The 72089-nt window shown below is 43.2% G+C and overlaps 2 protein-coding genes across 2 annotated transcripts; both read right to left on the bottom strand.

Moving 5' to 3' along the window:
- Positions 1 to 553: 553 nt before the first annotated feature.
- LOC115203431 (major histocompatibility complex class I-related gene protein-like) lies at positions 554 to 2509 on the bottom strand. The gene is made up of 2 exons (XM_029768122.1): positions 2227 to 2509; positions 554 to 1854 (listed from the first exon to the last, which is right to left on the bottom strand). Exons 1-2 carry the CDS (start codon positions 2309 to 2311, stop codon positions 833 to 835), a joined length of 1107 nt encoding a protein of 368 aa, XP_029623982.1. The 5' UTR covers positions 2312 to 2509; the 3' UTR covers positions 554 to 832.
- Positions 2510 to 18812: 16303 nt separating this feature from the next.
- Positions 18813 to 52352, bottom strand: LOC115203450 (cortexin domain-containing 1-like). The gene is made up of 2 exons (XM_029768137.1): positions 52252 to 52352; positions 18813 to 19225 (listed from the first exon to the last, which is right to left on the bottom strand). The coding sequence occupies exon 2, from the start codon at positions 19136 to 19138 to the stop codon at positions 18956 to 18958; it is 183 nt and encodes a 60-aa protein (XP_029623997.1). The 5' UTR covers positions 19139 to 19225; positions 52252 to 52352; the 3' UTR covers positions 18813 to 18955.
- Positions 52353 to 72089: the final 19737 nt, after the last annotated feature.

The following is a 72089-nucleotide window of genomic DNA, read 5'->3' as shown; positions in this document are numbered from 1 at the left end:
ACAGCTGTTTGAAGGAGCGGACCAAAATGCAGCATCGGTTTCATTCCACATATTTATTAGTTAGTGAAACTTAATGCAATAACAAAGATAAACTTACTGACAAAACAACAAACCGTGACGCAGGAGGAACAAACACACTCACAAAATATAATCACCCACAAAACAGGAAGAGAAAAACCCCTACTTAAATATGATCTCTAATCAGAGGCAATAAGGATCAGCTGCCTCCAATTAGAAATCAACCCCAAACAATCCCAACATAGAAATAGAAAACTAGAACTTAAACATTTGGTTCTCCTATAGAAAACATAGGACAACCAAAAACACCCCCTGTCACGCCCTGCCCTACTCTACTATAGAAAATGACATCTTACTAGGGTCAGGACGTGACAGACACTGTGAAGACATTCCAGTAATAAACAGACCTCATACACATGATCACATGATTATCCTTCTGGTTAAGATACTGACTATCAGCTTATACAGCACAGATATAGAGCGCATTCTGAATTTAATGAATAGTCATGATTAGAAATTACAGATTATATAACAGAAATAACTACCAGATTATCTTTGTTAATGAGCAGGATGCCAAACCAGCATATACAATATATAAATGCAGATCTGGACTAATGCCCAGATATTTGTTATTGTCAACAGCCTCCCCAAACTAATTCATTTACAGTCCTTTATTGAGAGGAAGGGAAGACTGACCGACAATAACAGAATCTTTTGCACATTTTGAGTCTACTCTGATAGGTGCTCTGGCAGTCATATTTTCATTGTGAATTGAGCTGAATTAACAAAACTGCATCCGTGTCCAAACATTTTATTAGGTCTCAGAATCTGAAGACAGGTTCATTTCCTCTGACACTTTTGCATCAAAGTTGGCAAGTTTCATCTGGGAGGCAGTGTTACTCCACCTCCTTTTGACACAAATGAATATGACCAATAGAATAAGAATCAGCAGCATCATCAGTAGAACTGAGAGGGTGGACAGGTGAACTCTCTCTGCCCCAGACTCCCAACTGACATCCAGCTTGTTGTCCAGACTGAGGTGAGAGGCAGTACAGGTGTAGTTGTGTCTCTTCTTTAGCTCCTCAGTACTGACCTCCAGACTCTTCCTCAGCTGGTAGGTCCCATCTCCACTAGGCAGCACCTCCCCCCCTGTCAGCTCCTGTTCTGCCACTGGCTGGCCGTCTCTCAGCAGGGTCAGGTTGATGTGGCGGGGGTAGAAACCAAACGCCAGGCAGCTCACCTGAAACCCTCCAGAAACCTCTTTCTTTATCAACCTGAGTCTTGGAGGAACTTTACGCATCACAATGTTCTTCTCTCTCTTCAGGAGAGTCTTCAGGTGTTTGATGCAAATGGGAAGGTAATAATTCTCAAATTTGTTTATGTTGTATGCTTGCATTTTCCAATCCCATCCTAGAAGTATTTTACCAGCATTGTATGTAACATGTGTCGTGTTATAATACATCGCGTAATCTTCAGAAATGCCATTGAAAATGTTCTTAAACATGGCCAAGCCCGGTTCACCATTGTCCATCATCTCACAGCCAGTCCATCTTTGCTGAACTTGAACACCTTCTGTGAGATTAAAGTGGTGCTTTAGTTCAAATGATCGGTCTTTCATGCTGTGGTAGATATCTCCATATATATGAGCTTCATCCTTTGCTTCATCATCCTCGGTTTTCTCTTTGATATTTTGGCCCCTGTAGACATACTGTTTATCGTTGGAGTCATAGTAAGTCACTTGAACGTCATCCAACATTAACACAACCGTAAACTCAGGGAAAGGTGTCTCTCCGCTTATATATGTTGCAAGTGCCCACAGAGAATGTGATCCTGAACCTGGGAGAGGAGTGAATATATACACATTTTTTAAGATAATATGGAAATATTGATTACCCTTCTGAATCACAGAGGTGCGGTTGTTGTGGATGGCTGTTCACAAATCGGAATGCGGAAAAAACATTTCAGCTGAATGCATTCAGTTGTGCAACTGACTAGATATGCCCTTTCCCTTCACAATCCGTAAAGCACAAATAAATTAAAGAGCAGCAGTGTGATTCACATCATCAATGTGCCATGTAGCCTAGATATCAATAATAAGTGATATCAGTATAGCCCGTCGACTACTCCCCAACTCTGTACACATTTATGGACATTTGACATTTTATGGCATAATAAATCATTAAATAAGGTAGAAAGTTAAACCCTTACCTGCATTGACAATGGGGTAAAACGAAAGAACAAACAAAAAGACAGACAGTTTGCCCATGATTGTGATAGTATAGCCTCGTGTCATAAGAAGACTTTCCCTTCAATTTAAACTGCGTAGCAAGTGTCTGTCAGACGTTCTCTTTCACTTAGCCAACTGCGTAGCAAGAAGTGTCTGTCGGACTTTCTCTTTCACTTACACAGGTTCAAGGGGAACCTGAGAGGGCGAGTCTTGACAAGTCAAGACATCATGGGAAAATCAAAAGAAATCAGCCAAGACCTCAGGGAAAAAATTGTAGACCTCCACAAGTCTGGTTCATCCTTGGGAGCAATTTCAAAAGGTAGGTACCATGTTCATTCGTACAAACAATAGTACGCAAGTATAAACACCATGGGACCATGCAGCCATCATACCACTCAGGAAGGAGACGCGTTCTCTCCTAGAGATGAACGTAAGTGCAAATCAATCCCAGAACAACAGCAAAGGACCTCCTCTCTCTGTCTCTCTCTCTCTCTCTCTCTCTCTCTCTCTCTCTCTCTCTCTCTCTCTCTTTCTCTCTTTCTCTCTTTCTCTTATTTATATATATATACTGCTCAAAAAATAAAGGGAACACTAAAATAACACATCCTAGATCTGAATGAATGAAATAATCTTATTAAATACTTTTTTATTTACATAGTTGAATGTGCTGACAACAAAATCACACAAAAATAATCAATGGAAATCCAATTTATCAACCCATGGAGGTCTGGATTTGGAGTCACACTCAAAATTAAAGTGGAAACCACACTACAGGCTGTAAGCACAACCCCCACCTGTGGACGTCGGGCCCTCATACCACCCTCATGGAGTCTGTTTCTGACCGTTTGAGCAGACACATGCACATTTGTGGCCTGCTGGAGGTCATTTTGCAGGGCTCTGGCAGTGCTCCTCCTGCTCCTCCTTGCACAAAGGCGGAGGTAGCGGTCCTGCTGCTGGGTTGTTGCCCTCCTACGGCCTCCTCCACGTCTCCTGATGTACTGGCCTGTCTCCTGGTAGCGCCTCCATACTCTGGACACTACGCTGACAGACACAGCAAACCTTCTTGCCACAGCTCGCATTGATGTGCCATCCTGGATGAGCTGCACTACCTGAGCCACTTGTGTGGGTTGTAGACTCCGTCTCATGCTACCACTAGAGTGAAAGCACCGCCAGCATTCAAAAGTGACCAAAACATCAGCCAGGAAGCATAGGAACTGAGAAGTGGTCTGTGGTCACCACCTGCAGAACCACTCCTTTATTGGGGGTGTCTTGCTAATTGCCTATAATTTCCACCTGTTGTCTATTCCATTTGCACATCAGCATGTGAAATTTATTGTCAATCAGTGTTGCTTCCTAAGTGGACAGTTTGATTTCACAGAAGTGTGATTGACTTGGAGTTACATTGTGTTGTTTAAGTGTTCCCTTTATTTTTTTGAGCAGTGTATTATTCAAGTTAGAATGTTCTGAAAAATCCAGTGGCATTCGAGGATACTGGAAACTTAATTCACTCCTTAATGACCCAGTCTTTAACAAAGTAAGAAGGTAAAGGGAAAAAGTTCAAAGGATGATAAGCTCACTATTACACACAGTAAGGAACTATAGAAGCAAACATGTCTGAAAGGAGATGAGCTTATGAATAAATTGAATGTTCTTTTAGAAATGGATACCCTTCAGCAAAGGAAGAAACACATTTGAATACGTCTAGAATAGAACAAATGTACATTGATTTAATTAAAGGGATTAGATCTAGAGAACAATGGGTTAAGGAGGGAGAGAAAAACAAGCTATGTCTTTGCTCTTGAAAAAAGGAACTATGAGAGAAAATCTCTTTCTGCCTTAAATAATGACAATACCTTGTGTAATAACCCTAAAATCATCTCCAACTGTGTATTCTTTCTATGAAAATCTGTATAAATCTAGTTTTAATGGAATTGAATGTGAACATTTTATGAAACATGTTCCAATAATTTCTGATGAGTTCAAGTCCATATATGAAGATGAGTGTTCTATAGTAGAGATTAGAGATGCTCTTAAATATATGAAGAAGGGCAAAGCACCTGGAACAGTCAATCTTTCTGTGGAATTCTATTTACACTTTTGGGAACGTTTAGAGGAACCAGTATCTAACATGTTCCAAGAATGCCTGGCTAATGGTGAGAGTACTACTACTACTACCATGAAACAAGGGGTTATCTCCTTAATACCAGAACCTGAGAAAGATCCCCCTTTCATAGATAATAGGAGACCTATTACATTATTAAATACAGATTTTAAATTGATAATTTTAGCATATTCTAATAAACTTAAAATGGGCCTAAACCACCTTTATAAATGAAACCCAAACTGGTTTGATGAAAGGTCGCCACATCAGCTGTAACATTAGTTTTAGACATGATTGATTACGCTGATTCAGTTGACTACAAGGCTATTATTTTATTCCTCCACTGTTGTAAATCATTTGCTACAATAGAACACAAGTTCCTAATACATTGTTGTACACTTTAGGTTTCGGGACTAGCTTTGTCTCTGTTATCAATATGTTTTATAAAGATATTAATGGTTCTATTATGATTATTTTTTTAACCTTTATTTTACTAGGCAAGTCAGTTAAGAACAAATTCTTATTTTCAATGACAGCCTAGGAACTGCCTTGTTCAGGGGCAGAACGACAGATTTTTACCATGTCAGCTCGGGGATTCAATCTTGCAACCTTTCGGTTACAAGTACAACGCTCTAACCACTAGGCTACCTGCAGCCCCGATTAATCGTAACACATCTAAAGTATTTCATATTCACCGTAGTGCACGCCAGGGTTGCCCTATTTCAGCTTTCCTATTGCTTTTAGTTGTAGAATTACTATATATTAGCATTTTAAATAACCTTAAATTAAAAGGTATTTCAATATTTGGAAAAAGTATATATATATATATATATATATATATATATATATCAGTTAGCAGATGATACAACTCTATTTCTAAAAGACAAGGATCAAGTTACTGTTGCACTTAATATTATCAAATCATTCTCTTCTGCTTCTGGAACTTAACTTAAATAAATGTCCTTGTGTATCTCAAATTACCAATCTATTGAGAATATTCCAGTGAAAGATAATGTGAAATATTTACTGGTGCACATGGCGAAAAACTATATTGTCTGTCAACATGTCAATTTCTCTCAGAGATGAAAGAAAACTAAATCCATGTGTAATAACTGGCTCCCGTGTGACCTCTCTATTATTGTAAGGGTTGTATTGTCCAAAGCAGAGGGTCTGTCACGTTGTCTACCCTGCTCTATCTGTAGCTGATCCAAACAGCAAGGATATCAACAACACTTTCCTAGACTTTATATGGAAAAATAAACACAAACGTGAGAAATCTGTAATGTCAAACCAAAAAGCTGATGAAGGGCTTGAAGTACTAGATTTATTGATATCAACAATACCTTTTAAATAAACTGGATAAAAACAAATATGTATGCTTAGCTCTGAATCTATACGGTACTTCAATCCTTGGTGCAACTAATCTCCAGCAAAACTACCCATCAAACTGTCATAATTTCCCCAACAAGCCCTTTTGGCCTGGAAACTATATCCACAACTTCTCCCCACACAAAACACTTCTGTGGAACAACAAAGATATTGTTGTTAAAAACAAGTCTATATTCTTCCCTAACTGGTTTGATAGAAATATTATTTTTGTGCATGATTTATTTGATTAAGAAGGGAATATACTCTCTTATAGAGAGTTCTTAGAAACATATAACTTACCAATACATTATAAAGATTGTTATTCTATATGCAAAGCAATACCTTCAAGACTTACTCAATTAATGACATTTCATTTGTGTTTTTGAGAGCATGTCAGGATACTATAGATGCACAACTTATGTTAGAAGGTTGCCCTCTGCTGTATAAGAAATGTAATAAAGCATTCTTACGGGAACTTCTTCAATCCAAGAACAAGATCTCTCAGAGGGAACTTCTTCTGGAACGCACATATTACTGACATTGAGTGGAAGAAATGGTTTCTCCATCATACATTTTGTATATCAAATAAAGTAAAGGAAATTCACTATAAAATCTTTCACAAAATATACCCTTGTAATAACTTGTCTAAATTCAAATTCCTTTTTTGTGATAAAGAAGGAGAAACTATTATTTGTTTAAATGATGAATGTGACTGATGTTATTTTGGGTATGTTCAGTAATGTGGGGTTCCAGCTCAGTTGAGTATTGAATGCTGTTGCTTAACGAATGTATCACATGCAATGTGGGGTTGATATTTTTTGTTAGGGCAAATCAAGTCTGACATTTTAAAGTGTGAATTACAAACTTTAGAAGACTTTTTAAACCTCAAATACGAGCTTGCACTTCCTGTTCTCGGTGACAAAAGAGGGATCAAATTACAGTTTTTTACAATCGCTGGGACCCATTTCTCAATACTTAGGTCACTTTTTCAAAACTCTTCACACAACTCCTAACCAACTTTCAGCTTGGCACAGCAGTTAATTTCACATCCAAAATGCACTAAAACTACCAAAACACTTCATACATGTCTCAAATCAACTCATTCTTCCATAACACTATCAAAGCTTGTCACCCAACAAGCACACTTTATCACTCATAAAACAATCACCTAAAAAACACTAACGACAGGCAGCATTACACAATGTCTTCTTTTGTCAAATGTCTTTACAAAACAAAACAAGAAACACCTCTCTACTGTTTAGAATTCACTGCAGTATATGTTACAGGAATGAAACCTCTACTGTTTAGAATTCATTGCAGTATATGTTACAGGAATGAATCAGACATGATACAATATGCTTCAATTTGTTTTCTGGCATTGAGTGATTCCAAAATACAAGAATTTGTATATACATCATCTACCGATACAGATACAGTAGCAATGCTAGTCAACCCTGTCTTTTGCATTTGGCCACAGGTTCTCATCCACATTACATCTTATGTCATCTTGGGCAATACACCTAGGAAATAATCTTTTGGCATGCCTGGTCCATCCCTGGCAATCTTCTGCAGATATGTCCAGGTATCCAGCGTTCATTGCGTCCAGGAGGGACATTTGATCATGTGGATGGTGGTCATAAACCTTCCAACTCCATGAGGAAAAGTGACACCATCCTGGGATGGGCTGCATACCGCTCTGTGACTGCACGGGAGTGGTGAAATGCCACATTGTCCCATACAATTACAAACGTTGGCGGATTTGGCCTCACTGCAACCCTTTCCTCACCTGGCACAACTCTTCCATAGAGGTCATCCAGGAATGAAATGAGACGCTCGGTGTTGTATGGCCCAATTAGTGGTTTGTGTAACAGAAATCCATCAGAGGATATTGCTGCAGACATTGTGATGTTGGCACCCCTCTGGCCCGGGACATCCACTGTGGCTCTTTTCCCAATCACATTCCTTCCTCACCGCCGTGTTTTGGCCAAGTTGAAACCAGCCTCATCCACAAAGATGAATCTCCATGACTCTCTAAAATAAATCCATGCGACAACATAAGAGTTAGGCTATTACGGTAGTTGACATTATACCTAAAAACATGTCATTGTGTGCCTCTGCCCTGTTTGGTTTTGTTCAAAAACAGTTCTGTATTTTATAGTCATCTTACCTGGATATATTGGTTCCTGAGTTGCTTGACTCGTTCAGAGTTCCTCTCAAAGGGGACAGTGTACAACTGCTTCATTCTGACTTGATGTTGTTTCAGAACTCTAGAAATAGTTGTTATGCTTACATTGTGAATATTTCCAAATGTAATGTCTGCTAACACTCTGTCCCGAATCTCTGAGTTTTATGCCATTGTTTCTGATGACCATATCAACGATTGCAGTTTCCTGCAGTGAAAATCCTACCTCTCCTGCCTGTGGGAGGTAACCGTTGGGTCATAAGCAGAAATACAAAAACAATTACACACAAGTGGGTTTGGAGGCTTTGCTCAATTTACTTCTGTAATGTGCAGTTCAGTCAGATGCCCTTGCAGAATGCACATCTTACCTGTTGTTTTGCCGGACATTTCTCACAATATATGTTGAGCGTTGCAGATTTGTCTTGGCTCTGCAATAGATGTTGAGCGTTGCAGATTTGGCTGCACTCTCAGACCAGCCTCTCTCATTGATAGACCATGATTTATTACATGATCAATTATAGCAGCCCTAATCTCATCTGAGACTACAGCTCTTGATATTCCTCTCAGTCGTCTTCCACCACACGTACGCACTCCTCTCCCTCTCCCAGCCACTCTTCTTCCTCTGTCAGCCACTTCTCTATCTCTGTCTGGGTCCATGTTTAGATTACAGCATTATTCCTAAACTGTCCCCTTTTGTATAGATGGTAATTGTTATGTTGTGTGTGTAGGTGGCAGGGAAGTCAGGCGCAGGAGAATCAAACTTGGTATAAATGGAGTAGTTTAATAACGTGAAACAAGAACTCCAAAACCAAAGTACATAATAAAATAAACGTGGGTACAAGAACCTGTCACGCACCAATCATTAATCACGAGCATAACAACAAACAATCTCTGACTAGGACATGAGGGGAAACAGAGGGTTAAATACACAACATGTAATGAATGGGATTGGAAACAGGTGTGTAGGAAGACCAGACAAAACCAATGGAAAATGAAAAATGGATCAATGATGGCTAGAAGACCGGTGACGTCGACCGCGGAGCACCACCCGAACAAGGAGAGGCATCGACTTCGGCAGAAGTCGTGACAGTAATGAAATTGAAAGACTAACACCTGGGTAGGTGTTCAGCTACAATGGGAATCAGCTGTGGTTGTCCTAATTGTTTTGATAGTGTTTAATTTTTTAGATTTGGAATATATTTCAATTCGGTATTGCTGTAGAAATGTCTTATTCAATTTTGTGTTATGTTATGTTTTGAGCTTCAGTTTAACAGTTTTGAAAAGAGTATGTAAACATGTGCAAATTGGCCTGTAGGAACATAGAGTTTTGGTGGTGGTTGTGTCTGAGTGAGAAAATAATTCATGAAATTTGTAAGATGTAGTCATTGAATGCATTTTGTGCCAAAGCAATGAAAAATGATCCACAGTTTAGCCCACATAGACTGCTGTTGTGTTCACTGTGTGAAGAGTTTTGAAAAAAGGGATCTAAGTATTCAGAAATGAGTCCTAGCGATTGTAATAAAATAAAATAAAAAACTGTAAGATCTGTAGCACATAACACATTTTACTGACACGGACAAATAATGATTGGAGTTCAGGGATTATGGTGGGAATTCAGTTATATTTATTTTGTATTTTTTGTTAAAATAAAGAAAATATTTGAATTATTTGCATGAATACATTGTGGAACAGGGCTGCAAAACAACTCCAAACAGGATCTCCAAACAACTCCAAACAACCCCAAACAGGATCCCTAAACAACTCCAAACAACCCCAAACAGGATCCCTAAACAACTCCAAACAACTCCAAACAACCCCAAACAGGATCTCCAAACAAACCCAAACAGTATCCCTAAACAACTCCAAACAACCCCAAACAGGATCCCTAAACAACTCCAAACAACCCCAAACAGGATCCCTAAACAACTCCAAACAACCACAAACAGGATCCCTAAACAACTCCAAACACCCCCAAACAGGATCCCTAAACAACCCCAAACAGGATCCCTAAACAACTCCAAACACCCCCAAACAGGATCCCTAAACAACTGTAAACAACCCCAAACAGGATCCCTAAACAACTCTAAACAACTCCAAACAACTCCAAACAACCCCAAACAGGATCCCTAAACAACTCCAAACAACCACAAACAGGATTCCTAAACAACTCCAAACACCACCAAACAGGATCCCTAAACAACCCCAAACAGGATCCCTAAACAACTCCAAACAACCCCAAACAGGATCCCAAAACAACTCCAAACACCCCCAAACAGGATCCCTAAACAACCCCAAACAGGATCCCTAAACAACTCCAAACAACCCAAAACAGGATCCCAAAACAACTCCAAACAACTCCAAACAACCCCAAACAGGATCCCTAAACAACTCTAAACAACTCCAAACAACTCCAAACAACCCCAAACAGGATCCCTAAACAACTCCAAACAACCACAAACAGGATCCCTAAACAACTCCAAACACCACGAAACAGGATCCCTAAACAACCCCAAACAGGATCCCTAAACAACTCCAAACAACCCCAAACAGGATCCCAAAACAACTCCAAACACCCCCAAACAGGATCCCTAAACAACCCCAAACAGGATCCCTAAACAACTCCAAACAACCCAAAACAGGATCCCAAAACAACTCCAAACAACTCCAAACAACCCCAAACAGGATCCCTAAACAACTCCAAACAACCCCAAATAGGATCAGAGCAGCCCTGTTTGTGTGTGTGTGTGTGTGTGTGTGTGTGTGTGTGTGTGTGTGTGTGTGTGTGTGTGTGTGTGTGTGTGTGTGTGTGTGTGTGTTTTCCGAAAGCAAATACAGTATTTGTGTTGTATTAATCTCTGCTCTCAAGCAGCACTAACTCTGATTAATTTCAGATTGACAAATGACATTATGAGGCACCTGTTTCCAAGACAAATACAATTCTGCCTTTTTTCTTCCTTTAGGATGTTTTATGTGAAAACACTGGAGTGTGCAGAACTGGGGAACTTAATTGACTAAAGCCAGTGATTATAGCTACATCCCAAATGGCACCCTATAGTCTATATAGGGCACTACTTTTGACCAGGGCCTCCACTGCACTATGTAGGGAACAGGGTGCCATTTGGAACGTGATCTATGAGCACCTACCCTTTACATCGGTAATGAAATGTAGTTATGTTTATGGATTTTACATGGACAAATGCACCAAGCAGGTTTAGGATGTGCAGGAGACCTTGGTTCTAACCTAGTTAGTCTCATTAGGAAGCAGGTAACATGGAAGGATACTTATTTCACAATGTGGAATGGAGACATTGGCTTTTCAGCCTTTTGATATACCATTCAGTGTTCATCATAACATAATAGTAGATAGATCTTATTTTTCTATGTTGTGTTCCAGCCTTGAAGGGGAAATATAGGCCTGAATATTTGACTGGGGAAAAGTAACACTAAAGGACTTTTTCATGGCACTGGCTGCAGATATAAAGTACATTGTGAAATGAATGAATAGTCATGATTATAAATGACAGATTACATAACATAACTATTTAAATTATTATCTTTGTTAATGAGCAGGATGCCAAACCAGCATATAAAATATATGAATGCAGATCTGGACTAATAATTCCCAGATATTTGTTATTGTCAACAGTCTCCCCAAATTGATCCTTTACAGAACGTTGTTGAGGGGAAGAGAAGATCCACCAACAATAACAGAATCATTCGTACATGTTGTCTGCCCTCATAGGTGCTCTGGCAGTCATATTTTCATTGTGAATTGAGCTGAATTGACAAAGTTGCATTAGTGTCCCAACATTTTATTAGGTCTCAGAAACTGAAGACAGGTTCATTTCCTCTGACACTTTTGCATCAACGTTGGCAAGTTCAGACTGGGAGGCAGTGTTACTCCACCTCCTTTTGACACAAATGAAAATGACCAATAGAATAACAATCAGCAGCATCATCAGTAGAACTGAGAGGGTGGACAGGTGAACTCTCTCTGCCCCAGACTCCCAACTGACATCCAGCTTGTTGTCCAGACTGAGGTGAGAGGCAGTACAGGTGTAGTTGTGTCTCTTCTTTAGCTCCTCAGTACTGACCTCCAGACTCTGTTTCCACTAGGCAGCACCCTAACGGCTTGAAAACGTTCAATTGAATAGGTGTCTGCATGCTTCGTGCATATATTATGACGATATTTTGTGGCGTTTTTAATCGTTTTGGACTTGAAGCAGCAAGAATGATGTCAGTGACACTTGCAAAAAAAATGCATAAAGCATATAGCCTACGTTTTAGGAAGACGATTTGCAGGCAGAGACAAATACTTGGGTAGTAATACTTGAAAAGACGCAACGCTCGCTCACCATAGTAGCCTAACATATGAGCACGTAGTGCCTGTTCCTCTTCAATGAGGATAACATATTTTGATTGCACTTCGACACACATTGGACATTGGTCGAGCGCCCTCCACTTCTTTCCATTATCAATATTTATTTACAGACATTGTAATAAACTACAGTTTAATCATATTTAATTGAATTTCATATTTAAGTTAACTGCCACGTTCTCCGCCCATGTAGGCAGCCTACTCTATTTCAATGAGACCACACATACTAGCAATTGAACTCGCACGCCTAACTAGGAGAGAGGCTACTGAATTTGAAGCAGCGAATTATGTGTGTGAATAATGCAGAAAAATATGTCATTTTACTAAGATTGGTAGGCTAACGCATACAAAGCAGAAATGCGACCGTTTCCAAATAATCTGCGGGAAAAATGCATCGATATCTGTCGGGACCTGCAGTTCCAGGGGGCATCCAGAGGGAATGCAGTCCTCTATTTTAAAACCAAAATCAAATGGAAAGCCTTTGTTTTTATGCGCGTTAACGAGTGTGTACACAATAGATTAGAATGCATGGTACTGAATGAGAGAAAACAGACAGTCTGGAAGCATCAACAGCGTCATGGTGCATCAAGTTAAAAAGCAAGTCTATTTTTCTCAAGTTTACACAAAGGCTGGTAAAAAGAGCGGTTAAAATGCCAGTAAATAGACTGTTGTTATGTTAAATACACAGTTACGTTAAAATTGACTGTTGCATTGTTATTTCTGGAATTGTTTTACATAAGACATTTACATAAGTATTCAGACCCTTTACTCAGTACTTTGTTGAAGCACCTTTGGCAACGATTACAGCCTTGAGTCTTATTGGGTATGACGCTACAAGCTTGGCACACCCGTATTTGGGGAGTTTCTCCCATTCTTCTCTGCAGAGCTTCTCAAGCTCTGGCAGGTTGGATGGGGAGCGTTGCTGCACAGCTAGTTTCAGGTCTCTCCAGAGATGTTCGATCAGGTTCAAGTCCGGGCTCTAGCTGGGCCACTCAAGGACATTCAGAGACTTGTCCCGAAGCCACTCCTGCATTCTTTTGACTGTGTGCTTAGGTTCGTTGTCATGTTGTAAGGTAAACCTTCAGCCCAGTCTGAGGTCCTGAGCGCTCTGGAGCAGGTTTTCATCAATGATCTCTCTGTACTTTTCTATGTTCATCTTTGCCTCAATCCTGACTAGTCTCCCAGTCCCTGCTGCTGGAAAACATCCCCACAGCATGATGCTGCCACCACCATGCTTCACCGTAGGGATGGTGCCAGGTTTCCTCCAGATGTGACGCTTGGCAGTCAGGTCAAAGAGTTCAATCTTGGTTTCATCAGACCCGATAATCTTGTTTCTCATGGTCTGAGAGTCTTTAGTTGCCTTTTGGCAAACTCCAAGCGGGCTGTCATGTGCCTTTTACTGAGGAGTGGCTTCCGTCTGGCCACTCTACCATATAGCCCTGATTGGTGGAGTGCTGCAGAGATGGATATCCTTCTGGAAGGTTCTCCCATCTCCACAGAGGAACTCTGAAGCTCTGTCAGAGTAACCATCGGGTTCTTGGTCATCTTCCTGACCAAGGTCCTTCCCCCCGATTGCTCTGTTTGGCTGGGCGGCCAGCTCCAGGAAGAGTCTCATAGCAAAGCGTCTAAAGGCTTATGTAAATAAGGTATTTCTGTTTTTTTATTTGTAATAGATTTGCAAAAATTTCAAAAAAACTGTTTTTGCTTTGTCATTATGTGGTATTGTGTGTAGATTGATGAGGATGTTCATTTAATTCATTTTAGAATAAGGCTGTAATGTAACAACATGTGGAAAAAATTAAGGGCTCTGAATACTTTTCTCGAATTCACTGTATGTCTAATTTACACACTTGGGACAGTTTGGGGAGGCTGAGTTGACACTTGGAGATGTCCCTTGACCCCACCTGACTCCCCTTATTAAACGTCTGTAGTTCTAGCTGTTATATCTGTCAATCCCAGATGTTATTTTTCCCCAGAAGTTTTTGATTTGCTGTGGAAGCCATCTGATGTGTTTCCAGCTCTATTAATCAATAATTGACCTATAGCTTGTCCTTGAAAGATTACTTTAAAAATAAAAGCGGTTACTTTGTGTATGCTTGATCTTGTGTGATATGAACTGTGCCATTCCTATCTATGTTCTGACCATTTCCTCAATCTCCCAGGTGTGTTGTTTCCAATGATACCAAGTTTATGAATATCCTTATCTTATCATGCTCATTAAAATCAGTTACTTTAAGGTATGTCTATTTAGGTGGAAATGGACATTTCTGCCGTTACATTTAAGAGGTTAAGTCAATGAAACAGGAAAAGGAAGGGAAAGGTTTGGGGCCACTCTTGACTTGAATAGACTTGTGGAAAAGATCAGTTTCCAATACAGCTGGTCAAATATTAACCACCATTAGGTATTGTGCTTTGGAATGGGGACTTTGAACCAGTTAGTTTAGGTTGTTTGTGCTTTGGAATGGGGACTTTGAACCAGTTAGTTTAGGTTGTTTGTGCTTTGGAATGGGGACTTTGAACCAGTTAGTTTAGGTTGTTTGTGCTTTGGAATGGGGACTTTGAACCAGTTAGTTTAGGTTGTTTGTGCTTTGGAATGGGGACTTTGAACCAGTTAGTTTAGGTTGTTTGTGCTTTGGAATGGGGACTTTGAACCAGTTAGTTTAGGTTGTTTGTGCTTTGGAATGGGGACTTTGAACCAGTTAGTTTAGGTTGTTTGTGCTTTGGAATGGGGACTTTGAACCAGTTAGTTTAGGTTGTTTGTGCTTTGGAATGGGGACTTTGAACCAGTTAGTTTAGGTTGTTTGTGCTTTGGAATGGGGACTTTGAACCAGTTAGTTTAGGTTGTTTGTGCTTTGGAATGGGGACTTTGAACCAGTTAGTTTAGGTTGTTTGTGCTTTGGAATGGGGACTTTGAACCAGTTAGTTTAGGTTGTTTGTGCTTTGGAATGGGGACTTTGAACCAGTTAGTTCAGGTTGTTTGTGCTTTTGGATGGATATTACAGTAGCCATCTTTTGTTCTAAAATGTCAGGGTGACAATAAATGATGTATGAATTATATTGCCATACACATTTTAAAAACAGCAGCTGTTCATATAAAAGTACAACCAAATACAGTATATTGTAGGTCTTGCTTATGTTTAGTTCCTATAACTTACCAACCCTAGACTTTTATAATTGACTTTTTAACAACTAACTAAGTAGTGCCTTATTCTTGTGGTAGAAAGCAGACATTCTAACAGATTTAGTGTTGCAAAATTTCACTAGCTTTCCCAGAATTCCCATGTTTACCAGAAAGAGTTTTTTGAGGATTCCTTCTCATTCCCTCCTGATTCCGGAAATCTTCCAACCAGGATTTCTGGAAAACCTGGGAATTTTTGTAAAGTTACCAGAATTTTGCAAACGTAAGCAGAGCCAAGACAAGCTAATAAAAACAATTTCACTGCCAGGGAAACTATTCTTTGACTGTAGCAGAATCCTAGTAATGGGTTCAAGTGGAGTCATTTCCCTGGGCGGCTGAACCGACACGCTAATTTAGCTAAACTTATTCCTCATTCCTCCTTGCTCGGAAAACCACAGGGATTTCAAACGTCAGATCTCTCCTCCTTCCCCCAGCCGTTTGACTTGGTTTGATTCTGTCTTTGTGTTTGAGGGCAATTTCACACCTGAGTGTGAGATATGAGGGAGATAGGAGGAAGGTTACGCCCTAAAACGATGGTGTCTGTGTGTGTCGTGAGATGTCACTCGTTTGCCTTCATATAAAATGGGATCGCGCAGTGTGTTCTAGATTAAAGGGTAGTGAGATTCAGCTGGCTGGTGTGACTATGTGTGTGTGTGTGTGTGTTTCAAGTTTCAAATTATAGTGTCACGTGAACAAGTACAGTGAAATGTCTTTGTTGGTGAACTCTTTCCCAACAATGCAGTAATCAATATCAGTAGTACTATGAAGTAAAGTAGATAAAAAAATCACAAGTAAGTAAGTAAGCTATATACAGGGTCAGTGCCAATACCATCTTTACAACGTGAAGGTATTGTGTGTGTGTGTGTGTGTGTGTGTGTGTGTGTGTGTGTGTGTGTGTGTGGAGTCCTGTGAGTGTGCATAGAGTCAGTGCAAAAATAAAAGGGTAAATTCACATAGTCCTTGTAGCCATTTTGTTAGCGATTTAGCAGTCTAATGGCTTGGGGGTAGAAGCTGTTCAGGAGACTGTTGGTGTCAGACTTGGTGCACTGGTACCGTACAGCCAGTCAAGATGCTCTCAGTGGGGCAGCTGTAGAACTTTTTGAGGATTTAAGGGCCCATACCAAATATTTTCTACCTCCTGAGGGGAAAGAGGCGCAGTCACGTCTTCTTCATGACTGTGTGCATTTGTGTGGACCATTTTAAGTCCTGGAGTCATGCGTGGCCACGCAGTCATGGGTGAACAGGGAGTACAGGGGGGGACTAAGCACACACCTCTGCATAGAGAGATTGGGGTTTCACAAGGACAACTGAAGGGACAACTGTTTGCTCCGCTACAGAAGGGGAGTAGAGGAAGAGGGGAGGAGGAGGAGAGGAGGGGAGGAGAAGGGAGAGTCAAGGGGGGAGGAGAAAGGTGTGAAAGAAGACTAAGCATCATATACAATGACGGAGTAACACACACGCATGCTGAATGTAATGAATGTTGTAGTTGTGCCCCTGAAAGCATGTTCAACACGAGAACAACTCCGACCTTTACCACAGAGTGAGTGTCAGAGCTGGAGGCCTCATTCTGCTGTGGAGAGAAACAGGCTTAGAAAAACAGAGGGAGGGAGGGATTTATCCTTAAAGGAGTTAGACCATCTACATGACAGCCTGTCTCCCTGAGGAACATTTATTTCCTGAAACTTTATTTTATTCTAATTTAACCTGATTAGCATAATGCTCATATGTATTAGCTGGTCTGTTTGCAGACAGTGGACCTAACCTTGAAACCTCAAGCTTGTCAAGATTTTACATCAAGGATTTGTCCCAAGTGGCACCTTATTATTGTTTTAGTACCCTTGACCATAGGGCTCTGGTTAAAAGTAGTGCACTAAATAGGGAATAGGGTGCCATCTGGGTCCCATACCAATAGTGTGGTGAGTTGGACTCGAGCTGCAACACGGAATTCAAAATGGTAGCAGCACACTAACTATTTCTAAGTCTTCTATATGAAATAGGGGTTGATGAGAACGGCCCTTAGGGAACTTAGAGAGTTACCCGTGGGTGAACACTGAGCGAAATGTCATCGGGCTTTCCACACGACCCAATTACGTGTCCAGATCATGTAAGATTAGATTCCGTTAGGTTTTCATTTACAGCTAATTACAATCTCACACCAAGACAACTCGTTCATCCAAAATAGGGTTTTTGTAATTCATAATCATCTTTATTATAGACAGGCTAAATGTAGCACAATCTGGGTTCATATCAAATCGTCATTTCCCGGTTAATGCTTGTCAATAATCTGCTCAAATCCAAACTGACCCTAGTCCCTAGCCCCTAGTCCCTAGTCCCTAGCCCCTAGTCCCTAGTCCCTAGCCCCTAGTCCCTAGCCCCTAGCCCCTAGTCCCTAGCCCCTAGTCCCTAGCCCCTATGCACCGATGAACGTATCGGACAGGTTAAATCACATATCATGGTGATTGCCTTGCTTAATTTTGCCTTCTGATTGGCTAGGAGGTATATTCACCCTATTGCTCACACCTATCCATAGAATAGAGGAGAGGAGTTGAAATTCAGCCAAGCTTGGTTATTCTGTGGTGTCAGCTGAGGCACTTCATAACATGCAAGTCAGACAATCGTTTCACAAGTAATAAATGCACTTGCTAGAGACGTAAGTCATCATAACAGAACATAGAAATACTAGATCAACATAACCGTTTTGTGCTTAAGCTAATGGGCAGACAGCAGCCGCAAACAAGGATGATTTATGACTGGAAGAGGACAAGGCTGGGGATGATAGTTCATTGCTATGAGCCACAAGTTATTGGAGTGAGGTGCCTTCTCTACAGTTTGGTGGGCAGTGTAGTGTGTGTGTGTGTGTGTGTGTGTGTGTGTGTGTGTGTGTATAGACTGTAACAGATGACATTATTTCCCCACTACTTTGCAATACTGTTGCCTGACACATTTTCAGACATGACGCATGGATAAAGTTTCTCTGAGCCTTATTAGTCTATAAGCTGAAAAACACAGGCCCTGTTTCATGAGCAATACTATTATGTAGACAAAGTCATTGTTATTTTCCTTATAAAATGTACAAAACTTCAGATGTTTTGTAAGATCAATAAATTAACTGAAAAAGTCCTAAAGTACTAAATAGTCTTTCTCTTCATCATCATCCTGACCAGTATTGCCTAGTGTGTACAGGAAGCAGTTTACAGGGTGAAGGTGTAGACACAGACTGTAATGAGTCCAGATCATGGTTGATTGTCATCCAGTCCAGCGCTTCTCAAGTACTGACTGATACCAGACAATAGATGTGTTGACAGGCAGTGTTACTGTTTGGGACCATAACTCTCTTCTCCTCTCTTCTACTCTCCTCTCTGGTCAAGCTCTCCTCTCTTCTCCTTTCTTTTGTGCATGTGCGTGTTTACCCACGCTTGCGTTCATGTGCATGTCCCTGCGTGCCTGTGCGTCTGCACCCTCACAGATGTGGCTATATGTGTAACAGCACAGCTTGTTCCCCGCTAGTCATCCAGGTGCTGCTCCTCCCAGGTGGAGGTGGGTATAGCGCTGTAGGGGTCCATGATGACCCGGGCACAGCGGATGATCATGGCCACCAGGAGAAGGCAGAGGAAGGCCACACAGGCCAGCGTCATGCCCTGGTCCACGTCCACAAACTCTGGGTCGGGAGTGGCCCCCTCTTCCATGCCTGCTGCTGCTGCTGTCGTTGGGTCTCTATGTTGTCACTGTCCTCCGCCGCACACACACACACCTCTACCATCCTGAGAATGGTTCTGGAGGAGGGGGAGGAGGCGGGGGGGAAGGGAGGCGGCAGGAGGGGGAAAAGGGAGGCAGGATGGACAAAAGGGAGGAGGCAGGAGGGGGAAAAGGAAGGAGGCAGGAGGGGGAAAAGAAGGAGGCATTAGGGGTAAAAGGGAGGCAGGATGGACAAAAGGGAGGAGGCAGGAGGGGGGAACAGAAACAGACAGAACAGAGGGCAAAAAGTTGAATATGGTAAAGACATTCCCAACTACTTCTAGCCAGTCAGTAAGCTTTACGTTGTTTTGACAGTAAATGCTAACAGGAAGTTTCTGACTTAAGAACAGTACCTGATAAATAAACCACATCAAAATGACTGTTGATGTTTTATTCAAATCAAATTGTATTTGTCACATGCGCCGAATACAAACAGGTGTAGACCGTACAGTGAAATGCTTACAAGCGCTTAACCAACAATGCTGCAAAGAAACCACTACTAAAGGACATCAATAAGAAGATGAGACTTGGTTGGGCCAAGAAACACGAGCAATGGACATTAGACCGGTGGAAATTTGTCCTTTGGTCTGGAGTCCAAATTTTAGATTTTTGGTTCCAACCGACATGTCTTTGTGAGACGCGGTGTGGGTGAACGGATGATCTCTGCATGTGTATTTCCCACTGTAAAGCATGGAGGAGGAGGTGTTATGGTGTGGCAGTGCTTTGCTGGTAACACTGTCTGTGATTTATTTAGAGTTCAAGGCACACTTAACCAGCATGGCTACCACAGCATTCTGCAGTGATACGCCATCCCATCTGATTTGGGCTTAGTCCCACTATCATTTGTTTTTCAACAGGACAATGACCCAACCCACCTCCAGGCTGTGTAAGGGCTATTTTACCACGAAGGAGAGTGATGGAGTGCTGCATCAGATGACCTGGCCTCCACAAACCCCCGACCTCAACCAAATTGAGATGGTTTGGGATGAGTCGGACCGCAGAGTGAAGGAAAAGCAGCCAACAAGTGCTCAGCATATTTCCTTCAAAACTGTTGGAAAAGCATTCCAGGTGAAGCTGGTTGAGAGAATGCCAAGAGTGTGCAAAGCTGTCATCAAGGCAAAGGGTGGCTATTTGAAGAATCTCAAATATAAAATATATTTTGATTTGTTTAACACTTTTTTGGTTACTATATCCAATTTGTAAGTCGCTCTGGATAAGAGCGTCTGCTAAATGACGTAAATGTAATGTCATGTAAATATATGATTCTATATGTGTTATTTCATAGTTCTGATGTCTTCACTATTATTATACAATGTAGAACATAGTGAAAATAAAGAAAAACCTTTGAATGAGTAGGTGTTCTAAAACTTTTGACCGGTAATGTATATGGGCAATTGAACCTTGTTCTACAGCTGTTTATATGGTGTCCATATTAGGACAACCTCAGTCTCAGTAGGAGTTATTACATGGACACTGTAGTATACATTAATTCTACTAGCCAGAAAAAAACATTTAGAGTTACAGCTCCTTAATCATTACATGTCTTTTTAAGAAAAGAAATCCCACCACCAGAATGAGTGATACTGCCTTGCCAGTTTTACACAGGGGGATATACAGTATAGAATAGAGAGTGCAAAGTGAAATAATCAATTGTGGCTGTGTTCAAAGTTTCTGGAAATAACAGAGACGCTTAGTCGATATCTGGTGTTATGAAGGATTAGAGCATCCATCACTTTTAGTATCCAAGCAGAAAATACAAACTAACCAGGTCTCATGAAATTCTTCTCCGCAATTAATGCTGACCACCAGGCCCATTCACAACTGATAGATAAACAAACAAACAAATAAACAAACATCCTTATCGACAGTAATAAAGACAACACAATAACACTTTTAATAACGTCCTTTAATTAATCGTTTAGAGAAGTATTTGTTAATAGTCGGTTCAGCATCTAATAAATGGTGAACAGACTAATAGTTTATAAATGATTTATTAGAGGCGATTATTATAAAGTATTACTGAGTATTCAACACGTCTGTATGCTGTAGTGAAGGTCAGGATACAACTACACGGAAGCAAAATATGAACGCAACATTTAAAGTGTCCCATGTTTCATGAGCTGAAATAAAAGATTCCAGAAATGTTCCACACACACAAAAAGGTTATTTTTCTAAAATGTTGTACACAAATTTGTACACATCCCTGTTAGTGAGCCCATACCATAAGCCCATGAGCCCACCCTTTACCAAGATAATCCATCCAACTGACAGGTGTTGTAAGGAAGTCTGTGTGTAGCTGGTGTATAGGAGTCAGGCGCAGGACAGCAGATATGAGTAAATAAAACATATTTTACTCAACATATAATAAATGCAATACAAAAACAGAGCCCACAATAACGGACCTTCCTACATAGAAACAATCACTCACAAACAAACATGGGGGAACAGAGGGTTAAATAATGAACAGGTAATTGGGGGATTGAAAACAGGTGTGTAAGACAAAGACAAAACAAATGGAAAATGAAAAGTGGATCAGCGATGGCTAGAAGGCCGGTGACGTCGACCGCCGACCACCGAACGCCGAACGTCGCCCGAACAAGGAGAGGGACCGACTTCGGCGGAAGTCGTGACAGGTGTGGCATATCAAGAAGCTGATTAAACAGCTTGAGCATTACACAGGGCACACCTTGTGCTCGGGACAATAAAAGGACACTAAAATGTGCAGTTTTGTCACACAACACAATGCCACAGATGTCTCAAGTTTTGAGGTAGCATGCAATTGAAATGCTGACTGCAGGAATGTTCACCATAACTGTTGTCAGAGAATGTAATGTTAATTTCTCTACCATAAGCCGCCTCCATTGTCTTTTTAGAGCACTTGGAAGTACGTTCAACCGGCCTCACAACCGCATGTGTAATGTCAGCCCAGGACCTCCTCATCCGGATTCTTCACCTGCATCTGAGTCCAGCCACCCGGACAGCTGATGAATCTGTGGGTTTGCGCAACTGAATAATTTTTGCACACAGTCAGAAACAGCCTCGCGGAAGCTCCTCTCCGTGCTTGTTGTCCTTACTAGGGTCTTGACCTGACTTCAGTTTGGCGTCGTAACAGACTTCAGTGCGAAACTGCTCACCTTCGATGGCCACTGGCATGCTGGAGAAGTGCGCTCTTCCCGGATTAATCCCGGTTTCGACTGTGCTGGGCAGATGGCAGACAGTTTATATGGCGTTGTGTGGGCGAGAGGTTTGCTGACGTCAACTTTGTGAACAGAGTGCCCCATGGTGGCGCTGGGGTTATGGTATAGACAGGCATAAGCTACGGACAACGAACACAATTCCATTTTATCGATGGCAATTTGAATGCACAGAGATTCCGTGATGAGATCCTGAGGCCCATTGTCGTGCCATTCATCCAACGCCATCATCTCATTTTTCAGCATGATAATGCAAAGCCCCATGTCACAAGGATCTGTACACAATTCCTGGAAGCTGAAAATGTCTCAGTTTTTCCATGGCCTGCATACTCACCAGACATGTCACCCATTGAGCATGTTTTGGATGCTTTAGATCGACGTGTACGACAGCGTGTTCCAGTTCCCGCCAATATCCAGCAACTTCACACAGCCATTGAAGAGGAGTGGGTCAACATTCCGCAGGCTACAATCAACTGATCAACTCTATGCAAAGGAGATGTGTCACGCTGCATGAGGTAAATGGTGGTCACACCAGATACTTACTGGTTTTCTGATGCACGCCCCTACCTTTTTTTTGAAGGTATCTGTGACCAACAGATGCATATCTGTATTCCCAGTCATGTGAAATTGATAGATTAGGGCCTAATTAATTTATTTCAATTGACTGATTTCCTTATATTAACTGTAACTCAGTAAATCTTTGAAATTGTTGCATGTTGCGTTTATATTTTTGTTCAGTGTAAATATAAATTCATTACAGTGAATATTAAACTGTATAAAACACAGCATTCAACAAATAATGACTTGCCTGGCCAATGCAACATGTTTAAGTTTTTATATCGTTACTCCTTTAGTATTCTCATCATACAAAGACTATAAAACATGATTAAACTAAGACCAAGTGTTAAAAAAGTAACTTTGTGAAAAAGCAGGTTCTGAGTCATCCTGACCAGATGTCTATAAATCCATCTACTGCGGAAATTAGATAAGGAACGCAACCCTAAATTAAGCTATAAAGGAATTGAAAGACGCATAATGAAAGACAGAGGCCACATTTTCACCTCTGCTGTTCTTCACATACTTCGCAGCCTGTTGTTTGTACGTCCCTTTTTGTTATTTGCGTGTTTATCCTTTTTACAATGGGTTTTCTTCAGTTACTATCTTTAAAACATGAAGCTATTCTTACTTTGGCTCTATTGCTTCCATAATGTCATCCAATGTATTTGTCATGTTCAGTTTTTTTATAATATAAAAACATTGACATCCCAGACCTGTGTTATATTACTCCTCTTGTACAGTATATATACAGTCCTGTGTTATATTACTCCTCTAGTACAGTATATATACAGTCCTGTGTTATATTACTCCTCTAGTACAGTATATATACAGTCCTGTGTTATATTACTCCTCTAGTACAGTATATATACAGTCCTGTGTTATATTACTCCTCTAGTACAGTATATATACAGTCCTGTGTTATATTACTCCTCTAGTACAGTATATATACAGTCCTGTGTTATATTACTCCTCTAGTACAGTATATATACAGACCTGTGTTATATTACTCCTCTAGTACAGTATATATACAGTCCTGTGTTATATTACTCCTCTAGTACAGTATATATACAGACCTGTGATATATTGCTCCTCTAGTACAGTATATATACAGTCCTGTGTTATATTACTCCTCTAGTACAGTATATATACAGTCCTGTGTTATATTACTCCTCTAGTACAGTATATATACAGTCCTGTGTTATATTACTCCTCTAGTACAGTATATATACAGACCTGTGATATATTACTCCTCTAGTACAGTATATATACAGACCTGTGTTATATTACTCCTCTAGTACAGTATATGTACAGACCTGTGTTATATTACTCCTCAAGTACAGTATATATACAGACCTGTGTTATATTACTCCTCTAGTACAGTATATATACAGTCCTGTGTTATATTACTCCTCTAGTACAGTGTATATACAGACCTGTGTTATATTACTCCTCTAGTACAGTATATATACAGACCTGTGTTTTATTACTCCTCTAGTACAGTATATATACAGTAGCCTACAGTAGGTATTCATTTTGTTCAGTTATACAGGTGTAGGATCTTCATTTGATCACTCTTTTGCTGCTGAGACTTTTCCTGCACTGCAGAAAATTTAGATGAGCTTCGTGATTTACATAGATTCTCTGAAAACCCGCACTAACACATGGTTATATTAACAGTATCGCACTTTTCATGTAGTCTAATTTTGTCCAGCTAATAGCCTTTATGGAATAACTGTTCAAATCCTGTTGCTGCTGGATTATTTTGCTGCTACAATACTGGTCAAATGAAGCTCGTACACCTGTATATCAGTACTATTCAGCTTCTGAATAACACTATGTTGACACTGGGTGGGGTAAAGACAGGATAGTCTTTTAGTTATGGCAAACCCTCTGTATACTACACCTACTGCCAAGAGATCTAGTCCTTAATGCCACAGGAGATTGTGCTTGCCCTGTAAACGCCCTCTTCAATCACTGCTTTTAGTAACTCCCAAAGATGCATACATGTACAGTATGTGCTGCGTGTGCAAATTTGAGATTTATCATGAATAATAATGATACAGCAGTATCTGTTCATTCGGAAAGGGCTTTTCAGACCAACTAAACTACACTGAACTTACTAAAACACATTGATGTGTACTAAGAGCTTTGCAGCAAGAGAATCTACCTGTATCATGGTCTATGTGGTGAGCCAGTGAGCCGATCTGTCTGCAGTAAGAACTCAGTGTCTGTGCGTGTGTGTGTGCTTCTATGAGCAGTTAGAGCTCAGACTAACCCAGTCTGGGAGCAACAGTTAGGCTTCATCCCAAATTGCATCCTATTCCCTAAATAGTGCACTACTTTTGACCAGGGTCCATAGGGAGCCACTTTAGACCCAACCTCAGTGTTTTCAAATAGCAGCAGTGTTCCTGACTAACCCAGTCTGGTATAACAGCAGTGTTCCTGACTAACTCAGTCTGGTATAACAGCAGTGTTCCTGACTAACCCAGTCTGGTATAGCAGCAGTGTTCCTGACTAACCCAGTCTGGTATAACAGCAGTGTTCCTGACTAACCCAGTCTGGTATAACAGCAGTGTTCCTGACTAACTCAGTCTGGTATAGCAGCAGTGTTCCTGACTAACCCAGTCTGGTATAACAGCAGTGTTCCTGACTAACCCAGTCTGGTATAACAGCAGTGTTCCTGACTAACCCAGTCTGGTATAACAGCAGTGTTCCTGACTAACCCAGTCTGGTATAGCAGCAGTGTTCCTGACTAACCCAGTCTGGTATAACAGCAGTGTTCCTGACTAACTCAGTCTGGTATAGCAGCAGTGTTCCTGACTAACTCAGTCTGGTATAACAGCAGTGTTCCTGACTAACCCAGTCTGGTATAACAGCAGTGTTCCTGACTAACCCAGTCTGGTATAGCAGCAGTGTTCCTGACTAACCCAGTCTGGTATAGCAGGATGTTCCTTACTAACCCAGTCTGGTATAACAGCAGTGTTCCTGACTAACCCAGTCTGGTATAACAGCAGTGTTCCTGACTAACCCAGTCTGGTATAACAGCAGTGTTCCTGACTAACCCAGTCTGGTATAGCAGCAGTGTTCCTGACTAACCCAGTCTGGTATAACAGCAGTGTTCCTGACTAACCCAGTCTGGTATAACAGCAGTGTTCCTGACTAACCCAGTCTGGTATAACAGCAGTGTTCCTGACTAACCCAGTCTGGTATAACAGCAGTGTTCCTGACTAACCCAGTCTGGTATAGCAGGATGTTCCTTACTAACCCAGTCTGGAATAACAGCAGTGTTCCTGACTAACCCAGTCTGGTATAACAGCAGTGTTCCTGACTAACCCAGTCTGGTATAACAGCAGTGTTCCTGACTAACCCAGTCTGGTATAACAGCAGTGTTCCTGACTAACCCAGTCTGGTACAACAGCAGTGTTCCTGACTAACCCAGTCTGGTATAACAGCAGTGTTCCTGACTAACCCAGTCTGGTATAACAGCAGTGTTCCTGACTAACCCAGTCTGGTATAACAGCAGTGTTCCTGACTAACCCAGTCTGGTATAACAGCAGTGTTCCTGACTAACTCAGTCTGGTATAACAGCAGTGTTCCTGACTAACCCAGTCTGGTATAACAGCAGTGTTCCTGACTAACCCAGTCTGGTATAGCAGCAGTGTTCCTGAATAACCCAGTCTGGTATAGCAGCAGTGTTCCTGACTAACCCAGTCTGGTATAACAGCAGTGTTCCTGACTAACCCAGTCTGGTATAGCAGCAGTGTTCCTGACTAACCCAGTCTGGTATAACAGCAGTGTTCCTGACTAACCCAGTCTGGTATAGCAGCAGTGTTCCTGACTAACCCAGTCTGGTACAGCAGGATGTTCCTGACTAACCCAGTCTGGTATAACAGCAGTGTTCCTGACTAACCCAGTCTGGTATAACAGCAGTGTTCCTGACTAACCCAGTCTGGTATAACAGCAGTGTTCCTGACTAACCCAGTCTGGTATAGCAGGATGTTCCTGACTAACCCAGTCTGGTATAACAGCAGTGTTCCTGACTAACCCAGTCTGGTATAGCAGGATGTTCCTTACTAACCCAGTCTGGTATAACAGCAGTGTTCCTGACTAACCCAGTCTGGTATAGCAGGATGTTCCTGACTAACCCAGTCTGGTATAACAGCAGTGTTCCTGACTAACTCAGTCTGGTATAGCAGCAGTGTTCCTGACTAACCCAGTCTGGTATAACAGCAGTGTTCCTGACTAACTCAGTCTGGTATAGCAGCAGTGTTCCTGACTAACCCAGTCTGGTATAGCAGCAGTGTTCCTGACTAACCTAGTCTGGTATAACAGCAGTGTTCCTGACTAACCCAGTCTGGTATAACAGCAGTGTTCCTGACTAACCCAGTCTGGTATAACAGCAGTGTTCCTGACTAACCCAGTCTGGTATAGCAGCAGTGTTCCTGACTAACCCAGTCTGGTATAACAGCAGTGTTCCTGACTAACCCAGTCTGGTATAACAGCAGTGTTCCTGACTAACCCAGTCTGGTATAACAGCAGTGTTCCTGACTAACCTAGTCTGGTATAACAGCAGTGTTCCTGACTAACCCAGTCTGGTATAACAGCAGTGTTCCTGACTAACCCAGTCTGGTATAGCAGGATGTTCCTGACTAACCCAGTCTGGAATAACAGCAGTGTTCCTGACTAACCCAGTCTGGTATAACAGCAGTGTTCCTGACTAACCCAGTCTGGTATAGCAGCAGTGTTCCTGACTAACCCAGTCTGGTATAGCAGCAGTGTTCCTGACTAACCCAGTCTGGTATAACAGCAGTGCTCCTGACTAACCCAGTCTGGTATAACAGCAGTGTTCCTGACTAACCCAGTCTGGAATAACAGCAGTGTTCCTGACTAACCCAGTCTGGTATAACAGCAGTGTTCCTGACTAACCCAGTCTGGTATAACAGCAGTGTTCCTGACTAACCCAGTCTGGTATAACAGCAGTGCTCCTGACTAACCCAGTCTGGTATAACAGCAGGATGTTCCTACCTCAGGAGGTGAAGTGCAGTCTGGCTGACTAGAACTGACTTGCCTGATTGGACTGAAAGCCCAGGTCAGGCTGCACACTGAAACTCTCAATGGCTTTTACAGGAGACACCTGAGTAGCAGCAAGAGTTTCTCTTTCTGTCTTCCTCATTTCTTCACCTGTCTCTTTATCCAGGATGAATCACGTCCGGTCGTGATTGGGAGTCCCATAGGGCCGTCATTGTAAATAAGAATATGTTCTTAATTGACTTGGCTAGTTAAATAAATGTTAAATAAAAATAAATAAATAAACACATCCCTCTGTTGATTTATCAGTCTCTCTCCCATCTCTTTCTCTCTCTGTAATCTACAGACCTAAACCACATGTCAGTCTGTCTCAATGGCTTTAACACATACAGGCCTCCGCTGGTTGTTACAGTCCAACCCCTATTCAGACATTCAGACAGAGGCCTGTAGCAGTCCTTTACCCTTTAGCAGAAACTATCTTCTACTAGCAGACATTTTCCCTTGACAGGTGCACTGCACTGTGTGCCGTTGTGTACCGTACTGACCCAGCAGTTCTGTCCATCTGAGAGAGCGAGAGACAGAGCGACCGAGACCCGACCAGAGGGGAAAGGAGAAAATAATCAGCTTTAATAATGCATCTCTCCCTTTCCCATCTATCACATGGCTTTCAAAGAGCCTATTTGATTCTGTACCTGAGAGACCAAGGGAAAAGTTATGAGGGAAGCTGTATCAGCACCTTTGGGATTACCGTACATACATCACCCTAATAATAAGGAGTTTTCTTACACAGAAGAGTTCAGTTAACTTTTTTCTTGCTGTTGTTTGTCCTTATGAAAGGTTGGTTATTGCTCTCTCCATCTGTCTCTCTCTCTCTCTCCATCTATCTCACTCTCTCTCTCCATCTGTCTCTCTCTCTCTCTCCATCTTTCTCACTCTCTCTCTCCTCTCTCTCTCTCTCTTTCTCTCTCTCGCTCTCTCTCTCTCTACCCCCGACTGCCCCGCCCCACCTCTCTCTCTCTCTCTTTCGCTCTCTCTACCCCTGCCCCACCTCTCGCTCTACCCTCGGTCGCCCGCCCCACCTCTCTCTCTCTCTCTCTCGCTCTCTCTACCCCTGCCCCACATCTCTCTCTCTCTTTCTCTCTCTACCCCCCCCGCACGCCCGCCCGCCCCACCTCTCTCTCTCTCTCTCTCTCTCTTTCTCTCTACCCCCGCCCCACCTCTCGCTCTCTCTCTCACTCTCTCGCTCTCTCTACCCCTGCCCCACCTCTCTCTTTCTCTCTACCCCCGCCCCACCTCTCTCTCGCTCTCTCTCTCTCGCTCTCTCTACCCCTGCCCCACCTCTCTCTCTCTCTCTACCCCCACCCGCCCGCCCGCCCCACCTCTCTCTCTCTCTCTCTCTCTCTCTTTCTCTCTACCCCCACCCCACCTCTCTCTCTCTCTTTCTCTCTACCCCTGCCCCACCTCTCTCTCTCTCTCTTTCTCTCTACCCCCGCCCCACCTCTCTCTCGCTCTCTCTTTCTCTCTACCCCCGCCCCACCTCTCTCTCTCTCTACCCCCGCCCCACCTCTCTCTCTTTCTCTCTACCCCCACCCTACCTCTCTCTCGCTCTCTCTCTCTCGCTCTCTCTCTCTCTACCCCCGCCCCACCTCTCTCTCTTTCTCTCTACCCCCACCCTACCTCTCTCTCGCTCTCTCTCTCTCTCTCTCTATCCCTGCCCCACCTCTCTCTCTCTCTTTCTCTCTACCCCGCCCCACCTCTCTCTCTCTCTTTCTCTCTACCCCTGCCCCACCTCTCTCTCTCTCTCTCTTTCTCTCTACCCCTGCCCCACCTCTCTCTCTCTCTCTCTCTACCCCTGCCCCACCTCTCTCTCTTTCTCTCTCGCTCTCTCTTTCTCTCTACCCCCGCCCCACCTCTCTCTCTCTCTTTCTCTCTACCCCCCACCCCACCTCTCTCTCTTTCTCTCTCGCTCTCTCTTTCTCTCTATCCCTGCCCCACCTCTCTCTCTCTCTACCCCCACCTGCCCGCCCCACCTCTCTCTCTCTCTTTCTCTCTACCCCCGCCCCACCTCTCTCTCTCTCTTTCTCTCTACCCCCCACCCCACCTCTCTCTCTTTCTCTCTCGCTCTCTCTTTCTCTCTATCCCTGCCCCACCTCTCTCTCTCTCTACCCCCACCTGCCCACCCCACCTCTCTCTCTCTTTCTCTCTACCCCCACCCTACCTCTCTCTCTCTCTCTCTCTCTCTTTCTCTCTACCCCGCCCCACCTCTCTCTCACTCTCTCTCTCAAGGACTCATGCAACTGTAACCTTGGTAACTCCATTAGCAATTTAATGGAGAATTCCAGCTGACTCCGTCAACCAAAGCCTTTTCTGACAAAACAGCCTCCTTTCATCTTTGAATTAACTCAGCCAGCGCAGAGGCAACATGTACAACCATACAGCTTTGATATATCCATCTGTTTATGCAAATATACACAGACAGAGAGAAAGAGAGAGAGGGGGGTGAGACAGAGAGAGAGAGGGGAGAGGAAGAGAAATAGGGAGAGAAAAGATAGAGCCAGACCCATCAAACAACTCCTCCAGTTTGTCATTGTAAAGAGAAACACCCGACATTTCTGAATGATACAGGTTTCTTTTTTCCTTGAGTTCAGAGGTCATTTGGATGTATTGCCTGGCCTTTGAATGACTGTAATCTGATAGATTATATCAGAAAGTGTTTTGGAAGATATCTAAGTGGGGGAAAGATAAGACACAATATACTGAATATAGCTCAGTACAATTAATGATATTCTAAGGCACCCACCCCCACCCCCCTCTGTCTTCTCAGTGGAAACTGCCGCCACCTTCAGCATACAAATCAACCAGATTAGTGTGTTAGCCGAAGCAAAGTAGAATAAATGGAATGTGTTTTTAATGATAAAACAACCCACTTATTCCAGGTTTTCTCTAGCATGCAAATTTACTTGAAAAAAGACAACTCCAATTGTCTAAAGAGTGGGCGGGATTTATATTATTGTCATCAGCCTACAGCATACATACCGTACCTAAAGAAAAACTCTGGACCCTTGGTAAAGGCCATAACTACTATAGTAGAGTTTAACTCCATTAGATCATACAGTGATGACAAACTGTTGTCCCTAGGTACAGGCCATAACTACTATAGTAGAGTTTAACTCCATTAGATCATACAGTGATGACAAACTGTTGTCCCTAGGTAAAGGCCATAACTACTATAGTAGAGTTTAACTCCATTAGATCATACAGTGATGACAAACTGTTGTCCCTAGGTACAGGCTATAACTACTATAGTAGAGTTTAACTCCATTAGATCATACAGTGATGACAAACTGTTGTCCCTAGGTAAAGGCCATAACTACTATAGTAGAGTTTAACTCCATTAGATCATACAGTGATGACAAACTGTTGTCCCTAGGTACAGGCTATAACTACTATAGTAGAGTTTAACTCCATTAGATCATACAGTGACGACAAACTGTTGTCCCTAGGTACAGGCTATAACTACTATAGTAGAGTTTAACTCCATTAGATCATACAGTGATGACAAACTGTTGTCCCTAGGTACAGGCTATAACTACTATAGTAGAGTTTAACTCCATTAGATCATACAGGGATGACAAACTGTTGTCCCTAGGTACAGGCTATAACTACTATAGTAGTTATAACTTAGGCTATAACTAAGGCCCAGAGTTTAAAAAAAACTAAACAAACAAAAACCTCCTGGCCCCAAGCATACAGCAGCCAGATAGAAGAGCCAGAGTCAGAGCCAGAGCCAGAGCCAGAGCCAGAGCCAGAGCCAGAGCCAGAGTCAGAGCCAGAGTCAGAGCCAGAGCCAGAGTCAGAGCCAGTCAGAGCCAGAGTCAGAGCCAGAGTCAGAGCCAGAGCCAGAGTCAGAGTCAGAGTCAGAGCCAGAGCCAGAGTCAGACCCAGAGTCAGAGTCAGAGCCAGTCAGAGCCAGAGTCAGAGCCAGAGTCAGAGCCAGAGTCAGAGCCAGAGCCAGAGTCAGACCCAGAGTCAGAGCCAGTCAGAGCCAGAGTCAGAGCCAGAGTCAGACCCAGAGTCAGAGCCAGAGTCAGAGCCAGAGTCAGAGCCAGAGTCAGACCCAGAGTCAGAGCCAGTCAGAGCCAGAGTCAGAGCCAGAGCCAGAGTCAGAGCCAGAGCCAGTCAGAGCCAGAGTCAGAGCCAGAGCCAGAGTCAGAGCCAGAGCCAGTCAGAGCCAGAGTCAGAGCCAGAGCCAGTCAGAGCCAGAGCCAGAGTCAGAGCCAGAGCCAGAGCCAGTCAGAGCCAGAGTCAGAGCCAGAGCCAGCCAGAGTCAGAGTCAGAGTCAGAGCCAGTCAGAGCCAGAGTCAGAGCCAGAGCCAGTCAGAGTCAGAGCCAGAGCCAGAGCCAGAGCCAGAGCCAGAGCCAGAGCCAGAGTCAGAGCCAGAGTCAGAGCCAGAGCCAGAGTCAGAGCCAGTCAGAGCCAGAGTCAGAGCCAGAGTCAGAGCCAGAGCCAGAGTCAGAGTCAGAGTCAGAGCCAGAGCCAGAGTCAGACCCAGAGTCAGAGTCAGAGCCAGTCAGAGCCAGAGTCAGAGCCAGAGTCAGAGCCAGAGTCAGAGCCAGAGCTAGAGTCATACCCAGAGTCAGAGCCAGTCAGAGCCAGAGTCAGAGCCAGAGTCAGACCCAGAGTCAGAGCCAGAGTCAGAGCCAGAGTCAGAGCCAGAGTCAGACCCAGAGTCAGAGCCAGTCAGAGCCAGAGTCAGAGCCAGAGCCAGAGCCAGAGTCAGAGCCAGAGCCAGTCAGAGCCAGAGTCAGAGCCAGAGCCAGAGTCAGAGCCAGAGCCAGTCAGAGCCAGAGTCAGAGCCAGAGCCAGTCAGAGCCAGAGCCAGAGTCAGAGCCAGAGCCAGAGCCAGTCAGAGCCAGAGTCAGAGCCAGAGCCAGCCAGAGTCAGAGTCAGAGTCAGAGCCAGTCAGAGCCAGAGTCAGAGCCAGAGCCAGTCAGAGTCAGAGCCAGAGCCAGTCAGAGCCAGAGTTAGAGCCAGTCAGAGCCAGAGTCAGAGCCAGAGTCAGAGCCAGAGCCAGAGTCAGAGCCAGAGCCAGAGCCAGTCAGAGCCAGAGTCAGAGCCAGAGCCAGTCAGAGCCAGAGTCAGAGCCAGAGCCAGAGTCAGAGCCAGAGCCAGTCAGAGCCAGAGTCAGAGCCAGAGCCAGTCAGAGCCAGTCAGAGCCAGAGTCAGAGCCAGAGTCAGAGCCAGAGCCAGAGCCAGTCAGAGCCAGAGTCAGAGCCAGAGCCAGTCAGAGCCAGAGCCAGTCAGAGCCAGAGCCAGTCAGAGCCAGAGCCAGTCAGAGCCAGAGCCAGTCAGAGCCAGTCAGAGCCAGAGCCAGTCAGAGCCAGAGCCAGAGCCAGTCAGAGCCAGAGCCAGTCAGAGCCAGAGCCAGTCAGAGCCAGAGCCAGTCAGAGCCAGAGCCAGAGCCAGAGCCAGTCAGAGCCCAGTCTTACATCAAGTGCATTGGTGTCTTTCTAACAGCACACAGGGATTAATGATAATGACTCCTATATCAGCGGCTAATTACAATGGTGAATAGGCTTCATTATGCAGTGTTTCTGCTTAAACCACTAGGCAGGGCCATATGGGCACCTATCCATTAGTAAGTAAACACACACACACACAAATGCATGTGCACGCATGCGCACACAGGCATGCACACACATTCAGACACACACACTTACCATCTCACCATCTCTCACTGTACCTTGCATTGGAGGTGTATGTATTTATACATGAGGGGGTCTGGGAAGCATTACCCCCATACAGAGAGACGAGAGGGAGAAGTGGAGAGAAGGAGGGAGTGGGGGAGACAGAGAAGGATAGAGAAAGAGAGAGACGCACAGAGAGACACAGAGACACACAGAGAGAGACAGAGAGAGAGAGAGAGAGACAGAGAAAGACAGAGAGAGAGATACAGAGAGAGACACACAGAGAGACACACAGAGAGAGACACAGAGAGAGACACAGAGAGAGACAGAGTGGTAGAGATGGAAAGCAGAAGAGACAGAGAGAGACAGTGCTCTGTGGAAGTAAATAAATGGCTTGTGTCTGCATTATTTCAGCTGGACAACAGTTTGACACAAACAACCTCTCATAATGATCTGCTATGATTAACCTGTCTGGTTACGAGAATATGCATATTATTAGTAGATTTGGATAGAAACCACTCTGAAGTTTCTAAAACTGTTTGAATGAGTATAACAGAACTCATATGGCAGGCAAAAACCTGAGAAAATTCCAAGCAGGAAGTGGCCTGTCTGCGAATTTGTAGTTCTCCTTTTGCTTCTCTATCGAAACTACAGTGCCTGTGGGGTTATGTAGCACTTTCTAAGGCTTCCATTGGCTCTCTAAAGCGTTCAGAAAGCAGATTGAGGCGTCTCCTGTCTCTGGGCAGAGTACAGGAGCACAGTTTGTCAGTGGACTGCCTGGTGACTAAGAGATTGGAAATGCGCGTTCACAAGACCTCGCCATTTTTTCTCTTCCTTTTTGAATGAATACAGCATTGTCCGGTTGGAATATTATCGTTATTTTACGAGAAAAATACCATAAAAATTGATTTTAAACAGCGTTTGACATGCTTCTAAGTACGGTAATGGAACATTTTGAAATTTTTGGTCTCGAAATGCGCTCGCGCGTTTCCCTTTGGATAGTGACCTGAACGCACGAACAAAACGGAGGTATTTGGACATAACTATGGATTATTTGGAACAAAAACTACATTTCTTCTGGAAGTAGCAGTCCTGGGAGTGCATTCTGACGAAGATCAGCAAACGTAATACAATATTTCTAATAGTAATTCTGAGCTTAGTGAGCCCCAAAGTTGGCGGGTGTCTGAATAGCTAGCCGTGATGGCTGAGCTATGTACTCAGAATATTGCAAAATGTGCTTTCGCCGAAAAGCTATTTTAAAATCTGACATAGCGATTGCATAAATGAGTTCTGTATCTATAATTCTTAAAATAATTGTTATGTATTTTGTCAACGTTTATGATGAGTAATTTTGTAAATTCACCGGAAGTTTTGGGTGGGAATGCTAGTTCTGAACATCACATGCTAATGTAAAAAGCTGTTTTTTTATATAAATATGAACTTGATTGAACAAAACATGCATGTATTGTATGACATAATGTCCTAGGAGTGTCATCTGATGAAGATCATCAAAGGTTAGTGCTTCATTTAGCTGTGTTTTGGGTTTATGTGACATATATGCTTGCATGGAAAATGGCTGTGTGATTGTTTTTGGCAGGGTACTCTCCTAACATAATCTAATGTTTTGCTTTCGCTGTAAAGCCTTTTTTGAAATCGGACAATGTGGTTAGATTAACGAGAGTCTTGTCTTTAAAATGGTGTAAAATAGTCGTATGGTTGAAAAATTGAAATTATTGCATTTTTGAGGTATTTGTATTTCGCGCCACGTTCTTCCATTGGATATTGGTGAGGCGTTCCGCTAGCAGAACGTCTAGATGCAAGAGGTTTTAACAAGCTGCAATCATGGGAAGAGCATAAATTAATCCCCAGTCAGTCTTTCACACACACACACACACACACACACACACACACACACACACACACACACACACACACACACACACACACACACACACACACACTGATAACCTCTCCCCTGTGTGAGCCCTGGGTAGAAGTGTCAATCAGGGATAAGAAGGCAGGAGAGAAATGGCAACCTATTCCTTACTGGCCCTGCTCAACAGTAGTGTACTATATAGGGAATATTCTATGGGCCCTGCTCAACAGTAGTGTACTATATAGGGAATATTATATGGGCCCTGCTCAACAGTAGTGTACTATATAGGGAATATTCTATGGGCCCTGCTCAACAGTAGTGTACTATATAGGGAATATTCTATGGGCCCTGCTCAACAGTAGTGTACTATATAGGGAATATTCTATGGGCCCTGCTCAACAGTAGTGTACTTTATAGGGAATAGTCTATTGGCCATGCTCAACAGTAGTGTACTATATAGGGAATAGACTATAGGCCCTGCACAACAGTAGTGTACTATGTAGGGAACAGTGTGCCATTCGAGACGCAGTCAGAGGCTGATTTAGAGGAAGAGTTTAATTGGTTAAGCTATTTGCTGTATTTATGTCCTACGGCAGAGTTCATTCCATCCTACCATGCAGAAAAATAACACATAAAATTAAGTTTTACGTCTTTCCTTAATCTAGTAAACATGAATGTAATGCCTAGTCACTCAGTCACCGCTATAAAGCAGGCTTTGTTGGCAGTTAGACACAACTACAGTGTTTTCCTCTATGATTTTGTGTTTTCGTCTATGGATCTTTTTGAGTGAAGGAAGAAATTGCTTTGAATGTCTGCGCAAGATGGATAACGGCATTCATATGACTGTCAGCCGTGAATGAGTTCTATTGTGAGTTTGTTTCCACAGTGCATGTTTGGTTGAATTGTTTAGCAAAGCCTTAATCTCTGTGTCTTGTATGGTGTTGTCTGGTGTGGTGTAGGGGTTAAAGAGTCTAGCTGCTGACTCTATTCATCCTTACCCATCTGCCACAGGAGAGGGAGGGGAAGAGTGGGTAAAGGGAGAGAGAGACAGAGTAACACTTGAGAGATAGAGGGAAGGAGAGGGAATGGCCGTGCAGAGAGGGGTGGGAGAGGGAGAGAAAGAGAGGGAGAAAGAGAGAGAGGGAGAAAGAGAGAGAGGGAGAAAGAGAGGGAAGGAGAGAGGGAGAAAGAGAGGGAAGAAGAGAGGGAGAGAAAGAGAGGGAAGGAGAGGGGGAGAAAGAGAGGGAAGGTGAGAGGGACAGAAAGAGAGGGAAGGAGAGAGGGACATAAAGAGAGGGAAGGAGAGAGGGAGAATGAGAGGGAAGGAGAGATGGAGAAAGAGAGGGAAGGAGAGAGGGAGAGAGGGAGTGAAAGAGAGGGAAGGAGAGAGGGAGAAATAGAGGGAAGGAGAGAGGGAGAAAGAGAAGGAAGGAGAGAGGGAGAAAGAGAAGGAAGGAGAGAGGGAGAAAGAGAGGGAACGAGAGAGGGAAGGAGAAAGGGGGAGAGAGAGAGAAAGAGAGGGAAGGAGAGAGGGAGACATCAAGAAAGAGGAATAGATACAGGTATAACCAGAAGGGAGAGAGAGAAATAAACAGAAAGAGGAAGAAGAAAGAGAGGAGAGAAAGAGAGAGAAAACAAGAGAGAAGGGGGGGTCGAAAGAGAGCAAAAGACAGAGGGTGAAAGAGAGTGTAAGGGTGAAAGAGAGAAAGAGACCAGGGAGAGAGGGATGAAAAGACACAGAGAAACAATGCATCTGTTCTGTCCACTGACTCCTCTGTCTGATCTGTTCTGTGTTCATGTTCACTGACTCCTCTGTCTGAACAACAGGACCAGATGGAGGACAGAGATCCTTCAGCAACTCTTTCTGTTTCTTTCACTTCTTCTCTTGGATTTTCAGTCCAAGAACCACACAGAGAGCCTTTCTCTCTCTCTCTCTCTCAACTAAATTTCAAATTCAATGTAAGGGCTTTATTGGCATGGGAAACATATGTTAACATTGCCAAAGCAAGTGAAGTAGATAATAAATCTCTCTCTCTAAACTTGCTATATATTTTCCAATGCATTGTTTAAACGTATCTTCATAAAGGTCTATTTGTAAATTCTGTGTGGAATTAAATAAAATAATATATATCCTAAAAAGTGAAGTGTCAGTGGTTACGCTTTTTGGTGGTCAGTCACCAACAAAATAAGACCTTTTGCGTTCAGTGAGGTGTTAAAGTTTGTGTGTTTGTTTGCCCATTTCCTTTGATTCCCGTAAATGGAAGGTAATAAAACGATAAACCACCCCCTGAGAAAACAGACCCTCTCTCTCTCTCTCTCTCTCTCTCTCTCTCTCTCTCTCTCTCTCAATTCAATTTTAATTCTAAGGGCTACTGGCATGGGAAACTTATGTTTCCCATGCCAGTGAAATAGATAATAAACGAAAGTGAAATAATAAATAAAAAATGAACAGTAAACCGTTTCAGAGGAATAGAGACACTTCAAATGTCATGTTATGGCTATATACAGTGTTATAACTATGTGCAAATAGTTTAAGTAAAATAAATTAACATAAATATGGGTTGTATTTACAAATCTCTCTCTCAGAAGACACATTTTAGTTGAATGCATTGTTGTACAACTGACTACGTATCCCCCTTTCCATTCCCTTTTCCCTCTCTGTCTCTCACACACACACTCTCTCTCTCTCTCTGACTCATCTTTTCTACCTCTCCTCTCTGTCTTTATCTCTCTCCCTCTTTCTTGAATTCCCCTCTCTGTTTACTCTTCACGCCAGGACAGCATCCCTCTCTCCTTAAGTTTGAATAAAACATTTTAAAAAAGAAGTAAAAGAGCTGGAGGGGTGAAAACGACAAAAGTCTGTCTCCTTATTCCCACAGACAGTGTTACAGTAGAATGATGCTTGGGGCCAGATGGAACTCGATAATAGTTCAGGGAAAGGCCTGGCACTTTGATTCCACACAATACTGTTCCACATAACCCCTCGCTGGAGTCGCTAGCTAACAAATTAAAGCTAACCGCTGAGGTGGCATGTTTTTTGGGGGGGTGGGTGGTAAAGGAAACTAAAACACCATAAATCTATGTCCCTGTTTGTTGTGGCCTTGACAGGACCAATGATTTCCCCCTGGGTCCCTGATTGTCCGCTAAGGACTCTTTAGGATTTTCCTGCCCCAGCAAGGTGACCCCAAACCTGGGTAGGATTTCACCTGGAACCACCCTGCTGGTTCTACACAAAAGAGACCTCTTGGGTAGATCTTTTATGCCCCAATAAGAGTTTGTTGCCTATACATTAATGTCAACTTTAAAGCAGCGGGTGGCTGGGTGATAAACTGCTGGGTTTAGACGAACGGTGGCGATTCAACATGTAGAATCGTCAGGAAAGGAATAGAAAATGACGGCCGACGTTCTGTGGTCAGAGGTGACAAGACGGCCACCGTCTTCTTTCAGCCGTTCAGTGTTGTTATTCCCTCCGCAAGGCATTCAAACAAGCGAAATGTCGGTATAGGGACAAAGTGGAGTCGCAATTCAACGGCTCAGACACGAGACATATGTGGCAGGGTCTACAGGCAATTACGGACTACAAAAAGAAAACCAGCCATGTCACGGACACCGATTTCTTGCTTCCAGACAAACTAAACACCTTTGCCCGCTTTGAGGATAATACAGTACCACCAATGCACCCCGCTACCAAGGACTGCAGGCCCCCCCCATCCTTCTCCGTGGCCGACGTGAGTAAGACATTTAAACGTATTAACCCTCGCAAGGCTAGGATCATATCACCTCCACCCTACCTGATACCCTAGACCAACTTCAATTTGCTTACCACCCCAATAGGTCCACAGAAGATGCAATCACCATCACACTGCACACTGCCCTATCCCATCTGGACAAAAGTAATACCTATGTAAGAATGCTGTTCATTGACTACAGCTCAGCATTCAACACCATAGTTCCCTCAAAGCTCATTATTAAGCTTGAGACACTGGGTCTTAACCCCGCCCTGTGAAACTGGGTCCTGGACTTTCTGACGGGCCTGCCCGCAGGTGGTGAAGGTAGGAAACAACATCTCCACTTCGCTGATCTTCAACACCGGGGCCCCACAAGAGTGCATGCTCAGCCCCCTCCTCTACTCCCTGTTCACCCATGACTGCGTGGCCATGCATGCCTCCAACTCAATCATCAAGTTTGCAGACGACAACAGTAGTGGGCTTGAATACCAACAGCAACGAGACAGCCTACAGGGAGGAGGTGAGGGCACTCGGAGTGTGGTGTCAGGAAAACAACCTCTCACTCAACGTCAACAAAATAAAGGAGATTGTGGACTTCAGGAAACAGCAGAGGGAGCACCCCCCTATCCACATCGATGGGACAGCAGTGGAGACGATGGAAAATGTTAAGTTCCCGAGCCACTGCCTGTCCACCCCGCTTCCATCCAGAAGGGGAGGTCAGTGCAGGTGCATGAAAGCTGGGAACGAGAGACTGAAAAACAGCTTCTATCTCAAGGCCATCAGACCATTAAACAGCCATCAGTAACACAGAGAAGCTGCTGCCTACATACAGACTCGAAATCATTGGTCACTCTAATAAATGGATCACTAGTCTCTTTATTAATGCCACTTTAATAATGTTTACATATCTAACATTACTCATCTCATATGTATATACTGTATTCTATTGTATCTTGCCTATGCTGCTCGGTCATCGCTTATCCATATATTTACATGTACATATTCTTATTCCATCCCTTTAGATTTATGTGTATTGGGTAATTAGTGTGTAATTGTTAGATTACTTGTTAGATATTACTGCACTGTCGGAACTAGAAGCACAACCATTTTGCTACACTCGCATTAACATCTGCTAACCATGTGTATGTGACCAATAAAATTTGATTTGATTTGATTTACATACAGACACACACAGATAGACACACTGACTGTTAACCACACTAAAAAACTATTCCACACTACAGCAAAGTAAACAAAATCAAACACTTTCCAAAACAAACCACAGAACAACAGAGCACAGCTAATAGTAATTTAAAGGAAATGTAATGTTGACAGTAAATAGCCACGGAAGTATCAGTATCTCCTAACTAGCTACAGAATAACTATAGCAGTGGAAGTATCAGTATCTCCTAACTAGCTACAGAATAACTATAGCAGTGGAAGTATCAGTATCTCCTAACTAGCTACAGAATAACTATAACAACGGAAGTATCAGTATCTCCTAACTAGCTACAGAATAACTATAGCAGTGGAAGTATACAGTATCTCCTAACTAGCTACAGAATAACTATAGCAACGGAAGTATACAGTATCTCCTAACTAGCTACAGAATAACTATAGCAACGGAAGTATACAGTATCTCCTAACTAGCTACAAAATAACTATAGCAGTGGAAGTATACAGTATCTCCTAACTAGCTACAGAATAACTATAGCAACGGAAGTATACAGTATCTCCTAACTAGCTACAGAATAACTATAGCAACGGAAGTATACAGTATCTCCTAACTAGCTACAGAATAACTATAACAACGGAAGTATCAGTATCTCCTAACTAGCTACAGAATAACTATAGCAGTGGAAGTATCAGTATCTCCTAACTAGCTACAGAATAAATATAGCAACGGAAGTATACAGTATCTCCTAACTAGCTACAGAATAACTATAGCAACGGAAGTATCAGTATCTCCTAACTAGCTACAGAATAACTATAGCAACGGAAGTATCAGTATCTCCTAACTAGCTACAGAATAACTATAGCAACGGAAGTATACAGTATCTCCTAACTAGCTACAGAATAACTATAGCAACGGAAGTATACAGTATCTCCTAACTAGCTACAGAATAACTATAGCAACGGAAGTATACAGTATCTCCTAACTAGCTACAGAATAACTATAGCAACGGAAGTATACAGTATCTCCTAACTAGCTACAGAATAACTATAGCAACGGAAGTATCAGTATCTCCTAACTAGCTACAGAATAACTATAGCAACGGAAGTATACAGTATCTCCTAACTAGCTACAGAATAACTATAGCAACGGAAGTATCAGTATCTCCTAACTAGCTACAGAATAACTATAGCAACGGAAGTATACAGTATCTCCTAACTAGCTACAGAATAACTATAGCAGTGGATGTATCAGTATCTCCTAACTAGCTACAGAATAACTATAGCAGTGGAAGTATACAGTATCTCCTAACTAGCTACAGAATAACTATAACAACGGAAGTATCAGTATCTCCTAACTAGCTACAGAATAACTATAGCAACGGAAGTATACAGTATCTCCTAACTAGCTACCGAATAACTATAGCAGTGGAAGTATACAGTATCTCCTAACTAGCTACAGAATAACTATAGCAGTGGAAGTATCAGTATCTCCTAACTAGCTACAGAATAACTATAGCAGTGGAAGTATACAGTATCTCCTAACTAGCTACAGAATAACTATAGCAACGGAAGTATCAGTATCTCCTAACTAGCTACAGAATAACTATAGCAACGGAAGTATCAGTATCTCCTAACTAGCTACAGAATAACTATAGCAACGGAAGTATACAGTATCTCCTAACTAGCTACAGAATAACTATAGCAACGGAAGTATACAGTATCTCCTAACTAGCTACAGAATAACTATAGCAACGGAAGTATACAGTATCTCCTAACTAGCTACAGAATAACTATAGCAACGGAAGTATCAGTATCTCCTAACTAGCTACAGAATAACTATAGCAACGGAAGTATACAGTATCTCCTAACTAGCTACAGAATAACTATAGCAACGGAAGTATCAGTATCTCCTAACTAGCTACAGAATAACTATAGCAACGGAAGTATACAGTATCTCCTAACTAGCTACAGAATAACTATAGCAGTGGATGTATACAGTATCTCCTAACTAGCTACAGAATAACTATAGCAGTGGATGTATACAGTATCTCCTAACTAGCTACAGAATAACTATAGCAGTGGATGTATACAGTATCTCCTAACTAGCTACAGAATAACTATAGCAGTGGATGTATACAGTATCTCCTAACTAGCTACAGAATAACTATAGCAGTGGATGTATACAGTATCTCCTAACTAGCTACAGAATAACTATAGCAACGGAAGTATACAGTATCTCCTAACTAGCTACAGAATAACTATAGCAGTGGAAGTATCAGTATCTCCTAACTAGCTACAGAATAACTATAGCAGTGGAAGTATCAGTATCTCCTAACTAGCTACAGAATAACTATAGCAACGGAAGTATACAGTATCTCCTAACTAGCTACAGAATAACTATAGCAACGGAAGTATACAGTATCTCCTAACTAGCTACAGAATAACTATAGCAGTGGAAGTATCAGTATCTCCTAACTAGCTACAGAATAACTATAGCAACGGAAGTATACAGTATCTCCTAACTAGCTACAGAATAACTATAGCAACGGAAGTATACAGTATCTCCTAACTAGCTACCGAATAACTATAGCAACGGAAGTATACAGTATCTCCTAACTAGCTACAGAATAACTATAGCAACGGAAGTATACAGTATCTCCTAACTAGCTACAGAATAACTATAGCAGTGGAAGTATCAGTATCTCCTAACTAGCTACCGAATAACTATAGCAACGGAAGTATCAGTATCTCCTAACTAGCTACCGAATAACTATAGCAACGGAAGTATCAGTATCTCCTAACTAGCTACCGAATAACTATAGCAACGGAAGTATACAGTATCTCCTAACTAGCTACCGAATAACTATAGCAGTGGAAGTATACAGTATCTCCTAACTAGCTACAGAATAACTATAGCAACGGAAGTATCAATATCTCCTAACTAGCTACAGAATAACTATAGCAACGGAAGTATACAGTATCTCCTAACTAGCTACAGAATAACTATAGCAACGGAAGTATACAGTATCTCCTAACTAGCTACAGAATAACTATAGCAGTGGATGTATACAGTATCTCCTAACTAGCTACAGAATAACTATAGCAACGGAAGTATACAGTATCTCCTAACTAGCTACAGAATAACTATAGCAGTGGAAGTATCAGTATCTCCTAACTAGCTACAGAATAACTATAGCAACGGAAGTATCAGTATCTCCTAACTAGCTACAGAATAACTATAGCAACGGAAGTATCAGTATCTCCTAACTAGCTACAGAATAACTATAGCAACGGAAGTATCAGTATCTCCTAACTAGCTACAGAATAACTATAGCAACGGAAGTATACAGTATCTCCTAACTAGCTACAGAATAACTATAGCAGTGGAAGTATACAGTATCTCCTAACTAGCTACAGAATAACTATAGCAACGGAAGTATACAGTATCTCCTAACTAGCTACAGAATAACTATAGCAACGGAAGTATACAGTATCTCCTAACTAGCTACAAAATAACTATAGCAGTGGATGTATACAGTATCTCCTAACTAGCTACAGAATAACTATAGCAACGGAAGTATACAGTATCTCCTAACTAGCTACAGAATAACTATAGCAACGGAAGTATCAGTATCTCCTAACTAGCTACAGAATAACTATAGCAACGGAAGTATACAGTATCTCCTAACTAGCTACAAAATAACTATAGCAGTGGAAGTATACAGTATCTCCTAACTAGCTACAGAATAACTATAGCAACGGAAGTATACAGTATCTCCTAACTAGCTACAGAATAACTATAGCAACGGAAGTATACAGTATCTCCTAACTAGCTACCGAATAACTATAGCAACGGAAGTATACAGTATCTCCTAACTAGCTACAGAATAACTATAGCAACGGAAGTATACAGTATCTCCTAACTAGCTACAGAATAACTATAGCAGTGGAAGTATCAGTATCTCCTAACTAGCTACCGAATAACTATAGCAACGGAAGTATCAGTATCTCCTAACTAGCTACCGAATAACTATAGCAACGGAAGTATCAGTATCTCCTAACTAGCTACCGAATAACTATAGCAACGGAAGTATACAGTATCTCCTAACTAGCTACCGAATAACTATAGCAGTGGATGTATACAGTATCTCCTAACTAGCTACCGAATAACTATAGCAGTGGAAGTATACAGTATCTCCTAACTAGCTACAGAATAACTATAGCAACGGAAGTATCAGTATCTCCTAACTAGCTACAGAATAACTATAGCAACGGAAGTATACAGTATCTCCTAACTAGCTACAGAATAACTATAGCAACGGAAGTATACAGTATCTCCTAACTAGCTACAGAATAACTATAGCAGTGGATGTATACCATATCTCCTAACTAGCTACAGAATAACTATAGCAACGGAAGTATACAGTATCTCCTAACTAGCTACAGAATAACTATAGCAGTGGAAGTATCAGTATCTCCTAACTAGCTACAGAATAACTATAGCAACGGAAGTATCAGTATCTCCTAACTAGCTACAGAATAACTATAGCAACGGAAGTATACAGTATCTCCTAACTAGCTACAGAATAACTATAGCAACGGAAGTATCAGTATCTCCTAACTAGCTACAGAATAACTATAGCAACGGAAGTATACAGTATCTCCTAACTAGCTACAGAATAACTATAGCAGTGGAAGTATACAGTATCTCCTAACTAGCTACAGAATAACTATAGCAAACGGAAGTATACAGTTCTCCTAACTAGCTACAAGAATAACTATAGCAACGGAAGTATACAGTATCTCCTAACTAGCTACAAAATAACTATAGCAGTGGAAGTATACAGTATCTCCTAACTAGCTACAGAATAACTATAGCAACGGAAGTATACAGTATCTCCTAACTAGCTACAGAATAACTATAGCAACGGAAGTATCAGTATCTCCTAACTAGCTACAGAATAACTATAGCAACGGAAGTATACAGTATCTCCTAACTAGCTACAGAACTAACTATAGCAGTGGAAGTATACAGTATCTCCTAACTAGCTACAGAAATAACTATAGCAACGGAAGTATCAGTATCTCCTAACTAGCTACAGAATAACTATAGCAACGGAAGTATACAGTATCTCCTAACTAGCTACAGAATAACTATAGCAGTGGAAGTATCAGTATCTCCTAACTAGCTACAGAATAACTATAGCAACGGAAGTATACAGTATCTCCTAACTAGCTACAGAATAACTATAGCAACGGAAGTATACAGTATCTCCTAACTAGCTACAGAATAACTATAGCAACGGAAGTATACAGTATCTCCTAACTAGCTACAGAATAACTATAGCAACGGAAGTATCAGTATCTCCTAACTAGCTACAGAATAACTATAGCAACGGAAGTATCAGTATCTCCTAACTAGCTACAGAATAACTATAGCAACGGAAGTATACAGTATCTCCTAACTAGCTACAAAATAACTATAGCAGTGGAAGTATACAGTATCTCCTAACTAGCTACAGAATAACTATAGCAGTGGAAGTATCAGTATCTCCTAACTAGCTACAAAATAACTATAGCAACGGAAGTATACAGTATCTCCTAACTAGCTACAGAATAACTATAGCAACGGAAGTATCAGTATCTCCTAACTAGCTACAGAATAACTATAGCAACGGAAGTATACAGTATCTCCTAACTAGCTACAGAATAACTATAGCAACGGAAGTATACAGTATCTCCTAACTAGCTACAGAATAACTATAGCAACGGAAGTATCAGTATCTCCTAACTAGCTACAGAATAACTATAGCAACGGAAGTATACAGTATCTCCTAACTAGCTACAGAATAACTATAGCAGTGGAAGTATCAGTATCTCCTAACTAGCTACAGAATAACTATAGCAACGGAAGTATACAGTATCTCCTAACTAGCTACAGAATAACTATAGCAACGGAAGTATACAGTATCTCCTAACTAGCTACAGAATAACTATAGCAGTGGAAGTATCAGTATCTCCTAACTAGCTACAGAATAACTATAGCAGTGGAAGTATCAGTATCTCCTAACTAGCTACAGAATAACTATAGCAACGGAAGTATCAGTATCTCCTAACTAGCTACAGAATAACTATAGCAGTGGAAGTATCAGTATCTCCTAACTAGCTACAGAATAACTATAGCAACGGAAGTATACAGTATCTCCTAACTAGCTACAGAATAACTATAGCAGTGGAAGTATCAGTATCTCCTAACTAGCTACAGAATAACTATAGCAACGGAAGTATACAGTATCTCCTAACTAGCTACAGAATAACTATAGCAACGGAAGTATACAGTATCTCCTAACTAGCTACAGAATAACTATAGCAACGGAAGTATCAGTATCTCCTAACTAGCTACCGAATAACTATAGCAACAGAAGTATCAGTATCTCCTAACTAGCTACAGAATAACTATAGCAACGGAAGTATCAGTATCTCCTAACTAGCTACAAAATAACTATAGCAGTGGAAGTATACAGTATCTCCTAACTAGCTACAGAATAACTATAGCAACGGAAGTATACAGTATCTCCTAACTAGCTACAGAATAAGATATTCTAGCTGTAGTAGTCCTGTCGTTCGTTGATCAAATGTCTACTCTTTTTTTCCTAGCCACCGTGTTTCTACATCTGCATTGCTTGCTGTTTGGGGGTTTAGGCTGGGTTTCTGTACAGCACTTTGAGATATCAGCTGATGTAAGAAGGGCAATATAAATACATTTGATTTGATTTGATACTCTTCCATTCCTGGCAAATTAAGTATGGGCTGTGTCCCAAATAACCCAATTTCCCCTATTTAGTGCAACAGTTTTAGTGGGCTCCTGAGTGGCGCAGTGGTCTAAGGCACTGCATCTCAGTGCTAGCGGTGTCACTACAGGCATCCTGGTTCAAATCCAGGCTGTATCACAACCAGCTGTGATTGGGAGTCCCATTGGGCGGTGCACAATTGGCCCAGCATCGCCTGGGTTTGGTTGCTGTCGGCTGTCATTGTAAATAATAATTTGTTCTTAACTGCCTTGCCTAGTTAAATAAATAAAAATGTTTGAACAGAGCCCTAGTAGTGCACTATGTAGGGATAAAGGTAGTATTTGGGATGCATCCATAGAGTCATTAGATGGAGAATTACTGGCAACTAATCTTGGACGGAAGGCAAACCCAGGGCAAGACAACAGGGCAGGATCCTCTGAAGAGCAATGTCCAATGGCAGGTCAGATTTACTATAATGCCCTCTTTAAGTACCCATCAAGGAACTCTGATGTCAATACTGATAGTGGTAATCATTTCTAAATAGACCCAACTGATACTGAGCCAAAGAGCAACGAGCTCTTCCCCTGCCAGCTCGGTGTCTCTCTCTCTCTCTCTCTCTCTCATGCCCAGCACAGACTGCCTGCTCACTCCAAAGACATAGAAATAGAAATCTGAACTCTGGACTCCTGTTAGATGCAACAAATTGGGCCTGCTCAGCAGAATGTTTGGCCCGGAATCAATCTGATTGTGGGTTGTCGACAATCCGGCTTTTAAAAGGCAATGTTCCCGCGGAGATTGCATTGTTGAATTGGCTTGGGCCTGGAAAGTGCACTAGACTGTGGTAGAATTATCTAACAAAAGAATTATCTAACAAAAGTGTCTCCACTAAAGAGCTTTAAGTTTTCTGATCTCTCAACTGATCGTCTCATTAGCCCAGACTGTAGCAGAGGGGGTTTGAAAAGCTATGCTTGTATGATGAGTAACCTTGTCTGAATACTTTCTAAAACTGAAAGAGACATAAAATGGATTATGGATAAAGCTAAGCAGTCTCAACACTTCAGTCTACATAGCACATCATAAGTATTGAGCAGGTTGACATTTATTGAGATGGCTCATGTACTGGAGGCAGCTAGGCAGAGTGTCACTTGCTGACACAGCTGCTAAGTCATAACATCTGATTTGGACCCTAACCTTAACCACACTGCTAACCAAAATGCCTAACCATCAAAAAGCACATTTTTGTTTTAATGAATTTTTACAATATAGCCATTTTTGACTTTGTATCTCGCCTATCTAGTGGAAACTCAGTTCTGCCTCCAGGACAATACTCATGGCGATAAACGTCAACCTGCGAATATTGAGGTGATTTTTTGTCAGGAGCCTTTGGGTTGAAGGCTTGTCTCCACTACTTGTTTCATTAGGTTTACCAATCTCCTTTTCAGCTTCTTGGGCTAAACAGAGTTTTATTGTTTCCATTGTTCATGACGGGGTGAATCTTGTCTCTGTATTTCAGATTTAGAACTATAAAATTCAGTATTGCCTCAGACAGTTCATCTGTTCCACATTCATTATGATACCTGAGCTACCCCCAGAGGGATATATTGAACTGATATATTGAACAAAACACACACATACACACACAAACACACTCAAGTTTGACGAACACACGCACGCACGCACACGGACACTCCCGAGTGGTGCAGCGGTCTAAGACACTGCATCTTAGTGCAAGAGACGTCACAACAGTCCCTGGTTCGAATCCAGGCTGTATCACATCCGGCCGTGATTGGGAGTCCCATAGGGCAGCGCACAATTGGCCCAGTGTCGTCCGGGTTTGGCCGGGGTAGGCTGTCATTGTAAATAAGAATTTGTTCTTAACTGACTTGCCTAGATAAATAAAGGTTACACACACACATTAACATATGCTCCAAATATGAATTGATATTAAAACAAAATCCTTCAAGTAGTTGATAGACTTCAGAGGGATATTTAAATGTGAAGGTTACAGTTTGGTCATTCAAGTGAAAGACAACAGGCATTGGCTGGGGATTGATCTGCTGCCTTCAGGGGTGAGCAGTCCAGGGGCAGCAGCACTACTGCTAGACCAGCCCGCATCTGGTACCTTTCCTGCTAATTGACTGTTGTTAATTATTCCCTAAGAGAAATTCTCTTTTTGATCTTCTCAGTTCTCTGGAAGTCAGAGATCACACCTATGGCCTAAAGGAAGACCAAAACCCATTCCTCCCCCTCTCCCTCTCTCTCTCTCTTTCTCTCTCTCTCTCTCTTTCTCTCTCTCACACACTTCTCTCTATTTCTCCTTTTGTTGTTTATCGATGACAGCATTCAATTTCTACTGCGTAGCCAGACATCCGAAGCCTCATGGATTGAAAACAGGAGTAATGTGGGTAATATCTGCAAGTCATTGGAAACAGAACGCACCAATAATCTGTGGATCAGGGGGCATATGTATCAAACGTCTCAGAGTAGGTGTGCTGATCTAGGATCAGATCTCCCCTGTCCATGTAATCTTATTCATTATGATCTAAAAGGCAAAACTGACACTCTGCACTTATACTCTGAGACGCTTGATATATATACAGACCCAAAGTACTGTAGGCATGTCAAATAGGGCTAGACGGACTTTCTGCAACACAGTGCTATATCTTTGGCTAAAGCTGGCACAGACTGGTGCCCATGGGTCACGGCTAGGAGAGAATATATCTAAATCTATATTTTCCCCCACTGCAGATACTTTTTTAAAGTAAAATCTCTAATGTGTCAATGTTAACATCATTTTCTGCACCGAAATTGATCTGAGCATTGACTTCAACCTTATTGTTCTTGATGGCTGTGCTTCTGAATCAATGTTAGTGTGTGTGTGTGTGTGTGTGTGTGTGTGTGTGTGTGTGTGTGTGTGTGTGTGTGTGTGTGTGTGTGTGTGTGTGTGTGTGTGTGTGTGTGTGTGTGTGTGTGTGTGTGTCTGAAATGCGTGTGGATGCATGTATGGTTTAGTGGAAAAGGGTATGCCTTGTGTAAACTATGTGAGTGTGTGTGTACGGATATACTGACTCTGGAATATCGACTTGCTAAAAGCAACATATAACAGAACATAATCATGATCATTTGGACTGAACTCTCTGATATCTCAGGTCCCATTCAATTAAATAAGTGAGTTAGTTCCACTAGAATGATAGCAGGTTTAATTGGAGAAGATACTCTCTGCGTTTCTGAAGACATTTAATGACAAGTGTTTTCTCCGATAAATTTCTAAAGTGCCGACTTTGCAGTATAAAAAACTGAAGGTTCCCAATCTCTATCCGCCTCTCACTGATTTGGGTCATAGCTACTCTGACTGTTGGTACAGTGCTGCAGTCATTTTTTTAGGTTTACTCACTGCAGCACTGAAACGAATGTATTGACAGAATCGTAGTAAAAAATTGCCCTTTAGAAGAGAAGCTGTATCGTTCTAAACCCATAATTGTAGTTAAAGGGGCAATCTGGGATTCAACTACTATACCTATTGAACTAAGCTCATAAGTTATATTTTTCAAGAAACAATGATATATATAAATCATTTAAAAGTCTAAAAACGTATATACTAACCCCAGATTGCCTCTTTCAAGTAGTGAATCCCCATAGTTGCAACCAGCTCACACCTAATCAACTTCAGTATTCAATGTTTGTCCAGGTCCCCAGGATGTGGGGAGATGTCTCAATACTGTTCACTAGCGGCAAGGTGAGCACCTATTACCATCTAGTAGGCTGGCGGTTTGCTAGGGTGTTGTGGATTGGGATAGAGGAACCGCTTAAACCACTTAATTGTGGGTTCAATCCCAGTGCTAGACAATCGTTTTAGTTTTTTCTGTTTTAACCCTTACCTTAACCAGTCGGAATTAATGCCTCAAATTTACCATCGAAATGTGATGTTAATTCCCCCCCTGGACAAACGTTGAATACTGAAGTGAGACCGTGAGTTCTTGTTGATAGTTGTACCTTAGAACAGAAGCTGTCTTCATTCTCTCCGATATGAGGAACATGAAAATAACAGAACAGATAGCAATCTGTGTTCTGTGGCCAACTCAACAAGCCAAGCCTCTGGGCTAACAGCATCTCTGCTCTGGCTCCACTTGAGCTGTCACTGAGGAGAGAGAGCCACTTCGGAACAGAGAGCCGGCGAAGAGGCAAATCCACACACAGTCATATACTGTAGCCTCCACACACACACAGTCATATATTGTAGCCTCCACACACACACAGTCATATATTGTAGCCTCCACACACACACAGTCATATACTGTAGCCTCCACACACACACAGTCATATACTATAGCCTCCACACACACACAGTCATATATTGTAGCCTCCACACACACACAGTCATATATTGTAGCCTCCACACACACACAGTCATATACTGTAGCCTCCACACACACACAGTCATATATTGTAGCCTCCACACACACACAGTCGCACACAGACACACGCATGCACGCATGCACACACCTTCCAAACTCTACTACACTGCACAAACACACGCACACACATACGCATGCACACGCACACACTTCTCAAACCCTACTACACCGCACACACACACACACACACACACACACACACACACACACACACACACACACACACACACACACACACACACCAGAGGAGGCTGGTGGGAGGTGCTATAGGAGGACAGGCTCATTGTAATGGCTGGAATGAAGTGAATGGAACGGTATCAAACACATCAACCATATGGAAACCACATGTTTGACTCCGTTACATTAATGCAATTCCAGCCATTACAATGAGCCGTCCTCCTATATCTCCTCCCACCAGCCTCCACTGACACACATACACACACACTCCCGAAACACCAACCCCCGAAAAAACTATACACACATTAAGACATCAACACACCCTTCATAAACATACAGAATGAAAAACTGTTGCCAGCAGGAGAGAGAGAAAGAACAGACGTAGAGAAACAGAAGACACAGAGAAGAGAGAGAAAAGAGAGAATGTTCCTACCTGCTCTCCTCACATCCTGTGCTCCTGAAGGTAAGAGGGAGGGAGAGTGAACAAGAGAGGAGGAGGACGAAGAAAAAAGAGACGGCGGGACTCCAGAGAGAGAGAGAGGGGGAGAGAGAAAGGGCGAGAGAGGGGGAGAGAGAAAGGGCGAGAGAGACAGAAGGAAAGAGAGGCAGAGAGAAATGGTGAGAGAGGGAGGGAGAGTGGGATGAGAGAGATTGGGAGAGAGGTAGAGAGAAAAAGTGAGAGGGAGGGAGTAGAGAGAGAGGGAAAGGGAGCAACAGAGGAGAACAGAAGAGGGAGTGGCGTAACGTGTCCGATCATCATGTACACAGAGGACCACAGCACAGAAGACACTCTGTGTTAATCAAGAACACATACCGGTCCTTTACCTCAATACAGCACGCTGCACTGATTGTCGCTACTGGTGGGTAGGTGTACGTGTGAGTGTGTGTGCGTGTGTGTGTGTGTGTGTGTGTGTGTGTGTGCGTGTGTGAATAGGCATTTTGCCTGAGTGTGTTTCTGTATGTTTGTGTCTGTTTGTACACAAGTTGCATGTGTGTGTATGCATGTATATGTGTGTGTGTGTGTGTGTGTGTGTGTGTGTGTCTGTGTGTTTGTTGCGTGTGTGTGTGTGTGTGTGTGTGTGTGTGTGTGTGTGTGTGTGTGTGTGTGTGTGTGTGTGTGTGTGTGTGTGAATAGTGTCATGACTGTCCTGATCAGGTCAGGGTACAGGAGACCACCACCCTACAGATTATCTCCCAAACCCCCAACAGAGGAGGAGAGATCTAGGGGTCTGAAGAGGTGGGGGTTTTATGACACCTCATGCCCATAATACAGAGAAATTCCTTTGTCCTAACAATGGAGAACTGGCCTCAGAACCTTAAACATGCAATAAAGGGACTTTGGAACAATGGTTTCCGTCAGCCACAATGGTGGTTATGACGAAAAGTGGAATATTAAAATGTATGTAACTTTTGTATTTGTTTTTAAAGGTTAAGAGATGACGTTATTATGAAAACATTGTACCTTTAAGAGTTTTCCCAGTATATGCCTGATGTTTATACATTGTACGCTGTTTGGAAAATATCCAAATCAAACAGAATGTTTTGATAAAGATGAAATGTGAAGTTAGTGTCTAAAATCGGATTTTTAGCCAAATCTAAGCCTTGCCCCCTTTGACTTGGTCCGCCCAGAGAATCGCCCTAAAGGCTGTTACACCCACTTCTGACCCGAGGGTATAAGACAGGAGAGTGAAGAATTAACATAGAAGACTATTGACCCCAAGCTGCAGCCAAGGTCTAACAAAGTCGACGAACCCCAAAACGAAACACAAGGTTGAAGACAAAGAAATATTTTTCTACACGAGCTACGGACGAGTAGCTGTGTCTAAGCGGGTGAATTCAAGCCGAACCACCCAGCCTCCACTCTCCATTGAATCGTGGTATCGACACCATTCGAGCCGAAGCTGTGAGCTCTGAGCTACAGAGCTGTCTGTCCTCAGAAGACCCCTTTCCGATCAAGGGTGAGGATCAGACCACTTAGCCAAGAAGGACACTGACATCGTGAGGACAACCAGAGAGTTGCGCCGGAGAACTTCGTCATTTAGAAGCCTAAACGACCCACGCGGAGCTTCCCACCTGAGAACTCCAACACGTAATTACACCATTATATTCTGACCCATAAGAGCGGCAGTTCGGGGCAAGGCTAATTTTAAATAAGCATGGCTGACAAATGAACCCAAATGTATATTTCTCTCGTGTACTTCCTTTATTTCTCTCTCTTTAAAATCCCCATTTTGGGTAACAAGCGCCATAGTGTGTTGGCCCGTTATACTAAGTCCTAATCGATAGCTAGACTGTGTTTTGTGTATGTGCATTTTTATCATCATTTTAGCTTGCTAGTAAATAAATAATCAACTAAGATTGGTGTGGTAAATTCAGTGGTAAAGCCCGGGTCCGTGCAGATTCCCGGATTATACGACTTTCAGATTATGAGACTGTAGAGGGAATTGATTAATTTAGCGACTGTTGTAATCGATATTCTGATATCCTTTGAGTTAATTTGGGAAATAGAAACTCAATCAAAACAATGTTCCCATGGTGCCCCAGGTTAATGAGTTAATAATTGCTTGATTCATTGCTTAATTCATTTAATCACGTAATTATAAACCGTTAATCATTCGATGAGCAACAGTCGTCACATTAACTAATACAACGTCACGACATATGGTGCCCCCTGTGAGGAATCTAAGATAGGACTAGGCCGCACTGTTGTGTTATTCCATATCAATTGTGTAGCAATATATATACATTCCATTAATAGCTATAGGCAGGACTAGTGCGGGAGAGAAGTGTGTGTGTGTCGTTCCATTTGACCCAGATACTGGTCGGGAGAGAACGACCCCTGTTGTATATCTGACCAAAGCCAGTGTGAAGGGGGTCTACTGAATGCTACGAGCTAGGGCATATGTACCAGCCGATGCAGGCATTCTGAGAAATAATACTAGTTGGGCCTAACGTAGTGTTATTTCTGTCGATCGCTTTCAGGAGTGATCTGACTCGGTCATAAGTAATTCCTAGAGCAGAGGACATATGAGCCAGCCATTACGGAAATTAGAGTAGATATATTCGTTTGACCGAAGCGAAGTTATTATCTCTCTACCTCTCGCGTTGGGTAACGGGGAGAGGTTAAGGGTTGAACGTGAGACGTCACCAAGTAAACCCGTTCCCTTGTTGGAGGGAACATCCCTTGTGCGGCGAGGGGGAAACCCCGCGCAAGGAAAGCTAAGCATTGCGCCAGATGCTAAGCTAACAAAGGGGAGCCGCCATTTTTGTTTTCTTCTTTGTTCATAGTGAATTCCCGCGTTAGACGGGAATCCTGTGTGTTCTCAGCTTGGGCTATCCGTAACCTCTGGCGAAGAATCGCCAGTCATTTTTCGTGAAATAAGTCAGGTTACGCTGTAGGATATCAAACCAGTCTTAACTGATTAGATATCATTGTCTTGTTCAATTTTATACATACATTAAATTGATACACTACCTCTCCAGGTTGGTTATGGGAATAATACACACACGAATGTGCCATAACCAATGAGACATGGTTAAACTGTTCCACGTTAACTTAGATATAGCAACTATTTCAGGTTAATTAAAGCTAATTCCTTTAGCCTATACGGGGTTGACTAATCATTCAAATTGATTAATGGATTAAAGCTGTTTTACCAGCTTAATGGTGTTTAGGTAGACTTTTTAACAGTTTTGTAAAATTCTATTTTCACTGATACCCTGTCGATTTTAGCTTGTGTTAACAGTGACCTCCGGTGGTGAAGAATCACCAGTAATTATTTTTTTAAATAATTCAGGTTATGCTGTACGATATCTAACCGGTCTCAACTGATTGGATATCATTGTCTCGTTCAATTTAATATACATTAAATTGCTACACTACCGTCCAGGTTGGTTATTGGAATAATACGCAAACTAATGTGTTCTAACCAATGAGACATAGTTAAACTTTTCAATGTTAACTTAGATATAGCAATTACTTCAGGTTAATTAAAGCTAATTCCTTTAGCTATACGGGGTTGACTAATCATTCAAATTGATTAATAGATTAAAGCTGTTTTACCAGCTTAATGGTGTTTAGGTAGACTTTTTAACAGTATTGTAAAATTCTATTTTCACTGGTACCCTGTCGATTTTAGCTTGTGTTAACAGTGACCTCCGGTGGTGAAGAATCACCAGTAATTATTTTTAAATAATTCAGGTTATGCTGTACGATATCTAACCGGTCTCAACTGATTGGATATCATTGTCTCGTTCAATTTAATATACATTAAATTGCTACACTACCGTCCAGGTTGGTTATTGGAATAATACGCAAACTAATGTGTTCTAACCAATGAGACATAGTTAAACTTTTCAATGTTAACTTAGATATAGCAATTACTTCAGGTTAATTAAAGCTAATTCCTTTAGCTATACGGGGTTGACTAATCATTCAAATTGATTAATAGATTAAAGCTGTTTTACCAGCTTAATGGTGTTTAGATAGACTTTTTAACAGTATTGTAAAATTCTATTTTCACTGGTACCCTGTCGATTTTAGCTTGTGTTAACAGTGACCTCCGGTGGTGAAGAATCACCAGTAATTATTTTTAAATAATTCAGGTTATGCTGTACGATATCTAACCAGTCTCAACTGATTGGATATCATTGTCTCGTTCAATTTAATACACATTAAATTGCTACACTACCGTCCAGGTTGGTTATTGGAATAATACGCAAACTAATGTGTACTAACCAATGAGACATAGTTAAACTTTTCAACGTTAACTTAGAGATAGCAACTCTTTCAGGTGAATTAAAATTAAAATTCCCAAATAGCCGATACAGGTTAGATTTATCATTAAAATCGATTTAATCAATTAAACCTGTTTTGGCAAGTTCAGTAATAACCAACTCACATTACTGACCCAGTCTTGATGATTCATTGACGTTTACAAACTGAGTTAAATCGTGTTTGCAGCCTCCAACTAAAAACCCCAAACATTACGTAAATTGAAATAACTGACAATCATAATAATGAGCAATCCATCAGATGGGTTTCCACCCATTTCCCCTCTAATCAGTGGACCTTCACCCACGGAAAAATTGATCTGTGAAGGTTCTCTCCAGTTTAGCCCTCAACTATGCCCACCAGCAGAGATGGACAGTGCACCAGTACCTCAGTGCCCAGCAGAGGCACGAGCAGGAAGCTGGGGAGTTCAAGGTACAGGTGGAGAGAACCAGGGAGCTGGCATCGAAAGCCGAAAAAGATAAGCTACTGCTAGCTGAGGAACTGTGTGTGAGAACAGATAAATTGGAAGATCTGTCTAACACTTATAACAAAGAACGCGAACAATCTCTTGACCAAGTCCGTATTCTAAAAGAACAACTCGGTTTAGCCAAAACTAAATACGATGAAGTCCACGCGAAACTAGATGAATCGGAAGAGCTAGTTAGAAAACGGGGCGAGCAAATTGATGCCCTACAAACAGTTGTGAATGAAACCACTCAAAGCAATAATGCTCTATTCCAAAAGTTGCAGACCAAAGACGATCAGTTAATGAACACAATGACCAAGTTGGAGGACAAAACAGCAGAACTCATTGAAGTCGCTGATTTAATGAAGGATGAGAAAGACCAGGTGAGAAAGTTGGAAAATGTGACCTCTAAACAAAAGGAGGACATCGCATCACTGGATCTCTCACTCCACACTCGCGACCTCTCCCTGCAAACCATGACAGATAAGTATGAGGCCGAGCGAAAAAAGGGCGACACCTACGTGTCGAAAATAAACACCCTCAACTCCCAGGTGGACTCTGCGATGCAGCATAACACCACCCTTAGGTATCATCTGGAGGAACTCCAGAACAGTCACGCGCTATCGCGGGACAACCAATCCAAGCAACCTAGCTCACATCCGGAGCTAAGAGAACGAGGGAATGTAGATGACAGGAGATTTCAGCCTCTTTCTCTTGGCCATTCGGCCCACAGTGAATTGGGGCCTCCTCGCCAACACAACCACAGCTTGACTTTTCCTCTTGGCCTCTCGGCCGACAATTCTCCACGGGAGAGTGCAGATGCTCCCCGCGCACTTGGCGGGGATCGCCTTGACAAAATCGTCAAAAACTTCCGCCTCTTCGACCCCGTTCCGGGAAAGCCAAACGACACCGAGACATTCTTAGCCGACATAGAGGACGCCTTGGATGGCTACCCAAACGCTACGAATGCAGACAGGCTCTATCTTTTGAAGCGAACGTCCAACAGACACGTGACAAGGTTCATCCGTCTACAAGAGCAACACGTGCAAAACGACTATGCTAAACTTGCCACGGTTTTGAAAATAGAATTCAGTGGTTCTGCGACTCGCAAACACTATAGTTCGTTGGCTAACAATATCAGACAAGCTCGAAATGAGCACCCACAAGCCTACTATCACCGGCTTCGTTCAGCTTACTTTGGCATGCTCACTGAAACAGGAATGGAAGACCTATTGCCGTTCAAACAACTTTTTCTGTCAAACATGTCTCCCAACTTCATTAACTACTTGGGCCCTACTGCCCACGTCGGGTTGCCAATCTCGACGCTCCGAGAGCTGGCAAGCACCGCTTTTGAAGCATCAAAAGCAAGCCGGGCTAAGAGCCCGGACACCTCGACTTTTGAGCTTAGGCGGGAACCATCACTCGAATTAGAAGGGGCTGCATCAGGGACATATGCTGTAAAAGAGGACGATCAAAGGGGGTGGCTACCAAGTAACCACCACCCCGACAACCACCACCGTAACAATAGCTACGATGAACGTCCCCAATCTAACAGGTCCCGTAGAGATCAACCTAGCCGACATGCCCCTCCGCCTAACTCTCACAAAGGGTCAGGACACAAGGGTAACAAGCGTAACAAGGGCAACAAAGTGTTCAACAATGATTTAAACGCTAACCGAAATGATATAGAAGCTCTGATAAAAGATGTACTGCATCGTAAGAAATTTGAGAAAGAGGACAAGGATAAATCCTCATGACTAGGCGTAAAATCGTTGGAAACCGAGTCCGCCGAAATTCATGCAATTCAAGAGGACGCAAACATTTCCATTACCCCCGCCCCCACTCGAATCCCTGTCCAGGTACCGCCCGTTCTAGACACAAGCCCGCAGGTTTTGTCTACAGACTTGGACACGGAGGTGGAGATGCACGAGATAAGCAGCTTTGTAACAGATGATTCCTCTACCATTCCGATAGAGGACCCACTGGGTCACGTAGGTAACTTATCTGTCTTGGAAATCGACGCAGATTACAAACCGCTCCGTTCTCCCAACCCACTCCATTTTGTTGGGGATATGACGAGAAAAACCAACTCGAACAGGCCATACCTTAGAACAGTCCTGGAGGACTGTGTGACCTGTCACGCTCTGATAGATTCGGGTTCAACAATTTCCCTCATATCCGAAACCTTGCTGGATGAACTAAAAAGGGCAGTGGACCCAACAAAACGTTGGTTGAAAACGGAACATTGCGATACGAATCTTCGAGGTTTCACTCAAGCTACCTCGCCCCTAACCAAACGCCTCCTACTTAAACTCAACTTCGAAAGCGTGTCACTGATACACCCCGTGTATGTGACTAGCATCGAAATCGAACGAATGCTGATTGGGAGTGATTTAATTGACCGTTTGGTACCACTAATGGATTGGAAAACCAATCAAATCTGGTCACAAATACCTATGCCAACTCCGTTGACTTCGCCGCATTCTTCCAAGGCTACCTGCCAGACATTGTGCAACGATGTGGGTCCGACGTCAGCATCTGACGCAAACCCGGTGAACTTGGCCATGAGCCCGCCATTTGTGGCAAAGGACAATGTGAGTTCGACTCGGAATTTAACCGAACATGTGGTTTTCTTGTGCGGCTTGGGTGATTCACCAGCCGACACTTACCGCCCTCCTCTGATAGGGGGCGTGTGCCTAAACGGCACTAGGGCTGAGGATACCAGGCTGGCCACCTGGTCAGAAAAATCCGCAATCAGTTTGGAAATGTTCAACGAAATTTCGAAAACGGCTAACTGCCATCCCCTTGTGCCGAAAACGTTTAGATTTCCACTGGGAACGACTCCCCAGACAACACTCACCGCAATAGGGGTGTGTGCGCTATCGATCCGCATTGGAACCAAGGAATTATCCCACTACCTACTGGTTGTCGCGGACCTCCCACATACAGTCTATGTGGGAGCGGACATTTTGGGAAGATTGGGTGTTAAACTTGATACCATACACCAAGTTCTTTGGTCTTTGGCGCAGCCAAACCAACATGCCTGGTCTTTCGACCCGGTGCGAATGGCTTCCGGGCAGACTATTCCTGAAGCTTGCAAGACGATAACTGAGTCCGCCATGTTGATACCGGCAAGAACCACAGAGGTTTCTGTAAGACTGAACCTGGCGCCCGGATACCGGATGGAAGGCACCACTGCGTTCTTCCAACCCTCTCCAAAACTATTCGACTTGGGGCTAACTATCAATGGTAACCCACTGTTGGAACTAACCGCTAGATCCACTTACCTCCTGGTACAAAATCTGACTCAAGCGGATATTTCCATTCCTCGGCACACTCAGCTAGGAACATTGATCGATTACGCCTTCCATGATTTTGAACTAGTTGTTCCTGTGATTGGGCCTCTTCCGTCCTCCCTAGACCTAGATGGCGAGGGAGGTACGCTGTTTACTTGTCAGTCAAAAGCAATAGCACTAACTCCCGTATTGCCACTGGACGACACATCGGCATTCCGGCTGGATGCCGATCCTGACAGCAACCTGTTAATATACTCCATCGTCACGGAGGATGATATTGCGTCTCCTCCTGCATGCGAAGTACACTCTTGTGAGAAAACAACCGATGACTCTTCCAAAGGTGACATGCCGTCACCACCCGATGAAGACCTGTACAATGTCGCCGAACCATATCCTGGTTTCCATGCACAGGTAATACAACTACTGTCGGAGGCTGATGCACTTGTCAATGACACTGAACGCCATCAGTTGAGAGAATTGTTTAACAAACACAGTGAGATCTGGTCGACAGACTCGCTGGATTGCGGGGTTACGGGTATCCATGTGGTGCGTATTCCTACGCCACCCGGAGCAACTCCTACGTTCGTTAGACAATACAAAATCCCGCTCGCAGCATACGCAGCAGTACAAGAGATTATCGATTCCTTATTAGCTAAACGGATAATCAGGGAATGTAACAGTACGTACAGCGCTCCCGTGTGGCCCGTTCTGAAACCAACGGGTAAATGGCGTCTTACCATTGACTACAGACAACTCAACAAACTGGTTCCGTTGTCTCGTTGGCCAATGACACAGCTCGACCAAGAGTTGCCAAAGGTGGCAAACGCCAAGTACTTCTCCACAGTCGACGTGGCAAATGGTTTCTGGACCATGACAGTCGACCCGCGTGACCAACACAAGTTGGCTTTCTCTTTCTCGAACAAGCTCTTCACGTTCAATCGTTGCCCATTCGGGTATGCGAACTCCCCCTCAGAGTTCAACATCTTCCTGCACAAGGCGATGCCAGACGCAGCCTCTAGGGGGACGATAATTTACGTGGACGACGTTCTCATGAGAAGTGAGACTTGGTCACATCACCTCAATGAAATGGACAACGTTCTCACCCAACTCGGGACTGCAGGGGCTAAGTTGGCCATCATGAAAGGGCAATGGTGCAGGACCAAGGTAAACTACGTTGGGCTTCTGGTGGGTGCCGAGGGCATCCTGCCACAGTCTAACCGAATCCAAGCAGTCCGCAACATCAAAACACCTACAAACCTTCACGAGGTGCGCAGCTTCTTGGGAGTATGTAATTACTCCCGTCAATTCATCGAAAACTACGCCGACTTGTCAAAACCGTTGACTCACCTTCTTCAGAAAGACACCCCATTCGTTTGGGATGTCACTCACAACGAAGCGGTGGCTTCCTTGAAAAACATGCTTTGCGAGGCACCCTGCCTGGTATACCCCAACAAAGACAAGACATTCTTTTTGGAAGTCGGTTTCTCAGAGCACTGCCTTAGCGCTGGGTTGTACCAAAAATACGACCAAGACAAACGTGTGGTTGCTTACGCGAGCAAAACACTCAACCCCGCCGAACACAAATACTCAGACTGCGAAAAAGCGCTGCTGTCGACAGTCTGGGCGATCAAACACTTCACCAGTTATGTCGGCGGACAAAAGGTGATCATAGAAACATGTCACCAGCCTGTGACTTTTCTGAAAAGCCAACGAATCCGTGAGGGTGCTGTACACAACAGCAGGATAGCGGCTTGGCTCATGACGCTGCAGAGCCATGATGTAGTAATCAACTACGCAAAAGCAAAGAACCTGCCTTTGGGCAGTGCTTTGGCGGTGTGTCAACACTGTGGTGACGATGAAACCGACTCCGGACCACCCCCGCGTGACATCGCTCCGCCATTGCCTTCGAACCATCACTATTTCGAAGAGAACGTGTGTCTCGACATGCCGATGGCATTTGTAGATGGCTGTTCTTACCGCCATCTAGACCACTTGCAAGCTGGGGTGGGATTGGTATGGCACAATGACATTCCGTGCAAACCACTTCAATTTCAGCTTGGCAACAAGACCAGCCAGTTTGCAGAAGTGGCTGGCGTGCTGACCACCCTGCAAACAGCGGTGAAACACGAATTGGCAGAACTGGCGATCTGCACCGACTCTAACTACGCGAGACTCACCTTCTTATGCCACTTGCCGTTTTGGAAACAAAAGCACATGACTACTTCAAGTGGTAAAGAGGTGAAAAACAAAGAGCTCATTCTAGCTTGTGATGATCTCATCACCAAACACGACATACAGGTGTATTGGAAGAAAGTCAAGGGACACTCCAAATCACCTGGTCGTGACAAACTTGGCAACGACCATGCTGACAACATGGCGAAATCTGGTGCAATTCACGGCACCCCTTGGGTGTTTGCTGCTCGAGACGAAAAACCCACTGAGGAAGCTATGGTGTCTGCGGTAACGCGTAGCCATGTAGCACCACGGAAAACGTCGTCGCACAAACATAATGTGTTGCTAACGCATTCATTCATGAATGGCGACCTGGTAGCAATGCAACACCAAGATGAGTCCCTCGCCACTTTGATGGCATTCCTGTCGGATCCTGTCAACCACCCAGTGTCCGAACTGGCTTTGGCAGGTTCACACGACTTGCGTTCGCTGTACGCAACTAAACAGCACCTCACACTTGTAGATTACCTATTGGTGTATGTTTCAGAAACCGACACCGCTCGAAGGTGGGTGGTTCCTAAAACACAGAGGGGGATAATGATAGCTCATGCCCACGACGAGCCATGTGGAGGCCATAGGGGGGTCAAGGCTACATGTGAAACATTGCGACAGGTGGCCCACTGGCCTCACATGGAACAAGACGTGGCACGATACGTGAGGGGGTGTCTAGTTTGCTGCCAGTTTCAACCCACCAAGCCACTTCACAGAGCACCCCTGCAACGCACGGGTGTGTCTTACCCCTGGAGCTCGATCCAGATCGACTGGGTCGGCCCAGTTGCCAGGTCTGCCAGAGGCAACAAGTACCTCCTCACAGTGACTTGCGCATTCACAAAGTGGGTGGAGTGCCTGCCGGCGACCAATGACACAGCGGAAACCACTGCCGTTCTTTTGCTAAACCACGTTTTCAGTCGTTTCGGCCTGCCAGGAGAAACCGTGGACAGCGACAGAGGAACCCACTTTTCGGCAGCTGTAATGACCGAACTGTGGAAGCTCCTGGGAGTCAAAGCTAAACTCCACATCGCGTACCACCCTAGGAGCTCGGGGGGGGTAGACCAGAGCAAACAATCAATTGTCAGAATCTTGAGGAAATATGTGGCAGCCAACCACAAAGATTGGGACCTCAAACTCCCATTGGTACTGATGGCAATCAGAGCCACACGCAACAAGTCTACGGGAATGACACCCTTTGAGATGAGGACGGGCCGGCAAATTACCCTTCCTCTGCATCTCCTGTACCAACCGGGAGATGTCGCCGCAGCCACCGCCTACACGGCTCATCAATACGTGACAGACTTGCGGAACCATCTCCAGACTACCTTTGCGTACGCTCAAGGACAATTGGAAAGAAGTGCAGAAGGTGACAAGACCTATTACGACAAAAAAGCCTCACACCAGGTGTTCGAGGTCGGAGATAAGGTGTGGTACTACATATACACCAAACCCGCGGGCGTCGCAACAAAGTTCCTGCCCCACTGGACGGGGCCACACGAGATTGTGGTGAAGCTATCACCTGTAGCTTACCAGATCAAAATCAGCAAAGGTCGACAAAACGCCACATTAAAGTGGGTCCACCGGAACCAAATCAAGTTGTACACTCCCCCCATGGGAATAGAAGGGGTGCTAGCCAGCACCGAATAGATAAAAACCCTAGAAAAAAACCAGAGGTACTAAGAAAATTCTTAAGTACCCTCAGCTGATCCCTTCCAGGAGACCAGTACGTTGCACCTAATATCTTTTATTCTCTTTCCAGCTACCAGATATACATCTGTTGTCACTAGTGATATCGTCCTGCGCTGTACTGATTAAAAATAAGAAAAACAGAAAAATAGTTGTCGAAACAATTTTTGTTTACGAATACAAATAACTGAAATAATCCAACAACCTCTGATTATGCGTTTCTGTAGGATGGAGTTCCTTTGGATGATCCTGACACTCTGCGCCCTGGTCAAAACCAACCCAGCAGACGTAATCACGAACGAACCCCCTACGGGAATCGTTCTCCGCGACGATCCAGGAGTCCTCATAACTAACTGTAGAGTACACACGCAGAGGGTATATGTCCGCCTAGATGCAGAGAATGTGTACCGCCAACACATTCCACCTGCGGCGCATTTGAGTTGGGCCGGGGCTGACTGGACCAGCCAGGCAATTAAGCACGCCCAGCTAGACACTGCCCATATGTTGGCCCAACTCCAAAAGTTCACAGTAACCCAGTCAGAACTAGCTGAGCCCAGGCGAGAAAAACGATTCGTCGGGGCGCTACTATCGATAGGGGCAGCCGTAGGGTCACTATTTGCCCTAGGTACCACTGCCGTCAACGCAGTCAGTCTAGCCACAGTCAAGAGGAATGTTAGGGAGATTACTAAAGAGATGCCACTTATCCAGCAGCAGATGAAGGCACAGGCCCTTAGGTTGCAACATGTGGGAAAGTCTCTCCAGGACACTATTCTGGTGGTCAACACACACGCTACTCTCCTGAACAAAACTATCCTGTCTGTAGGAAAGCTAGCAGAGGTCATGAACCATGACTATGCCCATGTCCAATTGGTTCGATTGTTACTGGAGGATTTTCTCCGTGAAGTTAGCTCTTCTATGGACCACTTGGCCATGAATAGAATCCCCTCATATCTAGTGCCCCTCTCAATGGTGCACGACATATTGACCTCAGCTACTTCAACCACACTAAGGCCGTTTCAATCACATTTGGCCTATAGTCTGGGGTCGGCCATCCCAATACACGTTGATGTTGATCGTAATGAAGTGGGTTTTCTACTGACGCTGCCGGTTGTTGAACTGGAGAATATCTATAGATTGAAAACGGTTCTCAATGTAGGATTTTGGCGCGACAGTACCCACGTAAAGATTGCCATGCCCCCAGTTGTAGCTTACCAGGAACACAACCCAGATTTCTATCTCACCCCTAACCTGCTAATGTGTACTCTAACCAAAGATGTCCACTACCTTTGTCCTAGCAAACCATTTGTCAGGGATAACACTGAGCGTCTTTGTGGTATTAAAGCTATCACCAGCGAAGAACGCTGTAGAGCCAAACTAACAGCCAGGGATGGGGCCACCACCACACAAGTGGAGGTGGTAGGGAACCGATGGTTGGTCAACACACCGTTCGCGTCCGCCACTATGACTTACGAACGCCATGACTCCATCACCCAATTAAACCTCCCCAACCAGACTGTTTTTGTTACGGTACCAGAGGGGGCGATTATTCACGTAGACGACCTCGCTCTATACCACCTTCCCGACATCCGGATAGACACAGAGATTGAAATGCCGGACGCTTTTGCTAAACGTTCCCTTGAGTTACCACAAGCCATTCGATACCAAATCCAGTACGAGGGACCCATGACTGTCGATCTTAGCGTACTGGATGAGGCACTGTTAGTCGACCCGACTGACTACAGACCAAAAGATTGGTCTGTCGCCCGCTCTTGGACGGTGCCGGACAGTATCCTGACTGTTACCATGATCCTTGGTCTCATTTCCCTTGGCGTGTGCACCTACTACGTACACAGGCGCACACGTGCAATGGAAGACCTAATGAGGTCTTATACTAGGATCACCCGTGGGACGGAAGCGATCCCGATTTTTGGAAAGGTGGCAATGGATCCGGAAACCCTCTTACAGGGCCCAGTCCCAGCCTCCTCTCCCGAACTCGCTAGGTCAGCCCAGTAATGTCCCTAATGTAAGCTTGGCCTTCAGGGGCCAAGTTTTTCCAAGTGCCTTAACTACCCACCTGCAAGTAGGATCAACCTAGACATGACATTAGAGACAATGCCATGATAGAGCTATTTAGCCAAGGCCTTGGACATATATAGAACATAGTCCATATTAGATGATTAAGGTGTGGTAGACATATTTTGTATACTTTTATGTTTTTATTCCAATTTTTCGTTTCATTAACTTTGACACTTAGGAAGCCTTAGAGCCAAGACACCGCTCCTTTGGGGAGGAAATGTAATGATGTATTGCCTGAGTGTTGTGCGTTATTAACGTCTGCCAAGTTACTGCCTAGGTCCACTAACCGGGATAACCGGACGACGGGCCGGAACACAGAGCCACTGCCAGACCTCCTTGATCCATTCTGGTGGTGATCCACAGCTTGCGGAAAGCCTACCAGGGGGAACCACTAAAGGGGGGGGGGGCTGCTCTGATGATCCACAGACCAGGACATCCGATGGTCATTCTTATGGTGGGTTGCAACATGCAGAATCATTCCAAGTTGAACCTACCAGAGGGGGACTGTCATGACTGTCCTGATCAGGTCAGGGTACAGGAGACCACCACCCTACAGATTATCTCCCAAACCCCCAACAGAGGAGGAGAGATCTAGGGGTCTGAAGAGGTGGGGGTTTTATGACACCTCATGCCCATAATACAGAGAAATTCCTTTGTCCTAACAATGGAGAACTGGCCTCAGAACCTTAAACATGCAATAAAGGGACTTTGGAACAATGGTTTCCGTCAGCCACAATGGTGGTTATGACGAAAAGTGGAATATTAAAATGTATGTAACTTTTGTATTTGTTTTTAAAGGTTAAGAGATGACGTTATTATGAAAACATTGTACCTTTAAGAGTTTTCCCAGTATATGCCTGATGTTTATACATTGTACGCTGTTTGGAAAATATCCAAATCAAACAGAATGTTTTGATAAAGATGAAATGTGAAGTTAGTGTCTAAAATCGGATTTTTAGCCAAATCTAAGCCTTGCCCCCTTTGACTTGGTCCGCCCAGAGAATCGCCCTAAAGGCTGTTACACCCACTTCTGACCCGAGGGTATAAGACAGGAGAGTGAAGAATTAACATAGAAGACTATTGACCCCAAGCTGCAGCCAAGGTCTAACAAAGTCGACGAACCCCAAAACGAAACACAAGGTTGAAGACAAAGAAATATTTTTCTACACGAGCTACGGACGAGTAGCTGTGTCTAAGCGGGTGAATTCAAGCCGAACCACCCAGCCTCCACTCTCCATTGAATCGTGGTATCGACACCATTCGAGCCGAAGCTGTGAGCTCTGAGCTACAGAGCTGTCTGTCCTCAGAAGACCCCTTTCCGATCAAGGGTGAGGATCAGACCACTTAGCCAAGAAGGACACTGACATCGTGAGGACAACCAGAGAGTTGCGCCGGAGAACTTCGTCATTTAGAAGCCTAAACGACCCACGCGGAGCTTCCCACCTGAGAACTCCAACACGTAATTACACCATTATATTCTGACCCATAAGAGCGGCAGTTCGGGGCAAGGCTAATTTTAAATAAGCATGGCTGACAAATGAACCCAAATGTATATTTCTCTCGTGTACTTCCTTTATTTCTCTCTCTTTAAAATCCCCATTTTGGGTAACAAGCGCCATAGTGTGTTGGCCCGTTATACTAAGTCCTAATCGATAGCTAGACTGTGTTTTGTGTATGTGCATTTTTATCATCATTTTAGCTTGCTAGTAAATAAATAATCAACTAAGATTGGTGTGGTAAATTCAGTGGTAAAGCCCGGGTCCGTGCAGATTCCCGGATTATACGACTTTCAGATTATGAGACTGTAGAGGGAATTGATTAATTTAGCGACTGTTGTAATCGATATTCTGATATCCTTTGAGTTAATTTGGGAAATAGAAACTCAATCAAAACAATGTTCCCATGGTGCCCCAGGTTAATGAGTTAATAATTGCTTGATTCATTGCTTAATTCATTTAATCACGTAATTATAAACCGTTAATCATTCGATGAGCAACAGTCGTCACATTAACTAATACAACGTCACGACAATAGGTATTTTGCCTGAGTGTGTTTCTGTATGTTTGTGTCTGTTTGTACACAAGTTGCATGTGTGTGTATGCATGTATGTGTGTGTGTGTGTGTGTGTTTGTTGCATGTGTGTGTGTGTGTGTGTGTGTGTGTGTGTGTGTGTGTGTGTGTGTGTGTGTGTGTGTGTGTGTGTGTGTGTGTGTGTGTGTGTGTGTGTGTGTGTGTGTGTGTTTAGTGTATCAGCCAGTACAGAACTATCCCCTCCTCCCCCAGCCCAACTACATCTGGCCCTTCTTTGGTTACTGTGTTAACAAACCTCCAAACGAGCTTCAATGCCATACAACACTCCTTCCGTGGCCTCCAACTGCTCTTAAATGCAAATAAAACTAAATACATGCTTTTCAACCATTCGCTGCCCGCACCCGAACCTGCCCGACCGACTAGCATCACTACTCTGGACGGTTCTGACTTAGAATATGTGGACAACTCCAAATACCTAGGTGTCTGGCTAGACTGTAAAGTCTCCTTCCAGACTCACATTAAGCATCTCCAATCCAAAATTAAATCTAGAATCGGCTTCCTACTTCGAAACAAAGCATCTTTCACTCATGCTTCCAAACATACCCTCGTAGAACTGACTATCCTACCGATCCTCGACTTCGGCGATGTCATTTACAAAATAGCCTCCAACACTCTACTCAGCAAACTGGATGCAGTCTATCACAGTGCCATCCGTTTTGTCACCAAAGCCCCATATACCACCCACCACTACGATCTGTATGCGCTAGTCGGCTGGCCCTCGCTTCATATTCGTCGCCAGACACACTGGCTCCAGGTCATCTATAAGTCTTTGCTAGGTAAAGCTCCGCCTTATCTCAGCTCACTGGTCACGATAACAACACCCACCCGTAGCACGCGCTCCAGCAGGTATATCTCACTGGTCATCCCCAAAGCCAACACCTCCTTTGGCCGCCTTTCCTTCTAGTTCTCTGCTGCCAATGACTGGAACACATTGCAAAAATCGCTGAAGCTGGAGACCTATATTTCCCTCACTAACTTTAAACATCAGCTATCTGAGCAGCTAACCGATCGCTGCTGCTGTACATAGTCCATCTGTAAATAGCCCATCCAATCTACCTACCTCATCCCCATCTTGTTTTTATTTACTTTTCTGCTCTTTTGCACACCAGTATTTCTACTTGCACATCATCATCTGCACATCTATCACTCCAGTGTTAATTTGCTAAATTGTAATTATTTCGCTACGATGGATTGCCACACCTCCTCACGCCATTTGCACACACTGTGTATAGACTCTTTTTTTCTATTGTGTTATTGACTGTACGCTTGTTTATTCCATGTGTAACTCTGTGTTGTTGTTTGTGTCGCACTGCTTTGCTTTATCTTGGACAGGTCGCAGTTGTAAATGAGAACTTGTTCTCAACTAGGCTACCTCGTTAAATAAAGGTGAAATAATTTTTTTTTTAATAAATAAAAAAATGTAAAAAACTCTTTGCTGTGTTCAGTCCCTAAAGCCTTAGTCACCAGAAAACCTAACCAGGGGACTGAGTTTGTTGGGTTAGATTGTTTGGCTTGTCCCAGGCCACTGACTGCCAGCCACAGAGAGGGTCAGTCCAATTACAGTAATAACAGAGGAGAAGTGTGTGTTTGTGTGTGCGTTTGTGTGTGCGTGTCTCTCTCTGTGTGTGTGTGTGAGTGTGTGTGTGTGTGTGTGTGTGTGTGTGTGTGTGTGTGTGTGTGTGTGTGTGTGTGTGTGTGTGTGTGTGTGTGTGTGTGTGTGTGTGTGTGAGAGAGAGAGAACATTTCTTGGAGCATAATACATAATACAGTATTAACAGATAGACAGACAGACAGACAGACAGACAGGCAGACAGACAGACAGGCATATAGAAAGACAGACAGACAGGTAGACCGACAGTCAGAAAGACAGGTAGACAGGCATAAAGAACGAAAAACAGACAGACAGACAGACAGACAGACAGACAGACAGACAGACAGACAGACAGACAGACAGACAGAAAGGAATACACAATACCCTCATCTCTTCACTACTCCTGAGAGACTTACGCTCTTCTCCTCTTGTCCTTTGGGACCTGTCATCCCCCCCACCCCCCCGGTCAAGGACAAACAAGACACACACACACACACACACACACACACACACACACACACACACACACACACACACACACACACACACACACACACACACACAATTCACTTACACACTTGTCATACAGCCCAAGTTTTGTTAAACTATAAGAATACAGTTTGCATAATAACACGTAAATACACCCAGTCTGTTGCAGGTTGCACTGCTTTGACACTTTACTGCACTGTTAGGAGCTAGTAACACAAGCTGCACTCACTATAACATCTGCTAAACTGTGTACGTGACCAAAAAACTTTATATTGGCTCAGGGGTAACATTTCCCCTAGGTACAGATCTAGCATCAGCTTTCCCTCCCCCAATCCTGACTACTCCTAACCATTCCTAACTTATCCTAACCATTAGTGGGGAAATGCTAAACTGATCTAAGATCACTGTCTAGAGGGCAACACTCTACACCACTAGTGCTGGGGGCAGCTTGGCTATGGGTCGTTCTCTCACTCTCTTTCCCACTCAGTTTGCCCACTATTTATACGCTTATTGATTACATTAAAGAATCCCAGGAGGAATTCCCTAGCCTGGGTAGCATTCAGGGACACTCCATCATTCCCTTGTGCCAGAGCAGTTGGCTAGAGCAAAACCAGACTCCAGACTGGTACCCAGGCAAATGACAAATGAGTCTGGAGAAGGACAGACAGATTTGGTGGGAGTCAGACATTTAGCAACCCAACTTCCAGATGGAAACGAGCCCAGGGCACCTTTTGGCAGGCAAGTTTTTGTCTAGAGGTTTGGTTGACATTAAGATTTCAGGCCCTATAAATCAGAATTAATTCATGTTTTATATTATTTTATTAATCTCTTTTATTATGTTTTTGTTTTTATGTCCTTCATTTCACTTCTTTAATGCTAAATGTGTTGAGATAAAAAAAAGCACTTTAAATGGGCTCAGCAGTCAAAGGCACTGCATCTCAGGGCTAGCGGTGTCACTACAGACCCTGGTTCAATCCTGGGCTGTATCACAACCGGCCGTGATTAGGAGTCCCATAGGGCGGCGCACAATTGGCCCAGCATCGTCCGGGTTAGGGTTTGGCCGGGGTAGGCCGTCATTGTAAATAGGAATTTGTTCTAAACTGACTTGCCTAGCTAAATAAAGGTTAAATTTAAAAAAAAAGATGTTTGATTTTATTTGAATGAGTTAGCCAGCTAACTTTCCAAAATATTCAGGAACAATTCCACATTGGTAAACAAAGATGGGCAAAATGGAAAATCCATAAGGCATACTCCACTAGCTTCAGGTTTTTATTTTAGGATGCAGAGATTTAACGGTTATTTCTGAACGTTAGCTTGATAACTCATTGATCTTGCTTTGTGGTATCTAAAGGACCTTAATCAAACACAGCAACACAGCATTACTGTGAACAAAAAAAAACAATTAAGGGAGTTTGTTTACAGCCAATGAAAATCCCCCAGGCTAGCCACATACAAATGAGAACTTATAACAATACAGTAATAATCTGATTACTTGCATTGGCTATGTTTAATTGCTGTGAGGCCTATACATTTTAGGTATATTTATCTGGAGGCTTTGAATTAAGTCAATTGATTAGTA

The sequence above is a fragment of the Salmo trutta genome, chromosome 12, assembly GCF_901001165.1.
Source record: "Salmo trutta chromosome 12, fSalTru1.1, whole genome shotgun sequence".
Classification (NCBI taxonomy): domain Eukaryota; kingdom Metazoa; phylum Chordata; class Actinopteri; order Salmoniformes; family Salmonidae; genus Salmo; species Salmo trutta.
This window is presented reverse-complemented; position numbering and strand designations above follow the sequence as displayed.

What these genes read in the sequence shown, in the direction of transcription:
- LOC115203431 (XM_029768122.1), bottom strand. Translation starts at nt 2,311, where the DNA reads ATGACACGAGGCTATACTATCACAATCATGGGCAAACTGTCTGTCTTT. An exon ending in TTACCCCATTGTCAATGCAG is followed by an intron (nt 1,855 to 2,226) that starts GTAAGGGTTTAA and finishes CTCCTCTCCCAG; the next exon opens with GTTCAGGATCACATTCTCTG.
- LOC115203450 (XM_029768137.1), bottom strand. Translation starts at nt 19,138, where the DNA reads ATGGAAGAGGGGGCCACTCCCGACCCAGAGTTTGTGGACGTGGACCAG.